This window comes from Eurosta solidaginis, chromosome 1, assembly GCF_040869045.1.
Source record: "Eurosta solidaginis isolate ZX-2024a chromosome 1, ASM4086904v1, whole genome shotgun sequence".
NCBI lineage: Eukaryota > Metazoa > Arthropoda > Insecta > Diptera > Tephritidae > Eurosta > Eurosta solidaginis.
In genome coordinates, this window is record NC_090319.1 from 136,212,062 (window position 1) to 136,284,150 (window position 72,089).

At 40.1% G+C, this 72,089-nt stretch overlaps 2 protein-coding genes across 2 annotated transcripts; one reads left to right on the forward strand and one right to left on the reverse strand.

Moving 5' to 3' along the window:
• Positions 1 to 29,124: 29,124 nt before the first annotated feature.
• LOC137237879 (uncharacterized) lies at positions 29,125 to 34,647 on the reverse strand. Its single transcript, XM_067762215.1, has 3 exons — positions 34,367 to 34,647; positions 29,340 to 32,046; positions 29,125 to 29,260 (listed from the first exon to the last, which is right to left on the reverse strand). The coding sequence occupies exon 2, from the start codon at positions 31,847 to 31,849 to the stop codon at positions 29,345 to 29,347; it is 2,505 nt and encodes an 834-aa protein (XP_067618316.1). The 5' UTR covers positions 31,850 to 32,046; positions 34,367 to 34,647; the 3' UTR covers positions 29,125 to 29,260; positions 29,340 to 29,344.
• On the forward strand, positions 33,380 to 34,757 carry LOC137236830 (uncharacterized). The gene is made up of 2 exons (XM_067759859.1): positions 33,380 to 34,574; positions 34,654 to 34,757. Exon 1 carries the CDS (start codon positions 33,412 to 33,414, stop codon positions 34,567 to 34,569), a length of 1,158 nt encoding a protein of 385 aa, XP_067615960.1. The 5' UTR covers positions 33,380 to 33,411; the 3' UTR covers positions 34,570 to 34,574; positions 34,654 to 34,757.
• Positions 34,758 to 72,089: the final 37,332 nt, after the last annotated feature.

Genomic DNA, 72,089 nt, shown 5'->3' on the forward strand with positions numbered 1-72,089 from the left:
CAGTTAAAGTCAATTTGGAGATTTTCTTCTATCGTAGTTGGTATGGAAATTTCAATGTTATATCTTGTTAATGAAGATATTAATTTATCCCTTACTGTTGAAAAAATTTGGTGAGCTTTTTGGTGATCGTTAGTAAGGATGTGGTTTACTTTACTGATCAATTCTTTTACAACATTTAGAGCTTCTAATATTATATTTAAATGTTTTGCTATTGTTTCTGTTTTTATGGTAATATTCTTGTTTATGCACTTGTATGATTTATCGGCTTTTAATTTTTCTTCTGTTAATTTATCATGGATTTCTTGCCATGTATTCATCTCTATTTGAAATTTCCTTTAAACTCTTTGTACATTATTTAATTGTCTCAATTTGTTTTTTATGTAATTTTTTATTAATATCGCAATTGCTACAATCAAAAATGTAGTTACACAAACAAAAATAGTTAACCATTATCAGAAATTTCTTCTTTACTTTCTATACTCGCTTTTGGTTCATGCTTGACCAATGTATTTTCAAGGTTGTTTTCGCTATTTTCCTTACCAACTTCGTATCCTGCGATACCTATTAGTATACCATTTAATATGGTTTTCCACCATGCCATGTTTAAAAATTATTAAAGAAAATTTGTAAATCTTTTTTTATTTATTTATTTATTTATTTATTTATCAACCATCATTAGACTTAATACGCTTTAATTCTAAAATTTATAATTTTGTATTTTTAAAAATTTATTTTTCGTTTGGGAAGACCATTCGTAACAACCTAGCTGTTTCTTCTTCCCTTCTTGTAGGGTTTTTAACACCTACTGTAGTTTCCCTAGTCATACCTATTGTCTTCCAAAACGATTTTAACCATTTCAGTTGTTTTTCGTAGTCTACCTTTCCTTTATCTATAATTACTTTATCTTCCCATGCAATGGGGTGTTCCCAGTATTTATCTGGCATTCCAATTTACTCAAACAATTCTTTAATTTTTAGCAATTTTTAAAAATATTCTTTTTTTACATATATATATATATTTTTTTTTTTTAATATTTCCTATTGTACAAAAAAAAATCCTAAGCAAAAATATAATTTTTGCCAATGGTTAAGCGTCACAGGGCGGCTCAAGTTATTCTAAGTTTTAAATTATTTAAACATACTTAATATCCGCTGCCAGTCGCATTGCCCATTATGTCCTGTCATATAATATTGGTTGCCCTGTTGCCGATTTATATTACACTTCTTTATGCTCGCCGGCATTCCCTTCAATTGTGATATTTGTTCATTCGAGCACCCGTCAATAACTCCTTCGTTTTGTCCATCATACTTTTTGCCACAGCTTTATTAACATAATAATAATTGCCTTTATAGGTGGGTTTGTTTTTCTTCAGTAGTATATTTTCCAAGCGGTTTTTTCTTCAAGCACATTTCTCGATATTGTGGAAGTACGTTTGGTAGATTTTCTATTTTTTTTTTAAACTTGGCAGGACCTTTCAGATCTTTAGCCAGATCTGTCAGGATCTTTTCCTCCAGCAAGATCTTTAGCAGTTTTGCCAATTTCTGATCAAGGTGGCAGGATTTTCCTCCAACTAGATTGTTTAGCAGTTTTGCCAAGTTAATCTAGTTTGGCAGGATCGCCATGAAATGGTTTAAATATTCAAAAATAAAATATTTGCTCACTTTGGCAGTCAGATAGTAATTGTCTTTATTAAAAGAAATTCTTTCCCTTTTATACGTAATTTCTTAACCTATTCATTCATAATTATTCTAATACTTACGAACTAAAAATATCTAGATTTGCATAAATGATATTCATATATGTAGATTTGTATTAATAGTATGCATATATGTAGATTTGTGTTAATGGTATGCAAAGTCAGCAGATTGATATTTATATGAACCATGTAAAATGTTTGTATGTGAATATTTGGGTAATTCACATTAACAATGTAAACAATGTAAATTAGTTGTGTGTAAATATTTTGGTGACAAACTAACATTGACGATCGGCAAGTGTATTAACCGGGGTGAGTGACTGAGCAAAAAATAGTAAGGTGTGAATTTGCAAATGTTTCATATTCGGCATTCCATTGATGTTGCCTTACCGCTGTGTTGGGTCAATGTAATTTATGTGCCATAATATTGTAATATGATTATGCTATGACTGCGTGTGGTCGGTTCACAAAAATGCATTGGCATAGAAGTTCATGATGCGTAATGCCGACCCCAGCGGATTAGGGGATAAGAATATACCCGCGGTAGGTAAACCTGTCGTAAGAGGCGACTAGAATACCAGATTCAAGGGGCTGTGTAGCGCAACCTTTCAGGTTGCAAGCGCAATATACAGCTTCTCCACACCCAATTGTCAACCTCACCTATCCGCGGCGAATCCTGTTTCACTAACAGGCGAGGCTCCGGCGACCCCAAGCTCCTCATGGAACTTGGGGGTAGGGAGGGAGGGAATGGCCGGAAGGTTTAATGTGGCCACATAAATCGTTCCCGAGATGGTCGGGCTAGCACCTTAATGGTGCTATGGTACCGGAGCGTACCGGATTTGTATCCGGCAAAGGACCATCACATCAATAACACTCCCCAAAGCCTTCGGGGAGCAACCTTATCGCTACAACAACAACAACAACATGCGTAATGCCGCAAATGTATTGCATAGGTGGGCATGACACATAATGTTACAATATAGCGCAAAGCGAATTTCCGAGCAAAAAACGGTAAGTTTTGAACTGTTGAAGTGAATTACACGAATGCATGTGTGTTTCCTTATTTGAAAAAACATATGGTGTACCACTATTAATGTAGACATTTTTTTAAATTTAATTTATTCTTTTTTAATTGAAAGAAAAATGCCACGACCCACACGAGGAAATATAGGTCGCCGAACGCGTCATGCAAATGCTGCGGCATTACAAAAGCGATCACAGACTCCAGATGAACGAGCACAAGTTAATGCATCGCAGCGTGAACGTAATGCACGAAATAGATCTGTTGTACCTGAAATTATGCGTGCTGCTTTTAACTACAACAGTCAGATTGATTACAGTATGTACGGATATATTGGAATAATGGACGCAATATGTCCACATTGCGATGCGGCTAAATTTCCAAGTGAAACGCCAATGGCAAAGTAGATTGCCAGCATTAGAAACTCTACCCGAACCATTGTCTTCAGTAATTTTTGGGACTTCTGAAAATTCGAAGCACTTTTTGAGTCATATTCAACAACACAATTCGGCATTTCAAATGACTTCCTTTGATGCTACTAACATTATTAGAGATAATTTTATGCCGACGTTTAAGGGAAATACTTAAACAGGATAGTCCCAATCAATCTGAATCATAAAAGTATTCTATAGTTTTAAAAATTATTATGCAACATATACCTAAAATTGCATACATGATGCAGATTCAGGGCCAAATTTATCGTCAAGCTGGTTCGTTATTGCCATACCCCGACGCTGATTATAAATTTTTGCAAATTTATTTTATTGGTGATGAAAATCGTTAATTGGATCAACGTTGTGCAATTGCTTTGAATACAAGACGAGAAATTATTTATGAGCTACAAAGGTTTTTCCATCAGCATAACGCATTAGTTCAATTGTTCAAAATTGCTCTCGATCGTATGCCATCTGGTAATCACAAAATCGTAATAAGGGCTGATAGAACACCTTTTGGAGAGCATGAAAGGCGATTCAATGCACCGACAATTGAAGAGGTTGCAATTGTAATTCTTGGTGATCAATTTCAATCCCGTGATATTATACTTCATCGCAGAAATGAGCAATTGCAACGTGCTTCGGAACTTCATCGTAGTTACGACGCATTACAATACCCAATAATGCATTGGAAAGGTGACGATGGCTAATATATCAATATACCAATGATTGATCCACGAACAGGTAAATAATATTTTCAGTGTGTTGACATTTCATCATTTGTATAAATTTCTTAAGTCACATTTTGCACTTATTTGCAGGTCTACAGGTACAGAAAAAAGTTAGTGCCATGAATTTTTATTCATATCGATTGATGGTTCGTCCACAAGAACAAAATTATATCTTGAGATGTGGTAAACTATATCATCAGTACATCGTTGATATGTATGCCAAAATAGAAACAGAACGTCATAATTTTATTCGTCTCAACCAAGCAAAATTAAGATCTGATGCGATAGCGAATGATGCTGATAATAATGACATCGGACGTTTAGTTATATTGCCATCTTCGTATATTGGTAGCCCACGGAATATGAACGAATATGCACAAGACGCAATGTGTTATGTACGAAAATACGGTCGACCGGATCTGTTCATTACATCTACATGTAATTCACAGTGGGATGACATGAAAAACAAGTTATTTGCAGGACAGTCGACAACCGATCGTCATGACATTACTGCGCATGTTTTTCGGCAAAAATATAAAGCACTTATGGATTTAATTGTGAAATTATATGTATTTGGGGAGGTGCGTTGCCACATGTACTCCATCGAATGGCAGAAAAGGGGATTGCCGCACGCACATATACTAATTTGGCTGGTACATAAAATAACTGCGGATCAAATCGATAACCTTATATCAGCTGAAATTCCTGATCACACTGCTGATCCTGAGTTATTTCAAGTTGTCGTTAAAACATGATACATGGACCGTGCGGTGAACTAAATGTGAATTCACCATGTATGATTGATGAAAAGTGTTCGAAACGATACCCAAGGCAATTTACTCAGACACAATAACGGGCAATGACGGATATCCGTTGTATCGACGTAGATCACCTAATGATAATGGCAAAACCATTGAACCATTAGAATACATAGCCAGGAAGTTGAAGTTGATAATCGTTGGGTGGTTCCGTATTGTCCATTATTATCGAAAATATTCATTGCTCATATAAATGTGGAATTTTGTAATTCTGTCAAATCCATTAAATATATTTGCAAGTATGTAAATAAATGGAGCGATATGGCAATTTTCATTGTTGCTGGTGATAATACAAATGATGAAATTACTCAGTATCAAATGGGGCACTATATTAGTAGCAATGAAGCTGTCTGGAGGATTATGTCGTTTCCAATGCACGAAAGACATTCTGTGGTTGTTCACTTGGCTGTACATCTTGAGAATGGCCAACGTGTTTATTTTAATGTAGCAAATGTATTGGAAAGAGCAGCATAACAACCAGCAACTACGTTAACAACTTTTTTCAAATTATGCGAAACTGATACATTTGCGATAACTTTGTTATATTCTGAAGTGCCTCGTATTACACATGGAATGTGTCTTCGAAAAAATTTCAAAGACGTAAACAAGGAACAGCAGTTCGTGGGCATCCTGGCATTTTCCAAACAGATGCAATTGGGAGAATATATACAGTACATCCAAACAATGTTAAGTGTTTTTATTTGAGATTGTTATTAGTTAACGTGAATGGCCCAAACTCATTTCAAGAATTGAGAACAGTCAACGGTCATTTGTGTCAAACATACCGTGAAGCATGCCAACTTTTGCATTTGTTGGAGGATGATGCACATTGGGATTCAACACTTCATGATGCATCTATTTCGGCACATCCTCAACAAATACGAATGCTATTTGCCATTATATTATCAACATGTATGCCATCAAATCCACTTGAATTATGGAACAAATATACCCATTATATTGCAGAAGATATTTTAATTCGTATGCGTCATCATGCAAGAATACCTGATTTGTTGATAACTTTCGAAATGTACAACGAAGCTTTGATAATAATTGAAGATATGTGTCTAACGATTGTAAATAAAACATTAGTACAATTGGGTATGATCGCACCAAATCGTGAGATGCATGATCTGTTTGATCGTGAATTGCAACGTGAGCAGGAATTCAATTCTAATGATTTGCGTTTATTTGTACAATCGAATATAATCAAACTGAATTTTCAGCAAAAACATGTATATAACACAATCATGCAAGCCATTTCCAATAATGCAGGTGGATTATATTTCTTGGAAAAACGTTCGTTATATCACTGATTTTAGCGACTATTCGATCGGGACAGAAAATTGCATTGGCACTTGCATCTTCGGGAATTGCTGCTACATTATTAGAAGGTGGTCGGACAGCACACTCGCATTAAAATTGCTATTGAATGTACAGGTGATTGAAACTCCAACTTGCAATATTTCAAGAAATTCTGCTATGGAAAAAGTTCTGCGATTAAGGTCAATTATTTTATGGGATGAGTATACAATGGCGAATAAAAAATTACTAGAATCATTTAATCGAACAATGCAAGATTTACGTGGTAATCAACAGCATTTTGGTGGTGCTTTGATATTACTATCAGGGGATTTTCGACAAATATTGCCTGTCATTCCTCGATCAACTCCTGCTGATGAAATAAATGCCTGTTTGAAGTCAACAGTTCTTTGGAGATATGTACAAAAATCGACACTGAACATTAATAATTAATTAAATATATTAAAACCATAAACGTTTACGTTAGCTCACAAACTAGCCTGTAATTTTTTATAAGGGGATCTATTTGGAGGAAGAATAGAAAAAGAATCAGGTGTGTTTTTTTTATTGAAATATTTTTTATTTTTTGGAGTGCGAACCGATTTCAATATTTAATGTGGCTTAAAATAAAGAGCATTGTTGCGAATTTTTTGAAATTCGAATAATTGACTCAAACATTCAGTATAGAAAAATACAACAGTACTATTATTCGCGGACTTCACTTATAATGTGTTAAATCAATTGTCTGAAAAAAAAACAAAAAAATTATAAACTAATGGTAGCTCCACTTCACGGCAGCCGCTTTATATATAAGTCTGTATCATTTGCGACCTTAACCTTTTTCGAAGGAAGCAAAATTACGTCATTTTTTCCGATCAAAATCTCATTATTTTCGGGCTTTCATCTCGCCAAATGACAAAACACTTCCTTTTTAGACAGGTATTTCGTATTTACGGCCGCCGTGTGTTGATGGTAGCGTGCTCCGCCTACCACCCGGGCAAAGCAACATACACATTTTAGAAACAAGTTTTTCCATTAGAAAAATTTTTTTCTAAGCGGGGTCGCCCCTCGGCAGTGTTTGGCAAGCACTGCGAGTGTATTTCTGCCATGAAAACTCATCTACCTTGCAGATGCCGTTCGTAGTCGGCATAATACAAGTAGGTCCCGTTCCGCCACTTTGTAGGATATGTTAAAAGGAGCACGGGGGAAATTGGAAGAGAAGATCGGCCTAAAATCTCTTCGGAGGTATCCGCATTTATTTATTCCGTACTTACGCATTTCAAAAGAGCGCAGCTAATTTCTTTCTTTTTTATTTAAAATAACAATTAAAACAATTGACTCGTATCCATTAACGTGAAGTCCATCAAAATCAAAAAAGAATCATAACATTTTTCAATCTGGTAGCTAGAATTTTAAGAAATTGTCATTGTCCCCGCAAAAGTCAAGTGGCTAACGTCACATTGAGTAGAATACCTCCATTTTTTGTATCACGGTTTACATTAGGTCATCAAAAATTTTCAATCATTTTTGATTCACTTTTCTGAATCTTTTCTGGCTATCTTTATTGATTGAATGATAAAATTTATACTTGTTAAAATTTTATTTTTCATTAAAATTTTTAGTTTTTTCCATATACACACCTTTTTCCAATCATGAAATTCAGAAAAATATATAAATATTTTATTATTTATACAACTGATATTCTTTAAGACAATAAATAATTTAAATGCTGCTCGTAACCGAATATGTCCCTAACCGTTTCTCCACATTCGGCTTCCCATAAAAGGCATAATAGTTTTTTGACCCTACGAAAGCTGTGAACTGTTTGAACCGCAGGTAAGTGAATTTCTCTTGACATACCTAGACACGGCTTGAACATCGCCCTTTAAATGCGATCCTCAAAAACATGAAAAAAGTATGATATGAAACGTGGTAAAATTTTCTTTTTGCTTGATTTTTTCAAGTGCTTTCAAGCGTATCGTATTTTAAGGTGTTGACTATCATACCTGGTGTTTGATGTTAAAGTCGTATGCGTATATCGGTCAAGTTTGATTTCGAATTACCTGGATTCAAATACCTCCTTCATGCTTTCTTCCCCTGATGAAAAAAGACTATAATATAGTATCTATTTTTGTATGAGAAACGATTGAAAACTGTTCACGGATATGATCAGAAAATGAAACAATGAAATATTACTCTAAAAAAATGTAAGTTAAATATTACAATGATATCAAATATGAATAAAAAGCGTTTCGAAATATGAACCACAATGATTACACAGGCCGACAAGAAATTTGACCATAAACCAGACCATACTTTCCTAAAGGCAGAATGTACTTTAATGTAATTAAGACCATCCATAATCGCCCATTTTGCAACATTATTGAAAGCCCCGGCAATGTCCAAGAAGACTCCTAGAGCATACTCCTTATATTCCATGGATTTCTCTATGCTTATTACCCGGTGTCTACCGACTTGCCTTTGGTGTACGCATGCTGTGTTGTGGAGAGCAGCTTTTCATCCACGTTGGACTTTATGTACACATCTATCAGCCTCTCAAAGGTTTTGAGCAGAAATGATGTTAAGCTAATGGGTCTACCGTCTTTGGTATACACGTGACCGATCTTCCCCGCCTTTGGTAGAAAAGCTACACGAGCAGTTCTGCAAGTGTGCGGTACATGATTCAGTATTATGCACCCATCGAATATTATTTTAAGCCATTCCACGACCGCCGTACTTGAGAATTGTAGCATGGTAGGGAATATACCATCTGGGCCCGGCGATTTAAACTTAGAAAACGTCTTCACTGCCCACTCGATCTTGGTATCGGTCACCAAGCCCGGCACTACTAGCTCCGTGATCGAAGTGTGAGTGATGTCTGCTGGCTCTTCTAAACCGTCTCCCGATGGGAAATGTGTATTGAGAAGCACCTCAAGGGATTCCTCACTATTACGTGACCATTTCCCGTTCTCTTTCTTTATTAGTCCCTGGACTATGTTTCCCTTTGCTAGGACTTTTTTCAACCGTGCTGTTTCGCTGGAGCACTCTATGTCCGTACAGAAACTTTTCCATGAGTTTCTCTTCGCCCTGGTAATTTCACGCTTGTAGATCCTCAGTAGATCCCTGTACTCGTCCCGACACGCTTCGCTTTCCGCGGTCTTTGCGAGCTTAAACATTTCTTTTACCTGTCTTCTTAGAAGATTCAGCTCATTGCTCCACCATGGCGGCATTTCTTTTCCACTGAATCTTCTTAGAGGACAGGCTTTGTTATACGCAGTCATAAGCGTCCTTGTTAGGAATTAATTCGACTCCTCCAGTTCCTCTACATTAGCAACCTCTTTGGGTTGTCCCAGTTTTGTTTCTACATGTTTCTGGAATTTAGTTCAGTTCGTTGACCTAGGGTTTCTAAAGGTTCCAGGTTCCTCCCTTCTCTACCCCCTTTAGGGGGATGCTGAAGCTGATATACGCATGGTCGGAGAAGCATGGTCTATCAAGAACCATCCAATCATACCTTGATATATCACGCTCGGAGCTCAATGTAATATCCAGAACATTGCTGGATGTTGAACCAATGCATGTAGGGACATTTCCCCTGTTGACTATCTGCAAATTGGTTTGCAGGATGTAACAAAACAGAGATTCGCCTCTCTCGTTCATATCTGCTCCTCCCCACGCATTCTGGTGCGCATTTGCATCTGCGCCTATGACCAACCGCCCTTGGCGCCTTTCTCCTGTACTAGCCTTTTGCACTCCATCGGTGGAACCTGCGCAGCATGGGCCATGTATCAGGACGCCAGGATAAATTCCTGCTTATTTTTTGCTCAACGGCCACCGCTACGAGGTCCTCAGTGGTGTAATTAGGCAGCATATATGAATGCAGCTGTTTCCTTACCATTACTACAGCTCGCACCCGCCCTTCCGTTTGCGCATAAATAAATAAATAAATGTAAGGCTCGATAACCTCCGAAGAGATCTAAGGCCGAGCTTCTCTTCCAATTTGCGTCGTGCTCCTCTTGATTTTTCCCTACAAATTGGCCGGACGGGACCTACATGTTTTATGCCGACTCCGAACGGCATCTGCAAGGCAGATGAGTTTTCACTGAGAGCTTTTCATGGCAGAAATACAATCGGAGCGCTTGCCAGACACTGCCGAGGGGCGACCCCGCTTAGAAAAATTTTCTTCTAATTGAAAAATCTTATTTCTAAAATTTTGATGTTGCTTTGCCCGGGAGTTGAACCCAGGGCATCCGGTGTGATAGGCGGAGCACGCTACCATCACACCACGGTGGCCGCCGCATAGTAAACGCCAAATCCGCGCGCTTTAAGTCCAGAAACCTTTCCTCCCGATGAGAGCCATGGCTCTTGGATCAGCGCCACGTCAAACGAACCCACCTCAAGGGTTAGGAAGAGTTCGCTCGACGCCACTTTACTGTGTTGGAGGTTTATCTGTAGGACTCGCAGCACCATTGGGCTGTTTGTCCCCTCCAGCACCTTCGTCTAGACGTCGTCGTCCTCCCCTTGCCCTTTTAGTTTAGAGTATTCGAGGCCCCCTTCAGCCTCTCGTGACTGTTGTGCCGGGCGTTCCTCTGTGCGAGTCACAGCACCATTTAGCGGTTGGTCCTCTTCTAGCACGCTCGTGGTGACGTCGGGGACATCCACCTGTCTTTTTTCCCTTAGGCTTTTGAGGTCCTTTTCGACTTCGCCCACCTCTAGCGTGTTAGGGTTTTTATCCTCGGGACTTCTTTTCCTGAGTCGCAAGTAAATTTTGTCAGTGCCAAAGGAAATTTTGCCAAGCTGCATGTACAAAATATCCTCCGCATGCATGTTTATTTGGAAGATATAGAATTGACCATCCTCGGTAGGCCGAGATACAGTAAGTACCTTCCAATCCTGTGTCGGTATGTTCGGATTCTGATTCTGCAGAAGTCGCAGTGTATCCTCCGACTTCATCACGCATGGTATCCATACCTTAACTTTTGGTACCGTGGGGATTTGCGCTTATCCACCACCTCAAACCGCGCGTTCGTGCCTTGCCTTTGGAGGTTTGGAACCACTTCATCTAGCCACCGCAAACTCGCGATGTTGTCGCACGCTATCATCTTCACACCATTATACCATCCCCCCGCATCAAAAGTTGGAGGGAGCTTACTTGGTTGTTCCCGCATCATCTTAAGCATTAAGCTAATAAGCTCCCTTTCCACAGATCTCCACATTCCAGTAGTTATTTGTCCGAAAGCGCTGCTACGATCAACCAGCGCCACAGTCAGTGACTGCTTTGCCACATCACTCATCTTCTCGGGAAAAGCAGGAGCCTTAGTGTTATCTCCCTTTGGCACCTCCGAGAAAGCCGGAGTATTAGCGTTAACTCCCTTTAGCGCCTCCGAGAAAGCCGGAGTCTTAGCGTCATCTCCCTTTGGCTTATCTCTACTTCCGTAATTGGAACTTCCCTCTGACTCGCAGCTTTCGAGGTAGTTGCTACCGCGCTATTGGAGGCTATCTGTCTTACAGCTTTGGGTCTACTTGTCTTGTCTATGCGACTGCCCTGCCTCGCGGCTCTAGGACTGGGTTCTTTCTGCCTCTTGAAAGCAGGCTTGTCGCCTTCCGCCGAACGTTGCCTCTTCATTCTGCCATTCGACGCTTCTTCCTCCTCGTACCGGTTGCAGAACCGAGGGTTTCTCGCAGCAAACCTTTTGAACTGCCTTCGACCTACTTCTACCGCTTCATGGGCCCATTCCAAACGCTCGATCTCTACTTCTGTTGGGTCGACCAATGCTGCACGGTACTGCGAGAGAGCTCTTTTACTTCCTCTGCTCCGTACCCTTCTCCACTCTTCTACTCCGTTTCCATTTGTGTGCTTCTCCGACACGGAGTTCAGCACTACTCTCGCTCCCCGAGTCCGACGCATCGCTTAATTCGTATTTGTTGTCCTTGGATTGCGACTCAGTCCTCCTCTTTACATCGTCCTTATTACAGTCAGGTAATGAGTCGTTCCACCTGCCCAACAAGGCGGTCCAGTATTATATACGGGGAAAGAACCGTCCGCTACAGCAGCGCCCCTTACTGTGGTAAGGCCATTAATACTTCCCGAGGTGGCCCGGTATCGGGAAGGCTCGGTTCGAATACAGCCGAATTTATCCCCTGGCTGCAAATCGTCCAATAGGCACTGTCCGCATGACGCCCTGGATTAGGGGGTTGGCAGTTCTTGGTCACCGACATCCCGCCGCCCTCGTATGAGGCGAAACGGCGTAGATGTCAGTCCTAAACAGCTCCGCCTCATAATCGGGCGCTATGGAGTTCGGCTAAGCCCTCACACCAACGACAAGGTGCCTACCCTAGTGAGGGAAAATTTTTATGGAAATTTTATGGAAAAAGCTCGAAAAATAAAACGGATGCATGATTCGACATGATATTGCTATAGGGATACCTGAGAACTCAAACACTTTCACCTAGGACAATTTTTTGACCAGGACTTTTTCGACTCCGAAAAAAAAAATTATAATTTTCCGTCCCTGGCTTTAAGTATTTATTGGTATCTTTTCCAAGGTATTATTGAGATTTTCCATTATATTTTTCTGTCATATTGAAAAATAAATAAACAGCTGGTTTCAAAAACATCAATATTGCAATTTACACTGTGTTCTTTTTTTCTTTTTACAATTGTCAGGTGTTTCGCTGCAATATTGCCAGCTCGTTGAAACGATGTATTGCACTTCAAAGTTTTCCGAAATAACAAAAGTAATAAGTGGCTAAACTATGTACTGAGTGAATGTGAGTGAATGCGACGCAAACATTCACGGTGACATACATAATACAGGCCTTAATAAGGTTGTGCTACGCCTCACATTTTTAGAAAGTGGAGTGTGATGACTAGTACCTGGACCTACCTAATTATTTTCTAGCTTTTAGTATTATTATTACTTCATGTAAGTATTGTTTTCAATAAAACCGTTTAAATTAAATATTTATTTAAAATTATTTTATTTAAAATGTTTGATGAAAAAATATTCAAACATCATACCCCAGATGATTAGAAACGTTCAAATACAAAAGTATTTTCTATTCGAAAATTAATGTATCGTCGGGAGAAAAATGTACCCTAAATATGATTATTCTTGAATAACACAGGCCGACAAAGAGAGACCGATTTTTTGACCATAAACCAGACCATACTTTCCTAAAGGTTTTCGATGCGCTGAATTCAAATCTGTACGCAGAATTGCTCTATCACGTCAGGATTTTGAAGTATACTAACCTAAATGTGCAAAAAACACCGTTTTTGCCTATTTTTGAGGTTATATATAAACGACAGATTTTTTTAAAAAGCACACATAGCATCTTAAAGAAGAAGTCTTTCTCTTACGAATGGCGTTGAGTTTGCTCAAATATCTTTTTTTTCGCTAAGATAGAGCAATTTAAAGTTTATAAATTTGCTAATTTTCCTATAGCTGAAAAACCACTGAATTAACGTAGGTATGATGCAGTAGAACACATACCTCTTACGATAAGTATACAAATTTCAAGCTTACACATAATAAATTTTGTTTCTAACGCTATCTAGAAACATTACTGATACTTATTTTTTGGCTTTACTTAGGGTTTGTGAGTTTAAGGGTTAGTGGACGTAGATTTGTTTAGTTTTATTGTTATTTCTATATTTTGTCCGTTACAATACAAGCTCAAGCAAAACTTATAATTTTACATCACTTGAAATATATTTTGCATCACTTTAAATTTGTTTCTCATCACTATACATACGTCACCTTATAGTTAATATATAATTTTATCTTAAACTAAATAAATTTTAATAAAAATGTTAAGCAAAATGCAAATCGACAGAACTCCCTGTGGCAATAAGAAAGACCAATTTTGCAATGTTTGTGGAGATTTTCAACCACAGGAATTTCGTAGATCAATAAATGACTCGATAAAAGAACCATATCTTAAATGTTATAATAAGCCAATGAGAAACTTAGATAAATAATGGGTACCCCAATCTATTTCTAATGCTTGTAGAACAAATATGGGGAGATGGGACGAAGTTAAAACAGAGGTCGTCATTCAACCAGCTATTGGCGCGAGCAATGTAAGTGGCTTTAACAAAAGGAACAAAAGAATAATGAAATATCTTAATGTAGAGAGTGTAAAGCCTGCTAAGAAAGGAAAAATAGAAAGATTTGAAGAAAATAATGTAGTTTAAATTGAAAGTATAGATGAGGCTGAGAAAGAAGCAACGAGTTTTTCTAAAGGTTCATCGAGCGAGAACGATCCAAAACTTTTCGACCAAGAAGGTTTGGATGACCTTATTCGTGATCTTGATCTTCCAAAAGATCGATCTGAACTATTGGCTTCAAGACTTAAAGAACTAGGGTAGGCACTAGGGTAGCCACCTTGTCGTTGGTGTGAGGGCTTAGCCGAACTCCATAGCGCCCGACTGTGAGGTGGAGCTGTTTAGGACGGACATCTACGCCATTTCGCCTCAAAGGAGGGCGCCGGTATGTCGGTGACCAAGAACTGCAAACCCCCTAATCCAGGGTGTTATGCGGGCCGCGCCTATTGGACGATTTGCAGACAGGGTATAAATTCGGCTGTATTCGAACGGAGCCTTCCCGATACCGGGCCACCTCGGGAAGTATTAATGGCCTTACCACAGTAAGGGGCGCTGCTATGGCGGACGGTTCTTTCCCCGTATATAATACTGGACCGCTGAGCCCGCCTTGTTGGGTAGGTGGTCGTTCGACCAAGATGAACGACTCATTACCTGATTGTAATAAGGTCGATGTAAAGAGGAGGACTGAGTCGCAATCCAAGGACGACAAATACGAATTAAGCGATGCGTCGGACTCGGGGAGCGAGTGTAGTGCTGATTCAATGAACTCCGTGTTGGAGAAGTACACAAAAGAAAACGGAGTAGAAGAGTGGAGAAGGGTACGGAGCAGAGGAAGTAAAACAGCTCTCTCGCAGTACCGTGCGGCACTGGTCGACCCAACAGAAGTGGAGATCGAGCGCTTGGAATGGGCCCATGAAACGGTAGAAGTAGGTCGAAGGCAGTTCAAAAGGTTTGCTGCGAGAAACCCTCGGTTCTGCAACCGGTACGAGGAGGAAGAAGCGTCGAATGGCAGAATGAAGAGGCAACGTTCGGCGGAAGGCGACAAGCCTGCTTTCAAGAGGCAGAAAGGACCCAGTCCTAGAGCCGTGAGACAGGGCAGTCGCATAGACAAGACAAGTAAGCCCAAAGCTGTAAGACAGATGGGCTCCAATAGCGAGGTAGCAACTACCTCGAAAGCTGCGAGTCAGAGGGAAGTTCCAATTAAGGAAGTAGGAGATAAGCCAAAGGGAGATAACGCTAAGACCCCGGCTTTCTCAGAGGCGCTAAAGTCAGTTAACGCTAAGACTCCGGCTTTCTCGGAGGTGCCAAAGGGAGATAACACTAAGACTCCTGCCTTTCCCGAGAAGATGAGTGATGTGGCAAAGCAGTCACTGACTGTGGCGCTGGTTTATCGTAGCAGTCCTTTCGGAAAAATGACTACTGAAAGGTGGAGATCTGTGGAAAGGGAGCTTATTAGCCTAATGCTTAAGATGATGCGGGAACAACCCAGTAAGCCCCTTCCAACCTTTGATTCGGGGGGATGGTATAATGGTGTGAAGATGATAGCGTGCGACAACATCGCGAGCTTGCGGTATCAAAAGTTAAGGTATGGATACCATGCGTGATGAAGTCGGAGGATACACTGCGACTTCTGCAGAATCAGAATCCGAACATACCGACACAGGATTGGAAGGTACTTACTGTATCTCGGCCTACCGAGGATGGTCAGTTCTACATCTTCTAAATAAACAAGCAGGCGGAGGATATTTTGTACACGCAGCTTGGTAAAATGTCCTTTGGCACTGGCAAAATTTACATGCGACTCAGGAAAAGAAGTCCCGAGGATAAAAACCCTAACACGCTAGAGGCGGGCGAAGTCGAAAAGGACCTCAAAAGCCTAAGGGAAAAAAGACAGGTGGAGGTCCCCGACGTCACCACGAACGCGCTAGAAGAGGACCAACCGCTAAATGGTGCTGTGACTCGCACAGAGGAACACCCTGCACAACAGTCATGAGAGGCTGAAAGGGGCCTCGAATGTTCTAAACCAAAAGGGCAAGGGGAGGACGACGACATCAAGACGAAGGTGCTGGAGGGGGGCAAACAGCCCAATGGTGCTGCGAGTCCTACGGTAAACCTCCAACACAGTAAAGTGGCGTCGAGCGAACTCCTCCTAACCCTTGAGGAGGGTTAGTTTGACGTGGCGCTGATCCAGGAGCCGTGGCTCTCATCGGGAGGAAAGGTTTCTGGATTAGCGCGCGCGGGTTTGGCGTTTACTACGCGCAAACGGAAGGACGGGTGCGAGCTGTAGTAATGGTAAAGAAACAGCTGCATTCATATATGCTGCCTAATTAAACAACTGAGGATCTCGAAGCGGTGGCCGTTGAACAAAAGAATAAGCAGGCGTTTATCCTGGCGTCCTGCTACATGGCCCATGCTGCGGAGGTCCCACCGATAGAGTGCAAAAGGCTAGTACAGGAGGAAGGGCGGTTGGTCATAGGCGCAGATGCAAATGCGCACCACAATGCGTGGGGAAGAGCAGATACGAACGAGAGAGGCAAATCTCTGTTTTGTTACATCCTGCAAACCAATTTACAGATAGCCAACAGGGGAAATGTCCCTACATACACTGGTCCAACATCCAGCAATGTTCTGGATATTACATTGAGCTCCGAGCGTGATATATCAAGGTATGATTGGATGGTTCTTGATAGACCATCCTTCTCCGACCATGCGTATATCAGCCTCAACATCCCCCTAAAGGGGGTAGAGAAGGGAGGAACCTTTAGAAACCCTAGGTCAACGAACTGGACTAAATTCCAGAAACATGTAGAAACAAAACTGGGACAACGCAAAGAGGTTGCTAATGTAGAGGAACTGGAGGAGTCGAATTAATTCCTAACAAGGACGCTTATGACTGCGTATAACAAAGCTTGCCCTCTAAGAAGATTCAGAGGAAAAGAAAAGCCGCCATGGTGGAGCAATGAGCTGAGTCTTCTAGGAAGACAGGTAAAAGAAATGTTTAAGCTCGCAAAGACCGCGGAAAGCGAAGCGTGTCGGGACGAGTACAGGGATATACTGAGGATCTACAAGCGTGAAATTACCAGGGCGAAGAGAAACTCATTGAAAAGTTTCTGTACGGACATAGAGTGCTCCAACGAAACAGCACGGTTGAAAAAAGTCCTAGCAAAGGGGAACATAGTCCAGGGACTAATAAAAAAAGAGAACGGGGAATGGTCACGTAATAGTGAGGAATCCCTTGAGGTGCTTCTCGATACATATTTCCCATCGGGAGACGGTTTATATACGATGGGTGCATACGACTGAATCATGTACCGCACTCTTGGAGAACTGCTCGTGTAGCTTTTCTACCAAAGGCGGGGGAGATCGGTCACGTGTATCCCAAAGACTATAGACCCATAGCTTAACATCATTTCTGCTCAAAACCTTTGAGAGGCTGATAGATGTGTAAATAAAGTCCAACGTGGATGAAAAGCTGCTCTCCACAACACAACATGCGTACACCAAAGGCAAGTCGGTAGACACCGCATTGCATAGGGTGGTAATAAGCATAGAGAAATCCCTGGAATATAAGGAGTATGCTCTAGGAGTCTTCTTGGACATTGCCGGGGCTTTCAATAATGTTGCAAAATGGGCGATTATGGATGGTCTTAATTACATTAAAGTACATCCTGCCTTAATCAGATGGATCGGCTGCATGTTAAATTGCAGAAAGATTACATCGCAATTGGGATTGTACGAGGCCACGAAAAAAGTGGACAGGGCACGCCGCAAGGAGGGGTGCTATCACCTCTGCTGTGGACGCTGGTCATCAACCAACTGCTCAGGCAATTCGATGAGGGACCCGTAAAACTTACAGCTTACGCAGATGACGTTGCAATTGTCATAAGTGGAAAGTGCCTTCCAACGATTAGTTCTTTGATGGATCGGGCGCTTCGCGATATTCATACTTGGGCATCTAATGTCGGGTTGAAAGTCAATGCGGAGAAGACGGATATGGTCTTGTTTACAAAGACGTACAAGGTCCCAAATTGGACCAGGTCTAAGTTGGGAGGGGTGACCTTATAGGAGAAACCTTGCACAAAATATTTAGGAATCCTCCTAGACAGTAAGCTGTCATGGAAGCTCAACGTGGAGGAGAGGATAAAGAAGGCCTCAACGGCACTCTATGCATGTAAAAGAAGGCTGGGGTGTACGTGGGGCCTATCGCCCTCTCTTTCTCATTGGGTTTTTACAGCGATTGTAAGCCCTATTCTATACTATGGAGTTCTTGTTTGGTGGAAAGCCACATAAAAAACAACATACCTCAAAAATTAGAGGGGGTATGCAGACTATCGATGCTTAGCATTACGGGAGCCCTGAAAACAACCCCGACGGCTGCACTGTATGCCATTTTGCACATCCCACCTGTAGACGTGGTAGCAAAGAACAAAGCGTTAGCGACCCCAACCAGGCTCGGTGCTTCGGGGCAGCTTGAGCGCCGACCATATGGCCATAGTAGTATAGCGTCATCAATCATGTAGTCTGATTCCCTATCTGCGCTTCGAGGGAGATCTTAAGGCCACAATAGAGGTGGACGGTTGGCGCAAAGGTGCGCAAATGGCGGACGAGGCGATACATGTGTACACCGATGGTTCCAAAGTAGTGGAAGGAGTAGGGTCTGCGGTATACTGCGCTGATCCGAAAATAAGCAGATCCTACAGGCTGCCGGATTACTGTAGCGTTTTCCAAGCGGAAATATTAGCCGTAACCAAAGCAGTAGAAAGCATGGAAGAGAATAGCTTAAGCTACAACCGTGTTAACTTTTATATTGGCAGTCAAGCAGCAATTAAGGCAATAATCTCGCATAGCACAGCATCTAAATGCGTGTTAGAGTGTAAGCAGTCTCTGGAGAGAATCGGAACAGGGAGAAGCATACATCTATATTGGGTTCCAGGGCATATGGGAATAGATGGGAATGAAAAAGCGGACGAACTAGCTAAAAAGGGCGCATCCCTTTAAGCTTGCTCCGTAGATGTCCCAATTAGATTGGGCGAGATTAAGCGAATGCGAAAGGTGCACATGATCGACCAAGCGGGAAAGGCGTGGGTTCAAGCGCGGGGCTGTAAAGTGTCGAAGATTATGTGTAGGTCTTACAACCTTAGACTAACACAGTTGCTTCTGTCATTAAAAACAGAGGACTGTAGACACATGACGGGTATTCTGACTGGACACTGCCTTCTGGCGTCACATGCCTTTAAATTAGGCTTGGTCAGTGATAGCAGATGTAGGAAGTGCGGGTTGGAGGAGGAAACGATCGAGCACGTTCTGTGCTCGTGCCCTGCACTTGCCAGGCTAAGACTCCAGCTATTAGGAGTGATACAGCTGTCAGATCGAGAAGCAGCAAATGGCTTAAGTCCTAGGAAGCTTCTAGTATTTGCCAAGAGGACGGAGTTATTTTATAACATAGGTCCTAGTTTTTGATAGGGTTTTTCAGTTTGGTCGTTAAAACAAACTTCTGGTAACACTACGGACTCAATCAATCTAAGTGAGGTCCTCATGGACCGGCTGAATTACTGTTTACGATGTTTACTGCTTAACTGAATTTGCATTTGCTTAGTATTTTTGTTTTTAAGATTTCGCGTTTTTTCTTGATGGAGGGACAGTCTCTATGTAATGCGTTATGCTCATGTTGACAGTTAATGCATTGTACTTTTACACACGGACTAGGATCGTGGCTGCTGCCTGCGCAAACTTCGCATTTTTCCTCGTTTTTGCAGAATTTTTGGGTGTGACCGAGCTTGAAAACTTTTTTGTGCTGCATTGGCGCTGGTATATATGGCTCCACCTTGAAATTGAGAAACCCTATTTAGATTTCTTTGGGAAGGTCATACAGGTCGAACGATCTGATATGAAGGGATGTATTTGTTAAATTACCATTCACATGTTTTTCAATTTTTTGGACTCCTTTACTCCTTGCTCCCGTAAACCTTCCATTATTTCTTCTGTTGTAAGATTTTTCAGCGGAGGAGCAAAAATTACTCCCTTTATGGTGTTCAATGTGGGATGCAAAGTGGAGGTAACCGGACATACGTTAGGAAGATTGGTGACTTTTAAGAAACGTGTTGTTTGAGCAGCATTTTTCGTCTCTTGTGAATGAGATATGATTGGACTTTTCACTGATTTTATTTTCAATTGTTTTTGAAATGAGAAATATGTTGAAGCTTTGGATTGATTGGTTCTCTAGTTTGCTTTTAAGGAGTACGTAGGTTTTATATTTGTTTGGTTCACATGTTTATAGTTTGGAAAATCGTATATATTGTTAAGGTTATAGTTCAGTTTTTTCTTTTTTTTCACTGTGCCCGGATCTGGGTTCGGGTCGAGCGAAGCGAAATAGTTCCCTCCCGAATTAGAGGTCATGGCACAAACGATTATGAAACACTTTTTTTTATTTTTTTTTTATTTATATATGAGTATATATAGCACACGTGCTAAAAAAGTGATTGATACGAAAGCGAGAGTAGTTAAACACGACCGTTTTCTCCGAATGCTGACTGCTCACTGACAAGCATAAAATTATTTCTATTAGACAACACAAGCCAGCGATCCGAAACAATGGTAAGCATTCTCAATTCATGTGGGAGTTTCCCATAATTAAGGATCCTTAAATATGTACATATGCCGCGGATTTATCGCTAACAAATGATGGTAGAGGCACGCCTTGTTGTAGCAACAATTCATTATCTAAGCCTATGGATATAATTAAATACGCTTATACATACTTATGAAATGCATGTATGCGTTACAAAAAAATAAATACAAGTGCGGAATAGGAATATATAAATAGAGATTTTATCTGAAAAAAGATCATTCCAAAGGAGAATTACATTGAAGTATCACCAGCACCAGCTTCAAAGATCTTTGGGGATTTCCTGCCGCTGGTTGGCCATCATATATACTAACTGCCTCAGGCTTAACTATATCCCGAAGTCTTGGCACACGGTTAGGGTTATTTTCTTTCCGAAGGCCGGCAGAAGCTCTCATGTATCACCTAAGGATTTCAGGCCAATCAGTCTCTCGTCGTTTCTTCTTAAGACGTTTGAGCGGTTGATTGACCTGTACCTACGGGAAAGGATACCTCGGGGGTTACTGTCGGCTTCACAACATGCGTACTGCAAGGGCAGATCGACGGAAGCGGCTCTTCATTCGATTGTAAAGCAAATAGAGGGGTCCCTAGAACACAAAGAGTATGCTCTGGGTGCCTTTCTAGACATCGAGGGAGCTTTTAACAATGTCTTACCGGGGTCAATCGAAAGAGCTCTGGTGGGTTTAGGAGTCGAGGCGGCTCTGGTTGAATTTATTAGCAAACTTCTATGCGGCAGAATTGTCGCAGCGGAGTGGGGAGGGGCCATAATTAAGAGGAAGGTGTGCAGGGGCACGCCACAGGGGGGTGTCCTATCTCCTCTCCTCTGGGTTGTGGTAGTCAACGAGCTTCTTGTGGAGCTGGAAGCCAATGGTTGTCGGGTGGTTGCCTATGCAGATGACCTCGCTATCCTAGTCAGAGGCAAATTTCTGGGCGCCCTGCGCGATGTTCTTCAGGGCTACCTGGATACTGTGGCTAGGTGGGCTGAATCATGTGGATTGGCGGTCAACCCGGGAAAAACGGAATTGGTCCTTTTCACAAGAAGATATAAGGTGCCCGATTTCATAACTCCCTCGATTGGAGGGGTACCGTTGGTACTTTCTGATAGGGTTAAATATTTCGGGATTGTTTTGGACAAGAAACTGTCCTGGAGACCCAATGTGGAAGATCGGGCCAGGAAGGCCGCCATTGCCTTGTATTGCTGCAGAGGAGCTATCGGAAAGAGATGGGGACTCTCGCCAAGAATAGTACACTGGCTTTATGAGATGGTGGTCAAACCGACTCTGCTATATGGGGTGCTGGTCTAGTGGAAAGCACTGGACACGGCGAGCACCTCCAAAATGTTAGTGTCAGTGCAACGGACGGCGCTGATCGGTATCAGTGGCGCTCTCAGAACAACGCCTACCTTGGCACTGAACGTCATGCTGAACATATACCCAGTAGATATTGCGGGAAAAACGGCCGCGGCAAGGTCGTTGGTCAGGCTTCGTGATATGGGATATAGACTTTCTGACCGCGGACACTCTAGCCTTCTTACCAGTTTCGACTTCATCCCGGACAGAACGGACAGCTCCCTATACAACCTTCACCCCAGTTATTCCAGAGAGAGAGGATTGGGGAAGAGGAATTATCTGGGGCATGGGACCGGTTAACTTGTTCACGGATGGGTCAAAGCTGGATGGAAAGGTTGGTGGGGGGGTCTTTTGTCAAGAGCTAAATTTAAGCCGCAAGTTTAAGTTGGCTGATCACTGCAGTGTATTCCAAGCGGAAATTGCTGCGATTAAGGATGCGGTGGATGGAATGCTATCCAGTGCTACCACGGTTAGGGAATTTAACATCTACTCTGATAGCCAATCGTCTATCAAGGCCTTGAGCTCAACTACAGTGCGATCGAGGGTGGTCTGGGAGTGCCTGACCTCGCTTGCGATTGCATCGAATTATTTTACAATTAAGATTATCTGGGTCCCGGGCCATAGTGATATCCCGGGTAACTGTCAAGCGGATCTCTTAGCCCGCATCGGTACAACTGAACCGGATGAAGATGGCTGTAGGGACTTCGGGATCCCGCTGGCCACCTGTGGATTGCTCCTCCATAGCTGGGCCTCGAATCAGCTCAGCAAACGTTGGGCGGATACCACGTCTTGCAGGGTAGCAAGATCTTTCTGGCCGAAAGTGGATGGCAGGAAGTCTGCTGAAATAATTGGGTTCACTAAGGCTCACCTATCAATGGTCATTGGGGTTTTGACAGGGCACTGTCCCATGGGTATCCATGCGGTACGTCTCAATATACTGGAAACTCCATCCTGCTGCAGCTGTATGGAGGATGATGAGGTGGAATCACCAAATCACTTTATGCTTGATTGTCCAGCTTTTGCCAGAATTAGGCGAAAGTACTTGGGTCGCGACTCACTTGGATCTCCCGAGGATATATCCAAAGTTGAGATCGGGATCATTCGGAGCTTTATCGTTGCTACCCAACGATTCTCTAAGTAGCTGGATCTAGGTCACCGTTATTTTTGGTATATGTGGTATCACAACGGACCTTCGTGTTGTCCAAGTGAGCTATCCTTATCAGGGCAGCTACCACCTAACCTATCCTATCCTATCCTATCACCAGCACCACAATTAATTTTTTTGCGAGTTTTAAAAGAACTGCTAGTATATTTTCTAAATTGGATAAATAGGATTTATTTATTTTATTTATTTATTTATTAAACATTTCTTAATGCATATTTTAAATAAATTACAATATTGAAAGAGCACATTCTATTACTCTATAGCATAAGAAAGGTACATGGCATTTTTTATATTAAATTTTTAAAATAGTATTAAATGCCAGTTCACATATTAAAATTCTTTTTCAGTGTGGGGTGTATAGTTTTTAATAATATTATAGAATAAACTCATAATAATTCAGATAATTAGTTAAGATTACGATAGAGAAACAATTGATAATTCGTTAATTAGTTAAGGTTCCGATGGAGAAACAGTTGATATAGTTAAAAAAGTTACATATGACTTACAACAACGTCCTCAGCAAGGCTTCTAGATCGTAGTGGCTAAAACTAATCAGATACATTTTTATTTTATTTTGAAATAGGTTAAGATTTCTTATAACTTGTACAGAAGTAGGGAGAGTGTTGAACATTTTGCACGACGTGTATGTATAAAAAGTTCTGAAGTGAGATGTCCTAGCATGCGGGATTTGTACCGATGGAAGCAGATTGCTCCTAAGGTTGTAGACTTCAGACGGATAACTTTCTAAGTACCCCGATCTAATAAATAACGTTTTTAGGACTTTAAATAAATATAGATGACGACATGGTAGTATATCTAGTCTCCTAAAGGATATCATAGCGTGAGACCTGTAGTTTGCGCCACATATGCGTCTTATAATTCCCTTTTGGAGTGTTACAATGGGTGACAACTTACTAGCCGAGGCGCCACCCCAGCAGGTAATTCCATATTGAAGTTTCGATTGGACTAGACCATAGTAAACAGCTTTTAGAGTGGACATAGTGCAACACTTTTTGAGACGATAGAAGTGACGGGTAGTGTACAGAAAGTAATGTTTTAGTTTCTGAATGTGTGCAGACCAATTTAAATGATTATCGATTATAATGCCTAGGTATTTGAAATTTTCAACAACATCAATCCTGAAGCAGTTATCACTGCATTTAACGTTGGTTGCAAATGAACTTTTCATGCCATTCAAAGTGCACGCCATATGATGCATGTTAAAACGTGCGCATTCTGCTGAATGAAAAAAAAGATCACAAACCTCAAATTCTTTGGGAGCAATGCTAAAATACATCAACTTCGTTTTGTTACTAACTAGTAGCTTGTGTAAAGCAAACCAAGTCCTCAGCATATGTACATCGTGGCTAATATCACATATTAGTTCGAAGTAACTCGTTGTACTATACGCAATGGCAAGATCATCTGCAAAGGCAGTCGTTTTGCCCTTCAATGGAATTGAAAAAATTGAATTAATATAAATGAGGAAGAGTACCGGGCCAAGGACAGAGCCTTGGGGTACGCCCAGATTAACTTCCTGCAGGCTACTGTAGTAACTACCCACTTTAACTTTTTGTATTCTATTAGACAGATAAGATGTAAACCATTTGTACATAAAGCCACGAAAACCTGCACTATGTATTTTTTCCAGAAGTATATTCCTGTCTACCATATCAAAAGCTTTTGTTACGTCGACAAATAAACCAGCACAGTTACTTTTACTATCTAGAGCTTTGTACACCTTTGAACAGAAATCTAGTAGAGCGTCCTCTGTTGAGAGTCTGGATCGAAATCCGAATTGCATGGGGCTGAAAAAGTTCGATTTATCTAGAAAGTTCACAACTCTATTTTTAACCGCCTTTTCAAATACTTTGGAAATCGATGGGAGTAGAGATATGGGCCTGTAGTTACGTGCGTCCCTCTTATCCCCTTTTTTGAAGATCGGGATTACAATGGCACATTTAAGATCATCAGGAAAAACACCCTGAGTTATACTTTTATTGAATAAATGTTTCAGTATATCTACTATATTGAGCGATATTTTTTTTAATAAACTATTTGAAATACCGTCATCGCCGCAAGAGCTAGAGTTGGTCAATGTTTTTATAATTTTAGCGATTTCGAAGCTGGATATGGGGTTAAAAAAGAAACTATTAGTTGCAACTTGGCATAAGGGTAGATTGGCTGCAAACTGACAATCACAAAGGGTTGAACTTGAATTACCAATCGAGGTAAAGTATGTATTAAATTTGTTAGCAACTTCTTCTGGGTCTGTAGTCAGCTGGCTGTCAGCACGTAGGGTAACTGGCTCGTGGCTCCCTACACTGTCCCGGTTTAGGAAACTGTGGATGACGCCCCATTCTTTTCTGGTATTGCCCAAAGCTGAGTTAAACTTGTTTTTAAAAAATGTATCGCGCGTAGTGCGTATTGCTTTATTGGACTGATTGCTAATTTTATTGTAGCGAGAGCGAAGCTTCCTACAATTGGGATGCTTAGCACATTTTTTGCCTAACTTATTTTTGAACTTTATTTTCCTTAATAGATCTCGGGTAATCCAAGGTTTAAGCCGCAGAGCTTGTTTACGCTGACTCACATTAAGAGTGCAGTTATTGACATGCACTTTTAAAGTGTTTAAAAATACACCATAAGCCGCCGATACGTTACTTTCCGCGTACACGTCTGACCAATTTTCGAGAAGAAGCTTGTTATTCAGCATCGTAAAGTTTACCTTACAAATCGATTTACGAGCGCGGTTGATACTTGGTTTGCCTGACGTAATACCAGTAAGCTGTATTCCAGTCATCGTGTGATCGGTTACTTGCAAGTCCATATTAAGACTTGTACAATTTCTATTAGGGAGCGAGTTGAAACGACAAAACGCGTGGTCAATGCAAGTGCCTGAACTTGTTCGTGTTGGTTCATTTATGTAGGATTCCAAACCATTTACCGCCATAAAAGCCAAATATTCGTCGGTAATACTGGAACGATGCAAAATATCCAAATTGATGTCACCAAGAATAAAAAAATTAACCGATTTCGCATTTACCACTAAAGAGGAATATTCTTCAAGGAATAACGAGATAGGTACAGACTGAAGTCTGTATACCCCCAAGAAAACAAATAGTTCGCCTTTGATATTGATGGAAAGCTGTAACGTATCTGCACTTTGTAAGCTATTACTAACTGACGAGCAGTCAAAAGTATCGCGTACAAAAGCTGCAACACCTCCTGCACTGTAGCTGTCATTGGTATTTGTATAAAAGTTATAATTGGGGATTTTATAATCTCCTACTTCATACGAAAAAATCCATATTTCAGACAAAAATATAATATCTGGCTTTATACCTAACGCTTCTATATTACCAACGAATACATCGAAATTTTGTCTAAGACTAGGTATATTTTGATGGATAACTAATAATTTGTTAGAATCAGTTGAGGGCGAGTTATTCAAAACATTATTGCCAGCGACGATTGGGTTATCATTAGGCAGAACATCTGAGAACATCTTTAAAAGTAAATATAAAAATTAAGAGAAGAGCTAAAATTAGCTAGTTAACTATTAAATGCAAATCATCAAATGTTCTGATACTGATAACCTTCTCATTGTTGCCTTTTTTCATTAGGAAGCTAGATTTCCCTAACCATAAATATTTATATCGTTTCTCTTGTTTTAATTTATATGCCGCAGTAAACAAAGCTCGAGTTGATCGTGAGAGAGCATCGTTTATATATATTTTATTATTGTTGGAGTCATCAAATAGCTTTGCTGACAGCGAGCGCGCTTTTGCTTTTTTTGCGGTCATCACTCTCTTCTTGATTGAATTAGATGAGAAATGCACACGGAGAGTCATTATTACGTTTAATGCTTTTTACCACGCATTTGTCGATATCTGTAGGCGCGATTGTGACTCCTAATGTGTCCATAATAATTTTTTGTACACAATCTTCCGCACTGCTGCTGTACTGTTGTGGGATGCCAGTAATTTCAATTGCATTCCCATAATCTCCCTGCTCTCTCCAAATGAGTTTGCTCTCCAATACTGTCACCTTTTTCTTAAGTGCTTCATACTCCTCTTTCAGCACGCCGAGTGCATTAAGAACATTGGTGTTGACTTCTCTTAGCGCAATTATCTTTTCATATAGCAACTGAAGAGTGATTGCTTTGTTACTGCTGTCGGAGTTTTCGTTAGGTTGTTGACCCGTGTATTTGTCTATCTGCTGTTTTTGATTGTTTGTGTTGGTATTAGACGCAATGTTTTCTTTAGCATTGCCTTGCCCATTTGCATTACCTGAAGTTGCTTTCGCGGACAGTTGTTGTTGTTTTTTGGCTTGATCCAAACTTGTAGATGCCAAATTTTTTTCCAGCGTCGGAGCAGCTTTGGAGGCATTTGCAAGCCCTGATGCAGTCGCTGGTGGTCGCAGAGGCTGGATGTGCAACGATTTACGACGAGCGACACCACATCCATCACATCTAAATTTGGTGTTGTTGCTTCTCATAAAATCGACATCGGATTTATTTAAATTGACGCACACACAATGAAAAATATATTTGCAGTCGGCACAGGTGACTTTACCACCGTCTGCGCGGTCCACTTTTTGATTGCAGATTTTACAATTCATTATTTGAAGTGAAAACTTAGCGTAAATTTTAATAAAACTTGATTATAATAATAGTGTAAAAAGCGATTTCAATTGCGCGCACCCCACACACACTGAAAACACGTCTACTCTTGACGACAGTTCAAGTTAATTAGAAAAATGCCGAAGCCTGTACAGCGTAAAATATTTTCAAAATTACGATGCTTTAATCCACTTAATTTGTTTCCGCACCCAAATACAAAAAATTGCTCTCTCAGAAGAGTAACAAAAAACCATTTATTGACATTAAATATTCCTATATTGAAAGAAGCGATGGAACAAGGAATTTGCAACACATGCCGGCTTAAGCTTACTAAACTCAAGGATGATAATGAGGTTTGTATGGTATGGTATTCCATCCCATTTCGACCAATTTTGAACCCGACCCCTTTAGATTTGGCTGAAAGTTTTTCTTCTTTTTCTAGCTTACGAAAGACGTTTTTCAGAAGTTTTTCAAATTTTTTCATCCAACTCAAAAAAAGTTATGAATTTTAAAAAAACACCGTTTTTGTTTTCAAAATGATATAACTTTTCAAAAATTGACCGTTTGGGATCTTTTTTTTTTAATTTGTTTTTAAATGTACTTTTCGTAAAAAATTCAAAAAAATTTTTAAATTTTTTTTTTGTAATTTTTTAGGTTTTCGAGATTTTTCGAATTTCGCCCTTTTTTTTCTCATAAAAAACTTCAATCAATTCTGCAATCATCCCCACTAATCCCGGAGTGGGCCGAGAATTTTTTTGTTTTTTTTTTTATTTAATTGAAAAAAAACTTTAAAATTTTTTTTTGTATTTTTTCCGAAAAGTACATTTAAAAACATATTTAAAAAGAAAAAATGAGCTTTGAAAAAGTTATAGCATTTTGAAAAAAACACCGTTTTTTTTCAAAATATTTAAAACTTATTTTGAGTTGGAAAACGGTGTCTTTTTCAAAATGCTATAACATTTTCAAAAATTGATCGTTTGGGATCATTTTTTTTTATATGTTTTAAATGTGCTTTTCGGAAAAAATACAAAAAAAAATTAGTTTTTTTTTTTCAATTAAATAAAAAAGAAAATTCTCGGCGCACTCCGGGATTAGTGGGAATGATTGCAGAATTGATTAAAGTTTTTTATGAGAAAAAAAAAATTGCGAAATTCGAAAAATCTCGAAAAACTTAAAAATTACAAAAAAAAACTTTAAAAACTTTTTTTGAACTTTTTCCGAAAAGTACATTTAAAAACTGTATTTGTTGGCGACCTTATTCTTCAAATAACTATCTTATTAAGCTGGCTCGAGGTCTGTGTTTTAAAATAAAACACCGTTGATGATTTTTTCTTTTTTCTCAACCAATATATTTCGACTGCTCTGCGGCAATCGTCATCAGGGTTACAAAACTAATAAAACAAAAATAATAGTAAATAAACAATTAACAAATTATCACAAAAAATTTTATCATTTTACATTTGCACATACGTTTCTTAGCACGTCTGCCCTGTGCGACGTGGAGTATGGTACTGACTTCCTCTAAGCAAATGTTTGTATATATGCGCGGAATTGTCCACGTCGCTCTTAAAGTTGAGTCGTGTGTTAGTCGGTACGTTGATAATGTGTAACATTTCAAGAGTGAATCGTTTACTGTAGTGTTGTTCTTGTTGCAGTATTTTGGTCTCGTCAAAGTTAGGTATGTGCCCACTAGCTGTACAGTGTGCCATAAGTGCTGTTTTCTGGTTATTTTGTTGATGGCATTGTTTTAGATCGGATTTATGTTGTGATAGTCTTGTTTTTAGTTTGGACTTAGTTGTACCGACATAAATACTATTGCAAGCTTCCTCAACCTTGCCTTTACAGGGAATTTTATACACAACGTTGCTTTTGTCCATATTTGGTATGGTTGACTTCGTTTTATTGAAAAATTGTTTTAAAGTATTGTACGGCTTATGTGCTATTTTTGTGTTATCCTTGTTGTAACAATCAGATTTAACCAAACGTTCTGATAATTGAGGTACATAGGCCAGCGACTTAAAATTTAATGGTTTTCCGGGTTTTTCTGTGTTATTTGGCAATTTAGCTTTTTTGATTAACCTTCTTATTGTGTGTTTAGGAAAATCATTATTTCTTAACAATGTGACTATTTCTTTCTTTATTTCCTTGTGGTACACTTCGTCTGAGGTAAGTAGCATTTTCCGTATACAGCCCAATGCTGTATTTACAATCATGGATTTGGGATGCTTAGAATTAAAATTTATAATTCGTCCTGAAGCTATTTCTTTTTTATACCACTTAAGTTTTAGTCGATTGCCTCGTCTGTTTATTTCAGAGTCTAAATAAGCTAATTTTCCGTTATTTTCTACTTCTACAGTAAATTTTATATTCTTGTCAAAATTGTTGAGTGTGTCAAGTGTATTTTGTATCTCGTTTTCACGTACTATGGCAAAGAGGTCATCGACGTATTTCGAAAGTATCCTAGGTTTATACCGCAATTTTTCCATACTACTATCCAAAAGTTTCTCCATTATTATATCCGCTATGATTGGGGATGTGGGCGCTCCCATCGGCATTCCTTTCAATTGCGTGTATATGGTATTCTTAAACTTAAAATATCTACTCTCTTTTATACAGAATGTTGTTATTTCCATAAACAGCTGTTTGGGTATCTTTGTGAACTCTTTAATCATTACCCACTTTTCTTGTATTGTATCGAGTACCAGCTGTATTGGTATACTCGGAAAAAGTGATAACACGTCGAACGAAATAAGTTTTTCGTCGTCAAATATATAAGTGTTATTTATCCTTTCTTTAAACTCGAGCGTGTTTTTGATATTATATGTAGAATTTGACGTTATGTTTTTTAATATTTCAGCAATATATTTGCACAAACCATATGAGGGTGATCCAATCGCTGAACAAATTGGCCTTAATGGAGTGCCTTCCTTATGGATCTTAGGGAGGCCATAGATTCTGGGTGGAAGCGCAGTTGTTGTTGTAAGTCTATTTCTCTCAGACTTCGTGATTAAATCCATTTTAAAAAGCTTATCTACTAGGCAGTTGTTCTTATTCTGCAATCGTGATGTTGGGTCCTGTCTTTGAACCCTATATGTAGTTAAATCCATTAAAATTTCTTCCATTTTCTTATTGTAATCGTCGACTTCCATTGCTACCGTTTTATTACCTTTGTCTGAAGTTAAAATTCGTATGTTACTATTTTGTTTAAGAAATTTCTTTGTTTGCTCCACTGTATCTGCAATTGCACTGTCTATTGCACTTGTCTTGTTTGTTGTTGTGTGACTTTTTATCATCAGCGAGAGTTTTGTGCGTGCCTCCTCTTGCTGATCTTTATTCTTTATAGTTTGTAACAAATCCTCTCCATCCGCTATGTATTGAAACAGCGGGAAGCTCTTATTATCGACCGGTAGTCCGAACTTCGGCCCCTTCGCCAACAATGCTTTTATATCTTGTGGAAATTCTAATTTCGTTTTATTTATAAACCACTCTTCATGTTTTTTGTTATTAGTAAGTATTTCGTTTCGCTTTGCTCGCATTTTAGTAAATTTTAACTCTTGGCGCTTTTTTAGTGTTGTTGTTGTTTTGTTCGCGACATTACTCTCCCTTTCCATTAGCTCAATAAATTCTTTCTCACCCAATTCTTCTCTAAGTTTTTGTGTTACTTGATCTATTCGCTGGTTTAATCGTTGTAATATATTGTGTTTTTGTTTTATCAGCAGGCTTAAAATTTTCATTAGGTAAAACTGCGTATGTCTGTGTACTAATTTTTCTATGTCCGTGTTTTTGTCCGAGTCAGATACAAATAATTGCTTACATTTAGTTGAATTACTTATAAACTTAGGGATAATTTTTGACTTTCTACATTTCATAAGGAACTTTAAACTTGATTTAACTTTTACCAATTTCTTTGACATTAGCTGCAATTTGTTGATTGTTGATTTAGCGTTTTCATTGTAGTTTTTAATATTAGCATATCCCATGTTTGCTGATTTATGCTCACGGCGTGCCTTCCGTCTATGTAAATTGTATTTGTTGGCGACCTTATTCTTCAAATAACTATCTTATTAAGCTGGCTCGAGGTCTGTGTTTTAAAATAAAACACCGTTGATGATTTTTTCTTTTTTCTCAACCAATATATTTCGACTGCTCTGCGGCAATCGTCATCAGGGTTACAAAACTAATAAAACAAAAATAATAGTAAATAAACAATTAACAAATTATCACAAAAAATTTTATCATTTTACATTTGCACATACGTTTCTTAGCACGTCTGCCCTGTGCGACGTGGAGTATGGTACTGACTTCCTCTAAGCAAATGTTTGTATATATGCGCGGAATTGTCCACGTCGCTCTTAAAGTTGAGTCGTGTGTTAGTCGGTACGTTGATAATGTGTAACATTTCAAGAGTGAATCGTTTACTGTAGTGTTGTTCTTGTTGCAGTATTTTGGTCTCGTCAAAGTTAGGTATGTGCCCACTAGCTGTACAGTGTGCCATAAGTGCTGTTTTCTGGTTATTTTGTTGATGGCATTGTTTTAGATCGGATTTATGTTGTGATAGTCTTGTTTTTAGTTTGGACTTAGTTGTACCGACATAAATACTATTGCAAGCTTCCTCAACCTTGCCTTTACAGGGAATTTTATACACAACGTTGCTTTTGTCCATATTTGGTATGGTTGACTTCGTTTTATTGAAAAATTGTTTTAAAGTATTGTACGGCTTATGTGCTATTTTTGTGTTATCCTTGTTGTAACAATCAGATTTAACCAAACGTTCTGATAATTGAGGTACATAGGCCAGCGACTTAAAATTTAATGGTTTTCCGGGTTTTTCTGTGTTATTTGGCAATTTAGCTTTTTTGATTAACCTTCTTATTGTGTGTTTAGGAAAATCATTATTTCTTAACAATGTGACTATTTCTTTCTTTATTTCCTTGTGGTACACTTCGTCTGAGGTAAGTAGCATTTTCCGTATACAGCCCAATGCTGTATTTACAATCATGGATTTGGGATGCTTAGAATTAAAATTTATAATTCGTCCTGAAGCTATTTCTTTTTTATACCACTTAAGTTTTAGTCGATTGCCTCGTCTGTTTATTTCAGAGTCTAAATAAGCTAATTTTCCGTTATTTTCTACTTCTACAGTAAATTTTATATTCTTGTCAAAATTGTTGAGTGTGTCAAGTGTATTTTGTATCTCGTTTTCACGTACTATGGCAAAGAGGTCATCGACGTATTTCGAAAGTATCCTAGGTTTATACCGCAATTTTTCCATACTACTATCCAAAAGTTTCTCCATTATTATATCCGCTATGATTGGGGATGTGGGCGCTCCCATCGGCATTCCTTTCAATTGCGTGTATATGGTATTCTTAAACTTAAAATATCTACTCTCTTTTATACAGAATGTTGTTATTTCCATAAACAGCTGTTTGGGTATCTTTGTGAACTCTTAAATCATTACCCAATACAGCTGGTACTCGATACAATACAAGAAAAGTGGGTAATGATTAAAGAGTTCACAAAGATACCCAAACAGCTGTTTATGGAAATAACAACATTCTGTATAAAAGAGAGTAGATATTTTAAGTTTAAGAATACCATATACACGCAATTGAAAGGAATGCCGATGGGAGCGCCCACATCCCCAATCATAGCGGATATAATAATGGAGAAACTTTTGGATAGTAGTATGGAAAAATTGCGGTATAAACCTAGGATACTTTCGAAATACGTCGATGACCTCTTTGCCATAGTACGTGAAAACGAGATACAAAATACACTTGACACACTCAACAATTTTGACAAGAATATAAAATTTACTGTAGAAGTAGAAAATAACGGAAAATTAGCTTATTTAGACTCTGAAATAAACAGACGAGGCAATCGACTAAAACTTAAGTGGTATAAAAAAGAAATAGCTTCAGGACGAATTATAAATTTTAATTCTAAGCATCCCAAATCCATGATTGTAAATACAGCATTGGGCTGTATACGGAAAATGCTACTTACCTCAGACGAAGTGTACCACAAGGAAATAAAGAAAGAAATAGTCACATTGTTAAGAAATAATGATTTTCCTAAACACACAATAAGAAGGTTAATCAAAAAAGCTAAATTGCCAAATAACACAGAAAAACCCGGAAAACCATTAAATTTTAAGTCGCTGGCCTATGTACCTCAATTATCAGAACGTTTGGTTAAATCTGATTGTTACAACAAGGATAACACAAAAATAGCACATAAGCCGTACAATACTTTAAAACAATTTTTCAATAAAACGAAGTCAACCATACCAAATATGGACAAAAGCAACGTTGTGTATAAAATTCCCTGTAAAGGCAAGGTTGAGGAAGCTTGCAATAGTATTTATGTCGGTACAACTAAGTCCAAACTAAAAACAAGACTATCACAACATAAATCCGATCTAAAACAATGCCATCAACAAAATAACCAGAAAACAGCACTTATGGCACACTGTACAGCTAGTGGGCACATACCTAACTTTGACGAGACCAAAATACTGCAACAAGAACAACACTACAGTAAACGATTCACTCTTGAAATGTTACACATTATCAACGTACCGACTAACACACGACTCAACTTTAAGAGCGACGTGGACAATTCCGCGCATATATACAAACATTTGCTTAGAGGAAGTCAGTACCATACTCCACGTCGCACAGGGCAGACGTGCTAAGAAACGTATGTGCAAATGTAAAATGATAAAATTTTTTGTGATAATTTGTTAATTGTTTATTTACTATTATTTTTGTTTTATTAGTTTTGTAACCCTGATGACGATTGCCGCAGAGCAGTCGAAATATATTGGTTGAGAAAAAAGAAAAAATCATCAACGGTGTTTTATTTTAAAACACAGACCTCGAGCCAGCTTAATAAGATAGTTACATTTAAAAACTAATTTTAAAAAAAAAGATCCCAAACGGTCAAATTTTGAAAAAGTTATAGTATTTTGAAAACAAAAACGGTGTTTTTTTAAAAATTCATAACTTTTTTTGAGTTGGATGAAAAAATTTGAAAAACTTCTGAAAAACGTCTTTCGTAAGCTAGAAAAAGAAGAAAAACTTTCAGCCAATTCTAAAGGGGTGGGGTTCAAAATTGGTCGAAATGGGATGGAATACCCCATGTACATATGTACATTGATATACGTATAAAAATTGAATATAAAAATTTAGAAACAATAAAATATTTATGGTACTCATTGTTAAGACATTGGCTGCTGCCCTTCTGTACATATATTGTTTTCTATATTTTAACTTGTATCTTATTAAATTCGTGAAATATTAGGTACTTATCACAAGTTTTATTCGGTTTTCTAGAGGAAAGGATCAGATGATATTCAATTCAATGGAGCACTTACTGAAACTGATAGCAACGTGAACTATGATCCACAATGTTCTACATCTGTATCATTTGAGAAAGACAGAGAAGCAGTGTGTGAGGCGACCGATTTTATTACCAGAGGCTTAGAAATAATCGGAGTTTCACCAATTCAGAAAAAAAATGATTCACCAAAAACACTATTCGGCAGAAAAAATGCAGAACGTTTCTGAAGGAATTTCAGGAAAAAATGTTTGGCATACCTAATAATGACAATGTTTGCTTCGAGGAAAATGATGGGAATGAAATATTGCAAACTCTAAAAGACGCATTTACTGCCACTAGTGATCGAGCAAAACATCTAAAAATTTTTACTATTTGTAAAGATTGGACTTTTCGAAAAATTCTGTATCATTTTCCTACTGCTACAGTTCATATGATAACTGTTGCTAAGAAAATTGCTGAAGAAAAAGGAGTTTTGGCCGAAGCGAACCCCAAGAGTCATCCGTCATTAGCAAAAGCAGTTGTTGATTTGATAACACAATTTTATGATCTCGATGAAAATAGTCCAGCGATGCCCGGAAAAAAAGATTTCGTCTCCGTAAAAATTAATAATGAACGCATTCACATGCAAAAGATGCTATTGTTAATAAACTTCGCGAGCTGTATCAATTTTTTAAGGAAAAATACCCTAACGCTAAGTGTAGTTTTTCAAAATTTGCAACCTTGCGACCAAAACATTGTGTTTTAGCCGGTTCAAGTGGTACCCATTCAGTATGTGTTTGCACTATACATGAAAACGTCAAATTTTTAGTAGAAGGACCTAACATCAAGCATCTGACTGCTGAGTCTATTCACCCAATAAAACGCTATCAAGACTGTTTACAACGTATGATATGTCTTGAAGCATCAACAAATTGTTATTTCAGAAAATGTTCCCAGTGCCCCGCTGCAACAAATTTGATCGACGAAATAAGAACAATTTTGGAAGATAGCTTCATTAAGGATATAACCTACAGACAATGGGCGAATGTCGACAGAACCACTCTGCAACTAATGATATCTTCAGTTGATGAATACTTACAAAAATTGGAGTCCGGTTTGCAAAATGTATTGTTGCATTCATACCTAGTTAAAAGGCAAAACGAGTTTATAAACGGCAAAAAAGAATCCTTACCAGAAGATGAATGCATCGTTATCTGTGATTTTTCCGAAAACTATGCATTTGTCGTACAAAATGCTGCTCAAAGAATTCACTGGAATAACAATCAGGAAAGAATTCATCCACTTGCGATTTATTACAGGCATTCAAACGGAGAAACTCGTATGAAAAGCTTTGTTGTCATTTCTGACTGCTTACATCACAACACAATTGCCGTGCATTTATTTCAAAAATACTTAGTGGAATATGTTAAAAATAACTTCGAAAATATTTCCAAAATTACATATTTCTCTGATGGGGCAAGTGCACAATATAAAAACAAAAGGAATTTTGTTAATCTTACCCATCATCAAAAAGATTTTGGTTTGACTGCGGCAATTTTTCCCCACTTCACATGGGAAAAATGCATGCGATGGCTTGGGAGGGACTTTGAAAAGATTGGCTGCTAGAGCAAGTCTTCAGAGAGTGAATAATCCAATTGAAACGCCAAAAGAATTATTTGATTGGGCAAAAGGGGCCATACCTAATATTTCATTTAAATATGTGCAAAATGAGGAGTACTACGAAGAAGAAAAGAACCTTGAAGATATATTTAGAAAAGCTGTAGCAGTGAAAGGGACGCTGACATACCACTGCATGATTCCAGTGGCAGAAGGAAGAGTAAGAGCAAAGCACTTTTCTTTGGATGAACATTCAATTGAAGTTCAAGTTATGAAATAATTTTTATGAAATATTAATTTAAATTATGTAAATTAAAAAATATTTTGTATTAGATGTATTTCACTTGAATTACGAATGTATCTGCAGCCCTATTATATTTTTCAATAAAAATAAAATTACTTTCTTGGTCAATATATACATATGTTTATTAAAAGATAGCAAATGTGTTTAAACAATGTATATATATTTGTCGAATGGTTTGTTTTGCCAATATTTCGACTTCAATCTGAAGTCATCTTCAGGACTGAAAAAAACGAAAAACATTTATTGATACATACATACATAATTATACAATTATCACAAGTGCCAACTTACACTTATGACTGCACCTGTTCGACTAACTTTATATTTTAAATTTTAACAATCAAGGGTAAAAGAAGAACATTAAAAATATAAACAATAAAATACAGTAATCGTAAACAAATTTTTATACAAACAACAATACATTAAATATCCAATATTAAGCGACGCTCACATCAGCAGCAGGTGAACAATTGTGCAAACGAAGTCACACTCTTATTATAAGCCTTTTTTGTTGTTGTTGATAAGTTCTCTAGAGGCGTAGGCGCAATGGTCTGTGTCTGATTTGAAATTTATGCGTTTGTCACTTGGTGTATTTATTATGTGTAACATTTCAAGTATGTAGCGTTTATTGCTGTTTCTCTCATGGTGCATTATTGTTACATTTTCCAAGTTGGGAGAGTGTCCAGTGGTTCTGCAGTGCTGAGTTAAAGCTGTCTTATTGTCATTAAGGTTGTCACGACTTTTAATATTTGATTTATGCCCGGAAATCCTCGTCTTCAATTTCGATTTAGCTGTCCCCACAAACACTTTGTCGCATACGTGGGACCCGTCGCCATTACAATTAATTTTATATATAACGTCCGATTTATCAAATTTCTCTATTCTGCTTTTCGTATTGCTAAAAATCATCCGTTGCAACGTATTGTGGTATGTGAAAGCTAATTTAAATCTCTCACTGTCATATATGTTTGAATATTTTATTCTATTAGACAGACCAGATACAAATATGGTCGTTTTATACATTTTCTTTGTATCATTAGTTGGTTTATTTGTATTTAATTTTACGAAATAATCTCACTATACCAAGTGACAAACGCATAAATTTCAAATCAGACACAGACCATTGTACCTACGCCTATAGAGAACTTATCAACAACAACAAAAAAGTCTTATAATAAGAGTGTGACTTCGTTTGCACAATTGTTCACCTGCTGCTGATGTGAGCGTCGCTTAATGTTGTAGATTTACAGCCCTATTCTGTGCACTTGACAAATTCACCATCTTGCTTATTTGTCAAGTTTGATAATTTATCAAGTAATTGCTATTCTATGTAAAAAATAAAAAGCCTTTTCGCTGACAAATTGTCAATAAGTCAAACGCTCCTGATAATTTAATTTATACGGATAAACTTAAATTAGGATTCTGTTATTGTGCGATCGAGAGAAAATGGAAGATTTATTACTTTTGCTATTATTGTGGGAAGATCCTCTGGGGATTTTGGGGGTAATTTCAGGACGGTTTTGGGGACTCCCTCGGGGTCATTTGGGGGACATTCCGGGATGGTTTTGGGGTTTCCATTGGGTGCTCCCGGGGTCATTTGGGGGTCTTTCCTGTACAGTTTTGGGGACTTCCTCGGGGTATTTGGGGGTCGTTCCGGGATGTTTATGGGGACTCTCTCGGGGTCGTTTAGGGGTAATTTTGGCATGGCTTTGGAGGGTTATGTCCCCCAAATGACCCCCAGAGAGTCTCCAAAAAGATCTCGGAACGACCCCTAAATGACCCCGGGAGCACCCAATGGGGTCCCCAAAACCATCCCGGAATGGCCCCCAAATGACCCCGAGGGAGTCCCCAAATGGATCCCGGAATGATCCCCAAATGACCCCGCGGGAGTTCCCAAAGCCATGCCAAAATTACCCCTAAACGACCCCGAGAGAGTCCCCATAAACATCCCGGAACGACCCCTAAATGACCCCGATGGAGTCCCCAAAATCATCCCGGAAGACACCCAAATTATCCCGAGTCTCCAAAAAGATCCCGGAACGACCCCCAAATGCACCCGATGGGGACCCCAAAACAATCCCGCAATGTCCCCCAAATGACCCCGAGGGAGTCCCCAAACCCGTCCCGGAATGATCCCCAAATGAGCCATGCCGAAATGACCCCCAAAAAACCCAGTGGATTATTTTTTCCTATTCCAATTTCGGGGTTAGAAGCACAAAATGAGACATATCGCTCCAATTGCTCATGCGTAGCACGTTCCACTTTTGATTTATTTGAAAAACTATGATTTTAAAATATATGTTACAAAAAATTAAGAACAATATTTAACTCTTAAGTTTTTTCCATTTCGCGATTGTTGCACTAAACCGTTGATTTAAATGAAAATAAAAATACAGTCCATTAAAATAATAATTTATAAAATAAAAAAAATTATAAAATTAAAAAACGCTTGCTTGCAGTGGGGTTTAAACCCGCAACCCCAAACGTGTGAGTCGGGTACGTCATCCACTGTGCCACGACTCATACAACTATAATCACATCAAATTACTCCCTTATAACTCACATTAAACTGCTCGCCCTCAACTGCCCCACGCTTAGCTAATTTAGTTCACCCCAATATGGTGAAAAGCACAGGTCGTAGAGTTTTTTAGAGTTGTCAAGCTATGCACAGAATAGAAATATTTGTCAACTTGATAAAAATCTTGATTACTTGTCAACTCATTGACAATTTGTCAAGTACACAGAATAACCCCGTTAATGTATTGTTGTTTGTATAAAAATTTGTTTACGATTACTGTATTTTATTGTTTATATTTTTAATGTTCTTCTTTTACCCTTGTTTCTTAAAATATAAAATATAAAGTTAGTCGACCAAGTGCAGTCATAAGTGTAAGTTGGCACTTGCGATAATTGTATAATTATGTATGTATCTACCTATGTCTCAATAAATGTTTTTCGTTTTTTCAGTCCTGAAGATGAAGATTGAAGTCGAAATATTGGCAAGACAAACCATTCGACAAATATATATACATTGTTTAAACACATTTGCTGGCTTTTAATAAACACATGTATATATTGGGCTAGAGCTCAAACATACCTTGAATAAAAATAAAATTTATGAAATCACTAAAAGAATAGAAAACATTTATTTATTTTTATCGTTATATCTATATATGTATGTAAATACATTCGCTAAGAAAAAAAATTGTTGTGCCCGGCGAAATATGATGCATTTTGGTCTAACCTAACCTATGGCATACTTTCATGTTTTGTTTCGGATCGCTGACTTGGGTTGTCTAATGTAAATAATTTTATGCATGTATGCGGATTTATTGCGAATTTGTATGCATTCAGATTGGAATTGAAAATGAGCGAAATCGGATGATAACCACGCCCACTTTTTATATATATAACATTTTGGAAAACACAAAAAACCTGATTATTTAGTAAATAATATACCTAGAATGTTGAAATTTGACGTGTGGTCTGATATTGATACTCTTGATAAAAATTTGGAAACATTTTTTTTAAATGGACGTGGCACCGCTCACTTGTGATAAAATCTATTTTACAAATATTATTAATCATAAATCAAAAATCGTTAAACCTATCGTAACAAAATTTGGCAGAGAGGTTGCCTTTACTCTAAGGAATGCTTTAAAGAAAAATTGACGAAATCGGTTAAGGACCACGCCCACTTTTATATAAAAGATTTTTGAAAGGGTCGTGGACGAATAAAATATGCTATATCTTTGCAAAAAAGAGCTTTATATCAATATTATTTCATTTCCCAAGAGTATTTATAAAAGTAAATAGGAAAAACTTCAAATTTAAAAAAATGGGCGTGGTACCGCCCCTTTTATGTCTAAGCTATTTTCTATGTTTCGGGAGCCATAACTCGAAGAAAAATTAACGGATCGTAATAAAAATTGGTACACAAATTTTCCTTATAGCAGAAAATATTTCTAGTAAAAATGGACGGGATCGGTTAAAGACTACGGCAACTTAGATATAAAACAAATTTAAAAGGGTCGTAGACTAGAATAATAAGCTATAACTTAGCAAAAAATAGTTTTGAATCAATGATATTTCACTTATCAAGATTTATTTTAAGAGGAAATGGGGAGACATTTTTTTTTAAACGGGCTGTGCCACGTGTTATGTAGAAAAGTAATTTATCTGAAATGAAATGTACATTTGATGCTCACGATGAGTATATAATGTTTGGTTACACCCGAACTTAGACACCTTTTCTTGTTTTAACTACAAAAGTCTCCATCCTTGAAAAAAAATTATGCTTTTAGATGAAAGTTCAGCGCATATTATATATATTTTAAAGTACATATTGTTACCTTCAAAATAAAACAAAAATTAGTAAGATACGACTAGTACAACCAAAGGTATAGAATTTTGAATGTGGACAAGTTTGCTTAAATTTGCTTAACCGTCGTATCTAAACACATGCATATCTCTGAAATAAAATTTTTTTCGACGAAATCCTGATATAGGTGTTTACTAATTTCGTGCAAACGGATTAGAAAAAAAGTTTTAGCTAAATCAAAATTATGAAATCCTAAAAGATGTATGATTTGTAAAATAATGACCCATGTATATAAAATTCGATTTGTAGTTAGGTACGACACAGGCTGGTTATTTACTGGAAGTTACAGTTTCTAACAGTTAAATGCCATGCTACAAAAACTCCAATATGTATGTGTGCACGAGAAAAAATCACGAGAACCAAAATTAATGAAATACTCTAGCACAATTATTGTTGAACAGCAACAACGAATAGCCTAATGCCTGGTCTTTGCATTACCACATTCCCGCGGCTATCAAGTCGTGGTCACCAAAAAATGTTGAGCTGCAAGCTTTTTTGCAGCTTATGAAAATCCGATATATGAACGTGCGTTTGTTGATCTGCACACCCTTTGTTCGCCATACAACTCAAATGAACAAAACCGCAACCTTCTGATATGGGAACAAATCCAAATGAACAAAAACCAAATGAACCTTTTAATATTTGAACACTGTATGTATTTACAAACTTTATTATAGTTTAAATAAATGTAGATTATATTTTGTTTTACAATAAATTATTAGTCGCGAGAAATTATATAAACCAAAAATTTGTGCTTGCTAGTGTCACGAAACCAAGAAACGAATTGCTCTCGCTCGCCCATATGATTGTATGTATGTGCAGGTATGAGTGGCGGAAGAGTCTTGACAATAGGAACTACAAGAATAATTTATAGTAATAGATTGACATCAAATGCATGAATTATGGTGACCATATGATCATAATTACGTAGCGTGAAGATATCAATATTAAATAGCTGATTTCCAACTACCACACAGGGCAGTCGATATAAGAGCGCTGAAAATAAATGTACGTTACTTAGGTGTCAGCTGCTGCTCCGAACAGTTATCAAGCCGAAGTTTAATTTTGGCCTTAAAAAATAAAATTCCGGATTTAACTTTTATTTCCGGACTTTTATTTTTAAAAGTCCGAGTTTAACTAGTTCTATCGGACTCAGGTAATAAAAATCCGAAAATAATTTTTATCTTGATCCAAATATATTAAAAGTCCAAAATTAATAGTTTTGCAAGGCATTATATTATAAAAGGAATAACAGCTTCCGCCCCTGCTTAAAACAAAACCTAGCCTACTTGAAGCTTTTGAGGGAGCAAAACAATATCCCCATAGTGGAATATAGTCGAGGATTCTTAGGAGAATGATTTTCAAACCTGCAAAAAACGTTGAGAGCGAGGAGGGACGAATATTGGTGGTATACTGTATATTTTTCACAGCAAGTTCGAAGAAACAATTACCTAAAGGCGAAAGCCTTCACCTTCACTCCTTAAGGAGGGTAGGCTATAACCTAAATAGTAATCAAAAGTCCCATAAAGGTGGTTCTCGACGCACCTTTGTTGTTGTACACCATCTGCATAACAACGTCTGTCTAGACACTGCTTCACGATGTTGCAGGAAGCTAACTGTCGCATTGATGTCTATATGAAGTCACGAATTCAGTGAACACTTGTGGACGCTGGTCATCAAGCAATGTCTTGTTCTTGCATGTCAGCAATTAGTTCAAAGGTATAGTGGAAGATTATTGGTAATTCTATAAGACAGCATGACACTGCGAATACGCGCCCAAAAATATTGAGAGAGGTGCTAAAAGACGCGTATTGACGTTGGCAACAATAATCCGAAGGCGCAAAATAAAAATTTGATCTCTGTCTGTAGATATTTGCAGTTGAATCTGTCAATTTAATGTGGTTGTTGTAATGCTGTGCACTGAAAAAAATTTTGTGTACGAAGGGATTTTGCACACATTTAATTTTGATCCCACCCCATTGGTGGACCGGCCAGAGTAATTTTTATAAGCGCGGCCGAAGACCGCCAACGCAGAAAAATGTTCTGCGCAAACATACTATTTGAGGAGCCGAGAACTTTATATCCTCACAACATACACATATCCATACATTTTTCTAAAGAACATACATTTTGAAATAACTTGAAATTTATAATATTATTTGAATTTATCACTTATACATTTTATATGAAGCACCAGAAATATACATATGTATACCTTTATGAATTATACCCTAAATACATATATTCTGTTGTACATTGAATTGATAATTATTAAATTAAAGAACAAACTACACTTGCGCACTTTTGCACGCAAGCAAAGTATTTACATTTTCGCAAACATAAATTTTAAATATAGGATCACCCTAACACGCATTGAATATTTGGAAGGAAGGTAGATACGCACAAAACATAAAAATGCAGCGGTCAACCAACCCTTTGCAATCTCAAAATCCAATACATCCAGTTACAGATACAACATACATAATAACTTAACTGAACGGAGATCAGCAGCAAGTCGTCAAAATAAGCGCCGCTACTAATAGAGATTTCGCTATACATATTTACGCACTAGCATACAGCACACCAACTCACGCCATACTACAGAAGGCAGAAGCATTGGGCAAAGCAAAACACAACATTAGAAACAGGTGATCACAAACAAATATACAAACACACAATAGTTATAGCAACGGCTGGAAAGCGCGGTATGAGCAAGTACAAAGGCATTGTATTCAATGAGGAGCATTATAGTGCATGGAAATTCATGGGAAGGAAATATTTACCGGAATAACAGTTGTTTTATATTGATAATACTATTAGTTGAAAGTTGTTATTATAAAATAACCGTTTGCCTGCGTGCAAAAATTAGTATATAAGGGCGACGAGTTCGCATTGAAATTCAGAGATTAGGAGACAGGCATACGAGTCGGTAGGTTTTACCACTACCGACCAAGAGTACACCTGAAGTTTTTTTCACTTCATTTGTACTAAAAGTATACTCGTCTGGAGGCTTTATTACTACATTCGACCGCAGAGGTTGGCCGAGGGCTTTATTACCTCAGTCACCTCTTACAAAGCAAGGGAATCAGGTAGGAGTAGGAAGAGAATTTTATTAAATAAATACTTTTATAACGTTTTATAAGAACTAAACAGGGTTATTCTTTTAGAAAGACCTATAGGAATTTCTACTTTCAGGAACCCTGGACGGACTGAGGCTAACCCCGGCAAAGTCAAAGGAAAAGTCCGTCACATTTTGGCGCCCGAGCAGGTTAAACGAATCAAATTTTAAGATATACTTTCAGAGCATCAGAAACGAAGAGGGAAACAAGATTCACACACTTCTGGGTTAATACGACGAGGATATAAAGCATAGCAATGGTAAAGGTATCGTGGATATACTATCTCACTCGAGAGGATCTGGTAGCCTACAGCACGGAATTTGGGCTAGAGGATGGCGGAACGGTTGACGAACTAAGAAAACTATTGGCGACATTCATCCAAGAGGAGAAGGATAACGAGAACTTAAGGGATCGATTCACAGGGTTGGCGATTCGTCATGCGCGGTTAACAAATTCACAAGCATCAAAGGCAAGCAGCGAACTAAATTCACCAAGAAATGATAGGGGCAGGCAAATGGTGCACCAAATCAATTGGAGGTCGGACAACCACCGGTGCATTTTATTCAGCAGCCTAGTATGTACGCAACGACAAATTATATTCAAAAGCCTGGCACATGGGGATTAAAGTACGACGGAGGCAAAGATCCCCTAGGATTCATCGAAAGAGTGGAGGAGCTAGCAGATGGGTATGAAATCAACCGCAACACAATTCCAAAAGCGCTGCCGGAGTTATTGAAGGACAAAGCTTTGGTATGGTACAGGAATAATAACCGGCATTGGCAGGAGTGGGACGCCTTCAAGAAGGACTTCCTAAAGTTCTCTCTAAGCTCCCGATACTTAGAGCAATTGGAAGATGAAATTCGAGCTATTTAAAGATTATGTCTTAGTATTACAAGGACTCATGCGTCACGCGGGCTACACCGAGGAGCAGAAACTAACCCGCATCTACAGAAACTCGCGCAGAGAGTACCAACTATAAGCCAGGTCAGCAATCTTGAGGAGCTGGTAAGTTTAGCTCAAGACTATGAAAATATTACTCCTGACAGGGAACCAATGCGACCAACCAGAAGGCCATGCATACCACGGCGTCAAGAAGGTCAGTACCAGTGTCTCCAGGCAGAACATAGACAGGAGGAGCGAGTAGAAGTGAGGTCAGAGCCACAACGAGAATATGTAGATACAAGAACGGCCTGCAGACGATGAGGAAGAGGCGGTCACTTTTCATACGGGTGCCGAGGCATAAGAAGAGAATTTTGCTGGACATGTCGTAAGATAGGAGTGCTCACGCGTGATTGTTGTAGGAAGCCACAGGGAAACAAACAGAGACCACATTAGAACCGAGGGATGGGGTCTTCGGGAGTGCAACCTCGGAGAGATTAGACATGTTCAAACACACAAAGGGCCGCATATAGGTAAGAACGCATGTGAACGAAGAAGAAGCGGTAGCAGCGATTGACACGGGAGCGACGAGGAGCTTTATAAATGATGCAATGGCGAGAAGATTAAAAACTGGCAAATTCAAGGAAGTAAAGACACGAGTAAGAATGGGCGACGGCAGAGCAATAATAGTCAAAGAAGCGGTAGATGCAGAATTAAGAATGGGTGATAAAGTACAGAGGAACGAGATGCTAATCCTACCGGGACTGGACGATGAGGTGGTAATCGGCACGGACTATCTGGAAAAGGTAAACTTTGAGATGAGATGTGGTGGTCAAGAAATAACGTTGAGAGTAGACGAACGGAAGCAAGAGGTAGTGACATGTACAACTATGGTCGAAACAAATAGCGAAGATTTCAAGGAACACAACCCAATGGCGGCAATAGCAACTTGCAAGACAGAAGATGCGGTGAGTAAATTTCTGAGCCAAGAATAACAGGTATTTGCAAAGATGTCAGGAGTATCCAACGTGGCCACACACAAAATAGTTATGAGGGACGACCGTCCAATTAAGCAAAGGTACTATCCGAGAAACCGAAAATTCAAGAAATTATCAACAAGGAAGTCGATGAGCTGATCGAAAAAGGTTGCATCGAACCATCGAATAGCCCGCACAGCGCACCTATAGTTCTGGCAAAGAAGAAGAATGGCAAATGGAGACTCTGCGTAGACTACCGTCAACTAAATGCAATATCAGTACCAGACGCCTACCCTTTACCTCGTATACAACATATCTTGGACAAATTAAGAAGCGCGAGATTTATCAGCAGCCTGGACTTGAAAAATGGATATTGGCAAATCCCTATGGAAACAAGCAGCAAGCAATACACCGCATTCACAGTACCTGGGCGTGGACTATACCAATGGAGGGTAATGCCATTTGGCTTGCTCTCAGCCCCAGCAACTTTCCAGAGAGCACTTGATCGTGTCATAGGACCAGAATTGAACCATACGCGTTTTCTTATCTTGACGATATTATCATTACAAGTAAAATATTGGAAAAGCACATTGCACATTTAACAGAAGTACTTCGAAGGCTGCATAGAGCGAACCTGAGGATAAACCCGGAAAAATGTGAGTTTTTTAAGAAAAGGTTAAAATATCTAGGTGATGTCGTTAGCGAGGAAGGCATCCATACCGACCCAGACAAGATAGCAGCCATCAAAGAACTGGAACCACCGAAGAATATACGAGAGTTACGACGTTTTCTAGGAGTCGTGTCATGGTATAGAAGATTCGTGCCGGATTTTTCACAAGTTTCACATCCGTTAACATCGATGCTCAAGAAAGGTAGTAAGTGGAGGTGGTCTGAAGAGCAACAATCAGCATTCGAAGCACTTAAGGCAGCACTGACGCAGGCACCGGTACTCGCTTGTCCAGATTTTTCGAGGAAGTTTAGTTTACAGACGGATGCAAATGATTTTGGTCTTGGTGCAGTACTTACGCAAGGTTCAGGCGACGAAGAGCGAGTAATAGCATACGCAAGCCGCAGGCTAAACAAGGCAGAGATGAACTACTCACCGACAGAAGAAGAGTGTTTGGCAATAGTCTGGGCAATACGAAAAAGGAGGCCATACCTAGAAGGATACACGTTTACAGTAATAACAGATCACCTAGCGTTGAAATGGTTGAATGCGATAGAGAGTCCGACTGGTCGGATTGCGAGATGGGCGCTGGAACTACAGCAATACTCATTTGACGTACAGTATCGAAAAGGAAAGTTGAACGTTGTGGCAGATGCATTATCAAGGCAACCGATGGACGAGCATTTGGGTACGTTGACGATGGATGACGGAAAAGCCGAGTGTAAGTGGCTTAAAGCAAAGATGGAAGATGTAAGAAAGGCCCCGGAGAAATTCCCAGAGTACGTTATCGAGGATGGAAAGTTGTACAGACGCATAGGAAGTCAGGTGGATAGCGAAGATGCAGTGACATGGAAGCTATGTGTGCCGACTCCACAGATACGCAGAGTGCTAGAGGAGATTCACGACACACCGAGCGCAGGGCATATGGGCATCCGAAAATCGTTAGCAAGAGCAACAACACGTTATTACTGGCCAGGAATGTTCAGAGATATAAGGAAGTACGTACAGCAGTGTCACACATGTCAAATATACAAACAGAGACAACAGCCAGCCGCGGGTAAGATGCTAACGAAGATTTCGGAGGAGCCTTGGGCAACAGCCTGTGCAGACTTTGTTGGTCCAATGCCACGATGGAAGCATGGCAACACGATGGCATTAGTCTTCCTAGACAAATTTTCAAAATGGGTGGAGGTAATACCAATCAGAAAGGCAACGACAGAATGTTTAATAAGAGGATTTCGAGAGAGGATTTTGGCACGATTCGGCGTTCCAAAAGTATTTATTACGGACAACGGAGCGCAGTTTATCAGCAGACGTTTTAAAAGATTTTTAGAGGAACTTGGCGTGAAACACCAATTAACGGCACCGTACACACCGCAGGAGAACCCGACAGAGAGGGCAAACAGGAACATCAAGAGGATGATAGCACAATTTACGGGAAAAGAGCAGAAGACATGGGATGAGTTGTTACTAGGGATAACGCTGGCATTGAATACAAATGTATGTGAATCGACAGGTTACAGTCCAGCATACATAGTACAAGGAAGGGAACCGAGAATCCCCAACAGCCTTTACAATGAGCAGACATTTGGTACAGGTAAGAAATTAGCGAACCCAGGAGAGAAGTCAAGGAGGATGAAAGAAATATTCGATGGTACGACGGAAGCAAGAGAGAGCATCCAGGGAGCAAGCGAAGTATTACAACTTAAGACAAAGGCAATGGCGACCGGCGATAGGCGACCTAGTGCTGGTAAAGGAACATCAGCTGTCAAAAGCGGCGGATAACTTTGCAGCCAAACTAGCGCCCAGGTACAGTGGACCTCACCGGGTTGCGAACTTTGTGTCACCTGTGATCGTAGAGCTAGACAAAGTCTTCAGAGGAAGGAGGAGGACAGCCCACCTAAGTGAGCTGAAAGCATACCACGCAGCCGAAGCCGCCAACAACAACGAATACAGGAGGCAAAGGCATAAACAGAGATGCAAGAAGGACGCTAGTGAAAATCAAACCGCGTCAACATCGTCCAATCGAACAGCAAAAAACAATCCCGAGGTACAACAACAGAAAGAGAACAGCAAGGTAGATTTGCGGTACGCTCACACGAGTAAGCGAAGAGACCGAGAGACAACAGGGAGAGAATCAAAGTACAAGTCAACAGCTGATAACATACAGAGACGGTCAAGTACAAAACATCGCGGAGAATCGGGTACGAATATTTCCAGAAAATAAATTACAGATCGCCAGAGAACCGGCGCATGGATCAAGAAGGGAAGGCAGTTCGCTATGGCAGCCTTAAACGAACACACACCCCGAGACAACTGCGGAATTACAGACTATTTTGTAAGATTCTACTTCAATCCGGATGAAATCGGTAGTAACGGACACGCCCAACCGAGACAGTGTCAAATCATACACGAAGAAATTTCATATCAAGAAGTACTCGGAAGTCGAATCAACCACTAAAAGCTCGGTAAACTCTAACCACAATTACATAAATATCCCATACATATACTCTTTAACTATGCATCATGCATCATCCCACGTCTTTTTAAATCCACCATACATGGTGGGAACACCCTAAGGAAAATCCACCAGTTTTCCATTTATTTTATAGACTGGCATCACACATACCGCTGACGGGAAGGTCAACGGCAGCCTCAACCACAACGACGACAGCAGAATATTAAGCCGTAAGGCCAGCGGGGTCAACGGCAGCCTCAACGACAAAAACAGCGACATATTTAGCCTGATGGCCAGCGACGGCAACGACGACGAAGCAGCATGGGCGAACACCACTTCCGCGTACGGATCACGCGCTGGTGACGGTGGGTCTCATTGCGGCAGGTGAGGGGGGAGTGTGAGGACCCCAAAGCCGAGAACTTTGTATTCTCACAACATACACATATCCATACATTTTTCTAAAGAACATACATTTTGAAATAACTTGAAATTTATAATAATATTTGAATTTATCACTTATACATTTTATATGAAGCACCAGAAATATACATATGTATACCTTTATGAATTATACCCTAAATACATATATTCTGTTGTACATTGAATTGATAATCATTAAATTAAAGAACAAACTACACTTGCGGACTTTTGCACGCAAGCAAAGTATTTACATTTTCACAAACATAAATTTTAAATATAGGATCACCCTAACACGCATTGAATATTTGGAAGGAAGGTAGACACACACAAAACATAAAAATGCAACGGTCAACCAACCCTTTGCAATCTCAAAATCCAATACATCCAGCTACAAATACAACATACATAATAACTTAAATGAACGGAGATCAGCAGCAAGTCGTCAAAATAAGCGCCGCTACTAATAGAGATTTCGCTATACATATTTACGCACTAGCATACAACACACCAACGCACGCCATACTACAGAAGGCAGAAGCATTGGGCAAAGCAAAACACAACATTAGAATCAGATGATCACAAACAAATATACAAACACACAATAGTTATAGCAACGGCTGGAAAGCACGGTATGAGCAAGTACAAAGGCATTGTATTCAATAAGGAGCATTATGGTGCATGGAAATTCATGGGAAGGAAATATTTACCGGAATAACAGTTGTTTTATATTGTTAATACTATTAGTTGAAAGTTGTTATTATAAAATAACCGTTTGCCTGCGTGCAAAAATTAGTATATAAGAGCGACGACTTCGCATTGAAATTCAGAGATTAGGAGACAGGCATACGAGTCGGTAGGTTTTATCACTACCGACCAAGAGTACACCTGAAGGTTTTTTCACTTCATTTGTACTAAAAGTATACTCGTCTGGAGGCTTTATTACTACATTCGACCGCAGAGGTTGGCCGAGGGCTTTATTACCTCAGTCACCTCTTACAAAGCAAGGGAATCAGCTAGGAGTAGGAAGAGAATTTTATTAAATAAATACTTTTATAACGTTTTATAAGAACTAAACAGGGTTATTCTTTTAGAAGGACCGATAGGAATTTCTACTTTCAGGAACCCTGGACGGACTGAGGCTAACCCCGGCAAAGTCAAAGGAAAAGTCCGTCACAACTATGGATGCCATCCCCGATTTCGGAGGGACCTTGGGTTATTTTTTGGTTTTTGGTAAAAGTCTAGTTGAGGGGTCGACTGCTAATACGCTACCAAAAATATCGAGAGAGGTGTAAAACGCGCTTTGACATCGGTATTAATAATCCGAAGGCGGAAAGTAAAAATTTTAGCTGATGCAAAAGATACCAACCAAAAACCGAAAAATGGCCCGCGGGTCCCTCCGAAACGGGGGTGGGATCCATAGTATTTTTTCGGCGAACACCGTTCTGCATTAGCGGCCCCGGCCGCGCATATAAAAAATTGCCGTAAATTGGTCCAACACCGGTCGATACCAAAACTATATCCGCGCAAAACACTTATGTTCACAATTTTTTTGTGTGTACAACAACATTACAACAACCGCATGAAAATCGCCAACTTCAACTGCAAATATCTCTGGACAGAAAAAAATTTGTATATTCCACCATCGGATTATTAATACCGATGTCAAGACACATCTCTCGATATTTTTGATAGCGTATTAGCAGTCGACCCCTCAACTAGTCGTTTACCCGCGTATTAGCAGTCGGCCCTTGTCTAAAATATTACGGAATTTCTTAATTTTTTTTTTTTTCAATTGTTTTTGCCTAAAGCGTAATGATGATGAAGGCTTAGCACCCTTCGAAATGGATCTATCTGCGCAGCTATGGCAGGTTGTCTCAAAAATTTTCTACTTACTATTCCAAAAAACAAAATACAATTTTTCAAATTTAGAAAAATTAAAAAATTATGATAATTATCATTAGAAAAAAATTATTCTTCTGGCCTTGAGCTCGAATCGAACCTTGAATCATTTTTTTTTTTTTCAATATTTTGTGATCGAATTTTATTATAAAATTCCCTCAATATTCTTTCAAGTTGTATGTCGGGGTTTATTCTGGATAGGTAGAGTTTAACCTGATACCTGGGAATTTTTCTTTGAGTACCGGATTTGCCGGGCAGTTCCTGGCACAGGGGTCCGACGCCTGTTTGTGCTTTTTTGGTTCATACGTGTGTGTTCTCAGGTGCCGTATTTCCTCATAATGCTTACGGAGATGGCCCCTTAAGCCCCTGGGCGGTGTAGCCTCATCAATCAGGTGTCTATGGGGATGACAGGTTTCTGAATATTCATCATAAACTGTTTGGTTAGCATTTCATTTCTCTTCCTAATGGGGGGTACTCTCGCCTCATTATGTAGATGGTGTTCTGGAGACATAAGAAAACAGCCCGTAGCGGTTCTGAGGGCAGTATTTTGGGTCTCTATTTTCTTCCAGTGAGTAGCCTTTAGGCTTTTGGACCATATCGGGGACGCGTAGCATGCAATCGACCGGTCAATTGCTTTGTATTTGTAAGTGGCAATGAGTGTTTCTTTGTCTTTACCCCAAATATTGGCGGCAAGAGAATTGAGGATTTTATTACTGCTCTGGATTGTAGGGATAATTGCGGTTGCATGCTCTCCGAAATGTAGATCCTAATCGAACATCTCATCTAGGATTTTTGGGTGTAAGACAGTCGGTAGCTTGATTCCATCGACGTGGATATTCCTTAATGTTGACATTTGGCGCGTCCATGTTGTAAATAAGGAGATGGTTGTTTATTTTATTACCATAGCTCATCGATGGGTGACCCGGGACCTGTAGCCATTATCGTGCAGTCATTGGCGTAGGATAGAATGGTAACTCTTTCTGGTGGCGAAAGGAGCTTCGATATGTAGAATTTAAAAAGAAGCGAGGATAGAACACCACCCTATGTTACCCCTTGTTTAATGGGATTAGATGCTGCGTTCCTAACTTGTAGCGATGTTTGCTGACGAGACAGTTAATTTGCGATACACCTTTGAGGCTCAACTTACTACGTTGTTCGAGAATCAGCAGAATCACTGATCTAAAAGAAAATAAAAAAAAAGTAGCACGGAGTAATAATGATTATATTTTATAAGGCCGAAAATTAAAGTTAAATCCGGACTTCTATTTTTTAAGAAGAGAATAAAAGTGTGACTATGTTAGTCATTTGTACGCTGATATGGTCTAATGTGGCTAGTGCAAGAAAAACAGATGAAATTTTTCTCCACTTAACTCCCTACGTTTAACAAAGATAATAAATAAGAGACAATATCACAAAAACATGTATTTGTGTCACTTAGAGTGGAAAAATTGAAAAATTAAAAACATTAAACAATAACAATAAATGTAGATTTGAGTCACTTTTTACATTATCTATCTGTACCATCAATGTCAGGTACATTTGTCAGACTGATTTGTTATCATAAACATAATAAGTAGGCTGCCGCGATCTTCCTTTTTGTTCATTGTTTTTTCTCTGTTTTTCAATATATGTAGGCACTCAAGTGTATATCTTGTTCTCTCTATTTTCTCTGTGTCTAGTATTCTCGCGTTTTGTATACCAGCTGTATGGGTATGTGCCAGTATATGTTGCGCACGAGCTGTATTGCTTTTCTTTCTTCTTATGTCCGAACCGTGTTCTTGTAATCGCACCCCTAGTCGTCTTTTTGTCGTTCCAATGTATATTTTGTTGCAGTCGTTGTTCTCTCCTCCGTTGCATTTAATTCCGTATATGATGTTGTTTCTATGTTGTGATTCTATTGTGCCTTTGGTTTTGGAGTATACAGTTTAGAGAGTGCAATTTGATTTATACGCCAGAGATAGGTGTTGTTTGTGTTCTTTTAAGTTTTTGTTTATCTTTTCTGATTTTGGGATATATGTGATGCTGTGGTATCGTTTTTTCTCATTTGTTGTTTGTGTAGGGGTTATTTGTTTGGGCTTATTATTAATTTCTGTTGTTTTTTGTTCAATTAGGGTGTTGCGGCCGGAGTAGGCTTGAAAATGAACAGGCGTTCGAACTCGTATTATTGAGCTAATATGCCCTGAATATGCTCTGTTTTATTTCCTAGTTAATTATAATGTTACAACATATATAATACAAGTACTGAAAATAAACTTACGTTTTGGTTTTTCGCCTCCCGTCTAGCTCGCCGCTCAAATTCGTTTTAATCGGTTGCAATGAAATGCAAAACTTTGACAAAGGCGAAGGGAGTTGCCAGATGGGCCAAATTTATAGGTTTGTTTCCATTAGTATCTACAAAGTGTAGAGAACAGGGTAACACAAATATGAAAACAGGTAATACAAACATAAAGAACAGAATAATGCAAACATAAGTAACGACTAAACTACTTTAACGATTCTCGCCAACATCCCGACCACCGTGAATCTGGTCAGATTCACCAACATCTAGCCGAGCCAATACGCACGCTTTTCGCCGGAATAACCCAACTGTAGTCTGCACCTCCGCTGCTCGGACTTGGTTGTCCTTCCCTGGGAACACGCGAACTATTCTTCCCAACGGCCACTTAGAGCGATATATATTACTGTCGCACAACAGGACTAGATCTCCTGGTCGCAATGGCTCGACCGGTTGGTACCACTTAGTGCGTCGACACAGATCTGGCAGATATTCCCGAACCCATCTTTTCCAGAAGCGATGCTGTGCTTGTTGCACCTTCCTCCATTGCTTCCTAGACACCGTGTGATCTTCTTCTCGCGGATGAGGGTCTGTTCTGAGTTGGCAGTACCTATAAGAAAATGGTTAGGTGTTAAAGGTTCGTCGGTGGGTGTTTCTTATGGAATGTGTGTTAACGGTCGGCTATTCACAAGGTTTTCCGCTTCGCACATAAGACTGTATAAACTTTGCTCGGGTAGACTCTCATTGTGTAGAGCATGCCCCATGGTCCGCTTGACGCTGCGCACAAGTCGCTCCCAGCATCCACCTACATGCGGATTCAACGGGCAATTAAACACCCACCCGATGCCCTCAGTTGCTAGTGCGTCGGCTATCCTCCCATTCGCGAAGTCCGAACGTTGCCGCTGCATTTCTTTATTAGCGCCGGTGAAGTTAGTAGCGTTGTCCGACCGTATGCGAACCGGGGTGCCTAGCCTGCACAGGAAGTTGCGAATGCATAGTAAACAAGTATCGGTACTGAGGTCCTTGGCAATCTCCAAATGTATGGCACGCGTCGTCAGGCATATAAACAAGGCTATCCAACGCTTCTCCTTCCGTCGACCTATGGTTACCAGGAACGGTCCCATGTAATCCAACCCGACATAGGAAAATGGCCTCAAAAACGGCGTTAGCCTATCCTCTGGCAGCTGGCCCATTATCGGTGGTTGCGCACGTTCCTTCTTACAACCTTGGAATTCCTTAGCGGCGCGTCGAACGGCTGCTCGAATATGGGGAACCCAAAACTTTCGGCGGATTTCGGCGATTATAGTTCCTTCATTCTGGTGCTTCGCTTTAAAATGATAGTACATGACGATTATATTTGTGACGTGGTGCTCCTTCGGAAGGATGATTGGCCTGCGACTCTGGAACGGTATTACTGCAGCGGCATCAATGCGACCCTTTATACACATGACTCCTTTCTCATCGATGTAAGGTGTCAGCTTCCACAAATTGCTATTGCGCCGCAGTTGTTTCCCTACACGCAGAGCCTCATACTCTTCAGGATACGCGTCCATCTGTACCGCTCGACAAATTAAGTGCTCCGATGCTTCCAGCTCCGCTACGGTTAGATATCCGTACTCTCTTAGTATTCTGTGCTTCTTCCGAGCGTTGTTGTAAAACCGCAACCTCCACGCTATAACTCTTTTCATACGAATGACACAAGAGAATCTTTTAAACGTATCGCCTCCATAACTGAAGTGAAATAGGAACTTAGTGCGAAGTTCTTCGCTGGTTTGCGTCTGGGCCACGACTGCCGGCCACTCTGATTCGTCATTATACAGGAAGTTTGGCCCTGTCGCCCAGAATGATTCACGTTTCCCGCTTGGTAGGCGCGTTGCAAAATCGGCTGAGTTGTCGATACTGGGCAACCATCTCCAGTCGGTTGCTTTACTGCCTGCCAGCACTTCGTTCACTCGGTGTCCCACATATGGCTTGTACCGGCGGTGACCGAGGTTATCCACGCCAACGTTGTCTTAGAATCGCTCCACATGATTGTTTTTACAGGTGTAAGGTCATGGTTTTGAAGTACTGCTGTACGAAGTCGCGTGGCTAAAATGGCCGCTTGCAGCTCCTGACGTGGCACCGTTGTCAACTTTAAAGGGACACATTTTGCTTTGCCCATCACGAACGCCAAACGTATTATACCACACCCGCTGCTGATTCTCCAATACGCCACTGCTCCATAAGCCGATTCGCTAGCATCGGCAAACACAGGTAGTTCTACCGACGATTTAAAGAAGTTTTCAGCATAACATCGCGGCATTCGTAAGGTTTCGATGTTCTTTAGCATGCTCAGCCACTTTCTCCACATCGCGAAAGCTTCATTCGGTATACCATCATCCCATCCGACCTTCTCTTGCCACACTTTCTGCAAAATCAATTTTGCCACTATCGAGTATTCTGCTGCTAAGCCAAATGGATCGAACACTGACATGGTTATCCTCAATGCTTCTCGCTTAGTGGGTCTTGTTGCGCCTGTCAGTAACTTACCATCGATTTTGTTGAATGATAAGGCGAATTTTAGCTCATCCTTTACGGTATCCCAAACCATGCCAAGCACTCTCTGGAACTGTCCATCGGCAGATCTATCGAGATTCACCAGGGTCAGTGATTTTCTCCGCTATTAAAAACATGTGACACTTGCTTGCGATTAGACACGAAACGTTTCAGCTCAAAACCACCCTGTTTGTGTACCCAAACTACTTCCTTGGTTACGCGCACAGCTTCTTCTTCAGTGGTAAAACAATGCACATAATCGTCAGCATAATAATTGTGGATAATCGCAGCTGCTGCTTCAGGTAGTACTATCTGGAACTCTCTGGCGTTTTTGTTCTTCAAGAACTGCGCTGAGCATGGTGAGCACGTCTCGCCGAATGTCATCACCGTCATAACGTAATCCTCCACTGGCGCTTCAGGTTCGATCCTCCATAGAAATCGTTGCGCCTCTTGGTCTTCGCGCCGTACCTTCACCTGATGAAACATCTCTACGACATCTGCGCAAACCCCAACTAATCTCTGCCTGAATTTCATTAATATGGTCGCTAGCGGCTGACCCAAGTCCGGCCCACTTAGCAGAATTGAATTAAGTGAAACGCCATTAATTTCTGCTGCAGCGTCAAATACTACTCGTAGCTTTTCCCGCTTGTTAACGTTGCGCACCCCGAAATGTGGCAAGTACCACGTCCTTTTACCACGCTGCTGTGCTTCCGCTTCGTTCAAACGCCTTACGTAACCTTTTCGAATGTATTCACCCATGATATGCGTATACTGCTCTCGGAGGCCTGGGTCTTTAGAAAACTTTCGCTCCAGTGCCATTAATCTCCTTTCTGCCATGTCTCTATTATCAGGGAGTTCCACCTGATCGTTCTTCCACAGGAGTCCCGTTTCGTATCTTTGCCCCTTTCGAACTGTCGTTGTGTTAAATAAATGTTTGGCTTTCTCATCCGCTGCGCTCTCCGCATGCGCATGTGCCCCACTGGATTCCATCGCATCGTTCACTATGAAATTTTCAACCAATTGCTCGAGCCTCGACTCACCGCTCTTTTGCACAAACACGGAATGGTAACTTTCAGATGGTTGCTGCACATGACTTGGTCCGTAAAGTACCCATCCAAGCTTTGTCAACACAACCGTTGGTCCGCGCCTTCCGTCAGCTATTACACGTTTCGCCACGCCCAAGTGCGCATTATCTAGACCGATTAATAATTCTGGTATCGCCGCGTCGTATTCAGCGATTGGCAGCTGCTTGGAGAACCGATGCTTCCACTGTAGTTCTGACTTGTTCAGCGTTTGCTTTGGCATCTGCAAATCTTCGACGACCTTAACGTTTTTCATACAAAATCTCCTCTCGTTTGCATCGAGCCCTGATATTTGAATATTATTATTATAAACCGTTTGAGTTACAGCATTGTTGCCGAACCATTGTAAAGTCAACTTCTCTTTATCACCTATCAGAGCAAGCTGATTTGCTAATCTCCTATTCATTAACGACACTGCCGAACCCTCGTCAATAAAGGCATAACAAACTACCTCCCGCCCATTCGCATACAATTTGAAGGGTAGAATTTTGAACAAAATATTTAAGTTTTCTTGTCTTGCGACCGCGTTAGTAAAAACTGGTTGCCTTGTTGTGTCTTGACGCTGAACTCCACCAGCGATTCGTTGTTCATCTGCATGCAGCAGCACGTGCACTTTCTTCGCGCAGTTTGGTGCAGAACATTGGTGCTCCTTTCCACACTTGTTGCTTCTGTGCCCACGCCTTAAACATTTAAAACACAACCTTCTCTGTCGCACAAGCTTCCATCTCGATTCGACGTCCATTGGCTTAAACTGACTGCATTCTTCTATGTGATGTGCCTCTGTACACAATTCGCAGCTGACCGCTTGCTTACCGTTTGTACCAACGTGAAAAAATTTCATCCGCCCTTCATTACTCCTTTCGACCGGTCGCATTTCCTGGGTTGAATTGAGGCAAGTGATGTTCCCACGCGCGCCAGCTCCTGTATCCACTCACTGAAATGGCAGATTGTCGATCTGGGCGTAATGTTTATGGCATGGCGAGCCCACTCTAATCTTCGCGATGTTTGCAGCTTAAACAGCAACTCTTCCATAAGGGTAGGATTGGCTAGGTGGTGTTCACAACCAGCAGCTTCGAGAAACGTTGTTAAATTTTGCACCTTTGTAGCAAACGGCACCAGCATATCCAAACGATTCTCCGGTATTGGCGCACAACTTCGAACGCGCGCAATCTGACTCTTGACTAGTTGCTCTGGTCTACCAAAACGCTCACCTAACACATCGATAACTCTTGGTACATTGTTACTATGAATGAGCAGACATTCAACTACTTCGCGCGCCTTTCCTTTAATGGCCTTCTGAAGTCTTATCATATTTTGCTGCTCATTATACCCGTACTCCTGAGTCGTCATAATGAACGATTCGCGAAACATTGGCCAGTCCTCAGGTTTTCCGTCAAATTCTGGCAAATCATACAATTTCTTGACGGCACCTTGACCGGAGGAACTACTCAGCACGCGATTCAAACTGGCCAACGTTTCTGCAATCGGCTCATTTTCCCTTATTATGTCATTTCCCCCAGTTGATGAGTTGCCTTCACCCAAACGCAAACCAGTCGCCGCATTATTTGACATACTCACAAGCTGCGCCACTGTGTTTTGTAATTCAGCCATTTGCTTTACCATAGCGCTAATTTGTAACTCAAGTGGTGATTGTTGTTGTTGTTCAATTACATTTTGTTCTTGAACAGTGGTATTTAGATCGTCGCTACAACCATCGTCATCCACATGACCGCTATTTGACCCTGAACGCGTTAGTGGCATGTTATACCGATACCCTTGCGCTTTGTTGTTGCAAATGAAAATTTTCCGACCACCGTTATCCCTAGCCGCACCGACTTACCCACCAACTACGCTAACCAAATTCAGGTACTCACCCCTTCTTCTCCAATATTTCACAATGTCAGGCACCTTGCGCTGTTTGTAGCTCCTTGTCCAGCTATTGGCTGTGTCCTTGCATGCTGCACGTTAAAATTACTCAGAAACTCCAAATTCGCCCCATTTGGTTATGTATATAGAAAATTGTCGGAGGCCAATGAAAAAAATTGGCACATGGAAACGCTGTCAAAAGCAATAAAATGGCGCACGAAAAAGTATGCAAATGAATTTAGGTTCAGCAAAACGAAATAAAAAATGTTGCGGCCGGGGTAGGCTTGAAAATGAACAGGCGTTCGAACTCGTATTATTGAGCTAATATGCCCTGAATATGCTCGGTTTTATTTCCTAGATAATTATCATGTTACAACATATGTATAAAATACAAGTACTGAAAATAAACTTACGTTTTGGTTTTTCGCCTCCCGTCTAGCTCGTCACTCAAAATCGTTTTAATCGGTTGCAATGAAATGCAAAACTTTGACAAAGACGAAGGGAGTTGCCAGATGGGCCAAATTTATAAGTTTGTTTCCATTAGTACAAATTGTAGAGAACAGGGTAACACAAATATGAAAACAGGTAATACAAACATAAAGAACAGAATAATGCAAACATAAGTAACGACTAAACTACTTTAACGATTCTCGCCAACATAGGGTATTTACTAAATGACGCGGGTAGTTGTTATTTATAAGCACTTTCCAGATTTTTTCCTTGTTCGATTCCGTAAATTGTTCATGGATGTTAGCCGTCGTCCTCGCTTGCGAATTTAACCAATAAGCTTATGTGGCAAATTACATTGAATGGATGGTTTATTTCTATACAACGACATAAATTATAAAATGAACAATATGACGAAAGGCAAGTACTTACCGCAGTGTGATCCTTCTCCCTTGGTTGAAGACAGCTAACAAATAAGTTATATGCTGCCACAAATGATAGAAACCTATCATTCTAATGCGCAGCGGTTTGCCGAAAAAGCTCACCCGATTATGCCCATAAGCAACAAAGGAGAATGGCGCATTGCGGTTTAAAAAATGCAATAAAAAATTAGACAACAACAAACAACAATGTATACAAAAAATAACATGAAAAGTGCATATACATAACTGCTTTCGCATGTAACGAAGTGAAATAGAGATGTGCAGGCATATTTCGGTATTGAAGATTAACTCATGAACGCTGGCTAATTAGAAGTTAGGGCATGCTGTGACATCCCGGCCCCCGTGAAGCGATCGGGTTCACCAACTTCAACGTCCAAGATGGCCAGCTTGGAAACGGCACGTCTTTTGGTTCCGTTTATTCCATTATTACTCCATCTGGTCCATTCTCTCCGTGGTACACTTGGGTCACATATGAAAACCAGATCACCTTCCTTTATAAGTGTTGTCCTTTCGCACCACTTAACTCTTCTTAATGTTGGGAGATACTCCGTGATCCAGCGCTTCCAAAAGTGATCCCTTAACCGTCGGGCAACACGCCACTGTTGGTGCAAGACACACATACCATTTCTTACATCGGCGGCACCTGGAGTCTGCGCTGTGCTCGTAGATCCCAACAGAAAATCGTTCGGCGTTAACAGTTGCTCTTGTTCAACGGAGATTGGCAAATGGGTAAGTGGGCGCGAATTGACGATGCTTTCTGCCTCGATGAGGAAGCAATTTAAAGTGTGCTCACGCGGCGCTACTTCTTTGAGTGTGTGGTGCAATACTCGCTTGACCGACTCCACCAGTCTTTCGCAGGCACTAACTTCGGCGGGATTACAGGGTGTGTTGAACACCCAATCGACTCCTCTTTGCGCCAGCTCACTTTGCACCCGCTGGCAATCGAAAACCTCATGGAAACGTTTTGCTTCGTTATCGGCGCCCACGAAATGCTTGCCGTTATCGGACCTAATGCGCTCTGGCACCCCGCGGCGGTTGGTGAAATTGCGAATAGCTATTATACACGAGTCTGTGCTCAGATCTTGGGCCAGTTCGAAGTGGACAGGTCGTACAGTGAGGCAAGTGAAAATTGCCAGCCATCTCTTTTCGGTGCTTTGGCGAGCTCGTACGTTGAGCGGCCCAAAATAGTCTAGGCCCGTGTAAATAAAAGGCCATACGTAAGCAGTGAGCCTATCGACGGGCAATTGCACCATTAGTGGTGGGACTGGCATGGCTGTTCTGAGACGACAGAGTTGACAACTAACGATAACACTACCTAACAAGGCCCGTAGGAGAGGAACCCAGTACGTTTGACGAATAGCGCAAATTGTAGTTCCGATGTGATAAGGTGGCAGAATAATCGGGCGTCTGACACTTATTGGGAGCCAGCTGGCTGCGTCAATGCGTCCACAAACTCGAAGCGTTGCTTCATCAGCGATGTTTTCCTCAGTGGGCACCCATCTCCAGCATTTGTGGAAGACAATATTTCAGCCACTTTGTGCTGCACAAAGTGCTTGTAGCGTCGGTGCTCACTGTGTATCCATTTCATCACGGTGGATGAATCGCTCCAAAGGAAGCAATGACTCACGACGACGGAGTGCTCCTGCCGAATTATCTGCATCAGACGTGTTCCCAAGACAGCTGCTTGTAGCTCTAACCACGGCACTGTAAGCGGTTTCAAAGGCGCGCACTTAGATTTCGCGCATATTAAGCTGACACTAATTTCTCTTTGGCTGGTTATTGCTCTCCAGTAAGCAACAGCGGCAAAGGCATCCTCGCAGGCATCGACAAATATGTGGAGCTGCAGATTTTGTGGCTTACTATGACCAACGTAGAATCTGGGAATGACGTATTCGGTGGCGGTTGGTAGTTGTCTTCGCCATCGTTTCCATACAGTAGAGATGTTGTCAGGCAATGGTTCGTCCCAGCATGTATTTTGCTTCCAAACCTCTCTCATAAGCAGTTTGGCACCAATAAGAAACTGAGAGAGGAACCCCAATGGATCGAAGATCGACATCAGCACCCTGAGGAGTTCGCGTTTGGTGGGCGTTTGCTGCCTGTCACTACGTCTGGTTCGACTCTATTGAACTGCAAATTGAATTTGAAATAGTCGGTTGATGACCCCCAGTACAATCCGAGCACCTTCTCAGTAGCCAAGCCCTCTTTACTAGATATCAATTTTGTAATCTCAGCACCACCCAAAGAAGTGACTACCTCCGGTGAATTGGAAGCGAAGTTGCGGAGTTCGAACCCGGCGTCCAAGTGGATTGATTGAACCTGTCGGACAATGGAGATGGCCTCTTCATAAGTGTCGAAACTGTCTACGAGATCATCGACGTAGTGGTAATCGGTGATTGCTTTGACAGCACAAGGCGAGGCATTGTGGCTTTGCTCAAGTGCGTTCCGGGTTTTGAGGTTGTGTGCTGCGCATGGCGAGCAAGCAGCGCCGAAGGTCATGACGCACATCGGGCTCTCTTCCAACCACACCGTCACGCCAAAGAAACCGCTGGGCGCATCTGTCGTTGCATTACCACTTGGTGAAACATTTCTTTAATATCGCCCGTTACGCCAACTGCTCCTTCGCGGAAGTGAAAGAGAATCGATGGTAGAGGTCGATACTCTTGCGGACCCTTCAGCAGCATTTAATTTAAGGAGACACCATTGACCTCAGTTGCAGCGTGGAATACCATCCGCAACTTAGCTGGCTTGTTGGGATTGACCAATGTAAAATGTGGTAGGTACCAGGTGTGGGGCGTGACCATGGATGCTTCCGGCTGTTCGAGCTTACGGGCGTAACCTTTCGCTATATAGGATTCCATCGTGGCCTTATAGGCTATGGCAAAATTGGTATCTCTACTCATTCGTTTTTCAACGCTAACTAATCTTTTCACCGCCATGGTGTAGCTATTGGGCAGCTGGATATTGTCACGCTTCCAAATCAGACCTGTTTGGAATCCTTTATCGAAGATACGGCATGGGAACGAGCTAAATACAGACCTGGCACTCTTATCGGCAGCACTTTCGATCGGAGGCGATGGTCTCACACCGAAACTTTCGACGGCAAAATATTCTTCGATTAAATTGTGTAGAGACTTCTTCGTCATATAATGGGCTAGAAGGCAGGAAGGCGCGGTTGGAAGACGCTTGCTAGTTGGCCCAAAAGCTACCCAGCCCTATTCGGTGTTGGCGGCAAATGCTCTGTTCTCCCTCATCCTTACAGTAGCAGAAGGCAGAGCTAGATGACAGTGGCCGAGGCCGACGAGAAGATAGGTATCACTCCCCCGTATGGCTGAACTGGCAACTGACGCAGGTATTTATCGTCGCAATTAGGTCGGCTCTGAATAGACTCTGTGATGACAACTGAAAGTTGGAGACGGTGTATACGTTGCGAAGCATGTGCTTCTTCTCTAAGCCTAGACCATTGAAGAATAAATCCACCAAAGTTGACGACTCTTGCGCTGACTGTCCACCAAACCATTGGATGTTGAAGCGCTGTTATTGTCCATATAGGCCGAGCTCTTGGGAGAGTGCATCCAGCATTGTGACAGAAGAGCCTCCATCCAACAGCGCATATGTATCAATGCGCTTGTGTCTTCCATGTAAGGTCACTGGAAGTATTCGAAAAAGAAGCTCACCTCTAGCTGCATTGGCAGAACAGCTTAAGACGGAGGCCTCTGCATCGTTCGACGATTGCTGGCATTGAGGTACTCGTTGCCCTTGTGTGTAATTTGGATCATCATGTTGGCCAACGCGTGTCACAAGCACCATGACTTGGCGGTGATGCTGGATGTTCACGGTATTTGGAACCTCATGCAGTAATTTGTGGTGCATTCTTTGGCACCCGTTGATGGCACATGTCTTCCGGCGCTGGCAATCCCGAGTAGCATGACCAGGGTTAAGACATGCGAAACACAAGCGCCTTGATTTCGCCTCTTTCCACCTGGTGACTACTGTAGCATCGATTAAGGTTTTACACTCGAAGGACCGCCCTGGCATATTGGATATCTTCTTGGCTGTGGTTTCTTCTCGATGTGCAGAACTACTCGGCGCTTGGAATCGGTTTGGCCTCTGCGTCGTATACTGTACAGATCACGTTGGCAAGTGAACTAATCGACTCGTTAAAGTGCACCACTGTGGGGCGAGGCTTTACCTCTGCTACAACCATGACCCACTCGACACGCTTACTCGTTGGCAATTTGGCTGTCAGCTCATCGAGGAGTGGGGATTGGCCAGCTGATGTTCACCATTAGCAGACTGGAGGAAGGCGCAAATATTTTTTAACTTCGTGGAAAATGGAACCAGTTTTTCTAAGCCATTTCGGGAATAGGTGCAATCTCTTGCACTTTAGCTAATTGGCTGCGGATGAGCTGCTCCTGCCGACCAAACCTGAATTGCAACTGCTCAATGACGTTATTGGGGTGCATCAGTAATGCTTTCACCACTTCGCTTGCCTCTCCCTTCAAGGATTTCTGTAGCCTTTGGTTATTTTCAAAATTTTAATAACCATATACCGCTGCGGACTCAATCTACGCTGTATGGAATACAGGGCAGTCTACAGCATTTCCAGAAAATGCTGGTCAATCAATAATCTTTCTCGGCACTATCGAACCGTGTGACATAAACTGCATATTCCCGCTAACAGTGTTGGCAGAAATTGGATGAAACGTTCCATTGGCCGAATAGCAAAAAACTGAGTCACCAATAGGAATCATTGAGGCTGCATATGAATTATGGCCCACATATGATGATGTGATGCAGGAGGCTGATGGCGCGTAGGCTGTATTATAAACATTTGTACTAGCTGGCACAAAATTATGGAGCTCGACAATTGTATGTAGGGTTACCGGCTGCGCAGTTAACGGTAGCGTTGATGGCGACGCAAGCGTTGGCTGCGCTGCGACGTCAGCGGAGACAGTGGCAGAGCTTCTACAGTTAAGTAGGTCCGTTACCTTGGAGTACTGCAGTCAGTATCTCGTTTTGCAGGCCCCGTTCTTTTAAGTCTCTTTCCAGCAAGGCGATTCGTCTTTCCATGGCCAGAAGTGCACCGTCATGATGAGACGTAGTTACCGCCGCTGAGTATGTTGGTGCTACAACGGTCGTGGTAGCAGATACCTTTTTAATGGCAGTAGGAGTGGCATTGTTAGTTCCTTTGGCGGCAATAGCACCGCCGCTGTGATCCCTGGCTGGGATTACATTCATTACACCAGGAGTAGTAGGTGTTGTATTGGCAGATATGTTAACGTTTGCGGCGGTTGCTGGTAGCACTTTGGCTGGAGCTGCGCTAATGGTGGCGGTGACGGTAGGTTCGGCGGCAGAAACTGTGGTTGATGCAGTTGCACTTCTTTCACCAGATGTTGAATTTGCGGCTGCGCTGGTGTCGCTTTCTGTATTCTATCGAGTGCCTCGACGTGGAAGATCTCGTGTCATTTCAGCCGAATAGGCAATGGCAAATGTATAGGCACTTTGTTAAACAAATACGACGTATGGCAAATTCGCTAAAATTTATTAAAAATATGCAGGCTGCGTTATGTAATTGAAATTATGCTACTATATATGCAGCTCTGCGAAATTAAGATGTTAGCCGTCGTCCTTGCTTGCGAATTTAACCAATAAGCTTATGTGGCAAATTACATTGAATGGATTGAATGGATGGTATATTTCTATAAAACGACATAAATTATAAAATGAACAATATGACGAAAGGCAAGTACTTACCGCAGTGTGATCCTTCTTCCTTGGTTGATGAAAGCTAACAAATAAATTGTATGCTGCCAAAAATGACAGAAACCTAACATTCTAATGCGCAGCGGTTTGCCGAAAAAGTTCACCCGATTATGCACATAAGCTACAAAGGAGAATGACGCATTGCGGTTTAAAAAAAGCAGTACAAAATTAAACAACAACAAACAACAAAGTATACAAAAAATAACGTGAAAAGTGCATATATGTATATAACTGCCTTCGACTGCATGTATGTACAAATGAAATGAAATAGAGATGTGCAGGCATATTTGGTATTGAAGATTAACCCATGAACGCTGGCTAATTAGAAGTAAGGGCGTGCCGTGACAATGGCCAAGGGTTAAACCGTTATTTATCAGATTTTTGACGGCCACCGTAGTGTGATGGTAGCGTGCTCCGCCTACCACACCGTAGGCTCTGGGTTCACACCCCGAGCAAAGCAACATCAAAATTTTAGAAATAAGATTTTTCAATTAGAAGAAATTTTTCTAAGCGGGGTCGCCCTCGGCAGTGTTTGGCAAGCGGTCCGGGTGTATTTCTGTTATGAAAAGCTCTCAGTGAAAACTCATCTGCCTTGCAGTCGGAGTCGGCATAAAACATGTAGGTCCCGTCCGGCCAATTTGTAGGGTGAATCAAGAGGAGCACGACGCAAATTGGAAGAGAAACTCGGCCTTAGATCTCTTCGGAGGTTATCGCGCCTTACATTTATTTTGTTTTTTTTTTTTTTTAGTTTTACTCGGCTGGGCTGAGAGAAAATTAGTTATTCTGCCTGACGCTATAGGTTACGAGTACCAATTGAGACGAATTTCATTGTTATTTCTATGTACTAGGACATCCAAAAACGGGATCTTTTGGTTTTCTTCTTTTTCCGTAGTAAACTGTAATTTGTTATGATACTGGTTGAAAGTGATGAGAATAACCTCATCGTCGCTTTGTTTTACAATAGGAAAAATGTCGCCTACATATTTTACTATAAACTTTATGTTTATGTTGTGAAGTTTCTTTAATTGCAAAATGGTAGCATCGAGTAAATCGTCCATGATTACGTCCGGTATTGTCGGAGAAAGGAGGTTGCCCATGGGAATTCCAAAGCTTTGCGTATAAGTTTTGTCATCGTACATGAAATATCTATTGTCCTTCAGACAGAAGTTCAGTATTTCCAGAAACTTATTTCTTGGTATGTTTGTTTGGATCTGATGAAACTTACTCGTTATGATTTTTATAGCAATATATGTGGGGATGTTAGTGAATAATGACACCACATCGAAAGATACCAATAAGTCGTCTTCGCATATTCGAACCTTCTCAAACTTATCTTTGAGTCTAATTTAGACAAACCAAAGCAGAGAACATCGACCGAGGATGCTATTGGACGTAGAGGTAGATCTGGCTTATGAGTTTTCGGTAAGCCATACAGTCGTGGTGCATTAGGTGCTGTGCATATAAGTTGCTGTTTGTTTTTAAATTGATTTGCTTTGTAGAGTTCTTCGACGAGGTTATTGTTCTGTTTCTGTAGTTTGTTTGTTGGGCAAGTTCGGGCTACTCTTTAAGTGCTTTTGTCTCCAAGCAACTTGTTCATTTTCTCCCTGTAATCAGCTTTGTACATGACCACTGCTTTGTTTCCTTTGTCGGAATCCGTTATGATAATATCATTTTTGTATTGTTTTAAAAAGTTTTTGTTTTATTGAACGTTGCGATTATAAATTACTCTACTTGGTTGTGCTTATATGTCTATATTGATTTATTCTGTGGCATTAGTAGTTGGTAGTGTTAATTTCTTACCAAGAGAGAATAACCATTTAACGTCCTCCGGAAATGGAATGTCGGTTTTGTTGATAAACCAATTGTTGTTCATACATATACCTAGAGATTGCAGTTGTATTTGTTTCAGTATCTCGAGCTTGGATGTTTGTGTCTTTTTTAAATCGTTCGCCACTCTCTGGCTTAACATGTTCTGAGTGTGGATGACGAAGTTGAAATCACTTTCACTGAGGTTTCGCTTTAGTTGTTGTTCAGAATATAGAATTTGATCCCGTATAGTGTAACCCCATAACTAAGATACGGTTCGTCTAAATTAAACGAATTTTTTACCAATCCATTCTCGTAAATATCTGGACTTGAAACCTGTAGGGACACTACAATTTTTTCTACTAACACTAGAAACTTGTTATCGAAAAACCATAACCAATTGTTGTTGTAGCAATAAAGAAACTCCCCCAAGGTTTTGGGGAGTGTTATCGATGTTGATGGTCCTTTACCGGATATATATCCGGTATGTTCCCGTAGCAAACACCATTAAGGTACAAGATCGACCAGCTAGGGAACGATTTAATATGACCACATTGAACCTTCTACCACCAATAATTTTTTCTGAAGGACTTTTATTACAAAAGGAATAACAGTTTGGGTCCCTGGCTATAATTTTTATAGGTTTCGCTTTTTTTGTATTCCTGTAAAATTTGAAGAAATATGCATACACATCGAACGAAGCTCTAAATATAACCTTTACCGGCTGTCTATGGAAAATTTCAATCTTTTTTCACGAAATGTTAAGATTCTTAAATTTTTCCTCAAAAATTATAAAAAACTGCAATGAAAAAGCGTAGTGAATGAAGCAAACGCGACTCAGAAGCAAGTGAATATTTTGACAGCAAAAAATAGTGTTCGTGACATTTAGCGTCGCTATATAATACGAAAAGGCGAAAAAGGTCACCTGCAGTCACCGATAGCCACTGAAGTGAATGAATACTCTTATATGATACGAATTTGGCTTCACTTGGGTGAAAGTGACTCCTCGCGTCGCTTTGCGTTATACATAATAACGCCGTAAGGTTCAGTTTATTGTGAATGATGACTAAGTGTGTTATCTTATCTGTCAACTGTTTGACAGGCTGTTCAATATGGCTACTTTTCAGCCTTTTGACAGGCTGTTCATTATGGCGGCGCCTATCTTCAGCGGGTGATAGAAAGAGATACAGAATGAGACAACGATATTCATTTACAAATCAGGTGATCCAATCACTTTGGAATTTTGACGTTTATGCAGGAGATATCACACTTAGTTATCATTCACAATGGTTCAGTTGGTCTTACTCATAAATCGCACTTTGAAGACTGCGCATTGCGCATGTAAACAAAAGAACAGCTGTTTTTTTATGGGCAATTCATACGCCATTTTTCCTTTAGCTCTTGTTTTTTTCTCTCTTTCTTTTATTCGCTGAAGCAGTTAACTGTGACGTGCAGGCGCAGAGCGAAGCAATTTTGAACTCGTGAATGCGCTAACTTCTGTGTGTGCTTTGTGGGTCTTCCTTATGACTATCAATAGAAATTTGAAGCGTCCAACGCTTTTATTTTAGGGCCAATTAAACTTCCTTAACCCTAACGTCATAGTCGTAAACATACCTGTTGCGGCGGCGAATGCAACTGATTATTAGCACGAAAATATTAAGAACACGATATACGTTGATTATATTAAAGCGTCGGTTTTAATATCTGTCAAATATTTATATTAATTACAAAATCCAATTTTAAAACAATTTCAATTGTACTTACATCTTCGCGTAATTCGTGAAAAGTGAAGCTCGAAGAAGCCGTTATAGCCAAATTTTTAGAATTCAGTCTCTATACTTAAACAGGGTTGTATTACAAAGTAGGAAAGTTACAAAAAATTATTTCATATGCTTAAGCCACGTATCCATTTCTAACAATACCCATATCCTTAACGACCTCCAATGTGATCGATTAATGGTGCCTTAACCTAAAAATCGTGAAAATTTCATAAAAATGAAGAAAACGCAAAAAATTACAAACATATTCCACAAAAAATAACTCTCTTCGTCATAACGTATCCACAAAAATGAATAAAATTTACAAAAAGTTACTAAATTCAACAACTCAAATATTTTTAGGTTATGGATATGGCGAGAGACCAAAAACCAATTGGTTGGCTATGGTGTGGTTATGGCGTTGGCGTTATGGTATGACACCATTAATAGATTACATTGATTTCCATAAGGTAGGTTCGATCATCTGTTTTCTCTGGCTATGGTTTTATGGTTATATGTCACCATTAACTGACCCTTTAATTGGCTGATCAACGCCCTAGATTGATGAGGAGTGTGATGACTAGCCTACCTAATTATTTTCTAGCTTTTAGAACTATTATTACTTCATGTAAGTACTGTTTTCAGTAAAACCGTTTAAATTAAAAACATTTTATTATTTTATTTTCAAGTTTTTAGTCTTTAGTTAATTGCATATTATTTTTTATTCTATTTAGTTCATTTAGTTACTCATTATTGCAAGGACCCTTTCCTGACAATTTGTTACAATCTAAGTCCTCAATACATAATCCTTCCAAAGACTTTATTCGACTGTGCGCCATGTATGTTTGTCTCTCCTCGAACTCCAAAATATTTTTATGTCACTTCTAACGGACTGTATGTAATATTTGATCCAAATATGAGCCAAATCGGACATCATAGGTCGCTTTCTATTCATGTATGTATTATGTGTTCCAAATCGGACCACAAATACGATTTTATTGACTATCTCGATCCTTGCGCCACCTAGCGGCAATTTTTTTTTATAGGTAGCTTTCTATTCTTGTATGTATTATGTGTTCCAAATATAAGCCAAATCGGACCACAATTACGATTTTTTTTAATATCTCGATCCTTGCGCCACCTAGCGGCGATTTTTTTTAAGGGTCGCGTACTATTCATGTATGTATTATGGGTTCCAAATAAGAACCAAATCGGACCAAAAATACGATTTTTTGAAATATTTCGTTCCATGCGCCACCTATCGGAGTTTTTTTCTTCTATCATCGGGTTCTGAACTATATTCCAAGTTTCAAGACTGTAGCTTATCGGGAAGTTACTTAAATCTCAATTACAAAATTCGTGCCGGCCAGCCAGCCTGTCAAGCTAAATAAAACCGTTTAAAAATGCTGGCTGGGTACATGATGTGTGAGTATTCCTCTTCCTTCTTCGCTCTTAGCTGCTTACTACATGTAAGTATGTGAAATAATCTCTTCCCTCTTAGCTTCGCTGTTCACATGTACATATGTTTGGCTGCTTGCTTTGATATTTACATATATGTTTGGTTGCTTGCTTTGCTGTTTTTCTACATTTATTTACTAGTGATGTATTAAAATGCTAATATTCGCCACACATATTTTCACCTAAGTCTGATCGTCCCAATCAGCCAGATTTTCACTCTTCCTCCAATCCACTATTTGATTTCCTTGCATTTCTTTCGGCATCGTCACTTATTCCAAACTTACCTTTGCGGGCGTTTTGCCTTCCGAATTAATTGCTTTATCGTATCGGGCTTTCATCTTGTCACACATAGTCTGTCATCTCTTCCTCCAAGACACTAGTGGATTCCTGGCATTTCCTTCCACATCGGCATTTATTCTAAACTTCAAGTCAGCTGGCAGTCGAAGATTCTTGGCAAAAATTACCTTTGCAGGCGTTTGGACCGTTGTCTCACGCACTGCCGATCGGTATGCTATCAAGAATAAGGATACTCTTTATTGAACTTGTCCATTACTTTCTATAAGTGCTCTTCTAAGGTTCTATTGAATCGGTTCACCATACCATCGGGCCAGGGCCGAACTTGAGCTATTTGCCGCCCTAGGCTGTTTATTTTTCTGCGCACCCCTCCCTTCTCTTGGATATGTATATGAAATAAAAGAAGTCGTAACAAATAATATCTACATACTTTTAGCTGATACTTTT

Excerpts from the sequence above, each read along its gene's own strand:
- LOC137237879 (XM_067762215.1), bottom strand. The coding sequence starts at position 31,849 with ATGGGATATGCTAATATTAAAAACTACAATGAAAACGCTAAATCAACA.
- LOC137236830 (XM_067759859.1), top strand. The coding sequence starts at position 33,412 with ATGGAAATAACAACATTCTGTATAAAAGAGAGTAGATATTTTAAGTTT.